The sequence below is a fragment of the Mustela nivalis genome (genome assembly GCF_964662115.1).
Source record: "Mustela nivalis genome assembly, chromosome: 2".
NCBI lineage: Eukaryota > Metazoa > Chordata > Mammalia > Carnivora > Mustelidae > Mustela > Mustela nivalis.
This window is the reverse complement of record NC_139021.1, coordinates 94086398-94158486: the sequence shown is the minus strand read 5'-3', so window position 1 is coordinate 94158486 and position 72089 is coordinate 94086398. Positions and strand designations below refer to the sequence as shown.

The 72089-nt window shown below is 40.4% G+C and overlaps 1 long non-coding RNA gene and 1 pseudogene across 4 annotated transcripts; one reads left to right on the top strand and one right to left on the bottom strand.

Moving 5' to 3' along the window:
- The first annotated feature begins 34248 nt into the window (after positions 1-34248).
- LOC309857729 lies at positions 34249-60637 on the top strand. 3 transcript variants are annotated; one of them, XR_014307874.1, is made up of 5 exons: positions 34249-34472; positions 35431-35476; positions 49729-49873; positions 50012-50232; positions 60502-60637. It is a non-coding gene; the product is annotated as an uncharacterized lncRNA (long non-coding RNA). The 3 variants fall into 3 exon arrangements; XR_014307875.1 differs by lacking the exon at positions 34249-34472 and having other exon boundaries at positions 35348-35476; positions 50038-50232; XR_014307876.1 differs by lacking the exon at positions 34249-34472 and having other exon boundaries at positions 35348-35476.
- Positions 41149-41686, bottom strand: LOC309858723 (PRELI domain containing protein 3B pseudogene; annotated as a pseudogene). Its single transcript has 2 exons — positions 41462-41686; positions 41149-41388 (listed from the first exon to the last, which is right to left on the bottom strand). The product of its transcript is annotated as a PRELI domain containing protein 3B pseudogene (transcript).
- Positions 60638-72089: the final 11452 nt, after the last annotated feature.

Genomic DNA, 72089 nt, shown 5'->3' with positions numbered 1-72089 from the left:
ACTGCATAGAGAGTGCATGGTTTTCTATAAACAGAAAACATGTGTTCCATATTCCTCATAATTTAACTGAGAGGACGAATTTACAAAGTGATGATCTGCTTTTGTGCTGCAATTTAACTCTTGGAAAGACCACTGCACTTCAAGTGCATTCGGTTTTGATGGCATAGGTTAAAAATTGCAGCTAATGAAGAAGCATTGATAACATGGACCTTTGGGTCAGTAGACCCATCAAACAGGTCTTGCATTTACTCGAGATTCTCTAGGTCTCCCCAGACTGCTTTTCCCTTGGCCACAAGCTTCTCTGTCTTCTGGACATGCTTTTGATTCTGCATGCTTTGCCATGAGCACAAATATAAGTACAGGCCAATTTTTGTCCCTATTCTACAGAAATTTGTAGGATAGATAAAATGTGCACCAAAATAATTATAATAGTAGGAGGGATTTCCTATGAGCCACAAGAGTGCTATTACTCTAATGGCAAACAGCAGCCCCCTCAAAGATATTCACACTCTGATCCTCAGAACCCTGAGCGTCTGTTACCACACGTGGCAATGGGATTGCAGCTTCAATTAAGAATTTTTAGAGGAGCGGATTATACTGGATTGTTTGGGTGGGTTCAATGTAATCACAAGGGCCATTACAAGTGAAAAGGAGAGGAATAGTCAGGCATCAGAGTCAGAGAGATACTATGCTGTGTCTTTGGATGTGGAAGAAGGGGCCACAAGACAAGAAATTCCAATACATCTATGAATTGTAAATGTCAAATAAACAGATTTTCCTCTGGAGCATCCAGAAGGAAAATGGCCCTGCTAACACCTTAACTGTAGTCTAGGAAGAACTGTGTGGACCACTGACTAAAGAGAATGAATCTCTGTGAATTGTTTGAATCCATTGCCTGTGATAACTTGTTACAACAGCAGATAGGAAACACACAAGTGAAGGAAGTGCAAAGAAGGGATCACATTTTTAGCCGGAGCAATAGAGGAGATTTTACTGAAGGAAGAAACATTTGTTGACCTTGGGTGGGACTGTGACCTTCAAGTGAGGTAGTGCCATGAACCAACGGGCAGAGCAGTGGCTGTGAGGCATGTGTTGAGGTTCTTGTGAAAGGTAGTATTGGCCAACCTGGGGACATGGGAAGAGGAGCTTGGTGACAGGACTTGTCAGGGATGGCAGGACCTGGAATTGGGAAGCTGGGCTCGAGGTGGAGTTACCCTGGAAGAGTCCAAGCTCAAGATGACCTAGTGTATTTGGGAAACACATCTGCAATCGTGTCTAGTGGGAGAGGGGAGGGGGAAGAGCATTTAAGAGGAGGAAGAGATGTGGCCATGGGCACTGAAAGGTGGGGTGGATGAAAAACTGGAGGCCTGATAATGTGTAATTGTTCATTTACTCATTACAGAGAAATCTTCTCCAATGAAGACATACAAATGGCTATCAGACACATGATAAAATGTTCATCATCACTAGCCATCAGGGAGATTCAAAATAAAACTACATTGAGAAATCTGTCCCAAGTGTTTTCTGATAGTGTCTCTCTGACTGTCATACCTAGCCATCCCTCCTCCCCTTTTCACTTATGATAACCCTTGTCTAGATTCAGATCTGGGCACCTATCAGAAGCTGACACATTACAGCATGGGGAGAGGGAGACATATCAGCTAAATATTCCCACACATCCAGGTAAAGTCACCATAATAAGAAATGTCAGAAAGCGGGGGGGGGGGGGGGGAATGTCCTCGTGCTGCACTTTACAACGGTGACAAGGTGAGTTCACTCTACCTGAGATCTTAAATCATTGGCGAGTGATTAAAAAAATAAAAAACCAACAAACCAGAGATCAAGGCCCAAATGATGCCATCTTGAGAATTTGGATTTGTCCTTATTAAAATGTCTTTTGGGAGCTTTCAAATGCTCCCATCCCCTCTTTCCAGGTACCAGGAGCCATATTGCAGAGCTGTGGCTGTCTGCCTGGTAACCCACTCTGAGATCTGGGGTGAAGCTGAGGGTCTTCCTGCCTCAGGGCCCAGATGGGGAGCATGAAGCCCTGCTTTCTTCATTTGAACCTTCCTTAATGAAGCTTCTAGGGAATGCTCCTTCCAGAAAGGCTCAGAAACAACTAAAAGTAGACCACATGGGCCCCGGTCCTGCCCATCCTACCTTAAAGAGCGTACCTTGAGTCCCCTCTTCCCAGGTGGAAAGGTAACTGCAATTGACTAATCGCCCTCAGGTAAAGAAAAATGCATAAATGTCAAGGAGACAGTAAGAAGCATATCTTGTAAGAATGTTTCCATGATTTTCAGGAATTTATTCTTCAAGTCATTGTCCATTATGCTCTCATTTTCTACTGTTGCATTCTATACAGATACTTCCCTTCAAATTTAAGACAAAGAAAGCCCTTATCTCAGTTAATGTATTTTTTTTTGTGGTTTTTCATTTCTAAGATAATTATTTCTAACTTTTTTCTATGTATACTTTACATTGTTAAGGAGGATGAAGGTTGCAGGATTTTATGATAAAGTGTAGCACTTTTTCTGCCTTGTATGAGAAGACCCAAATCTCCACTGTGCTCATGTCCTGTTGTGCCCACCCACATGGGTTGTCAGAGGGACGACTGTCTTCTGGAGAGAATCGGTTTGGAAAAACAGTTCTTTTGGAGATGACTTCCACAGCTGAAAACAAGTAGGGAAATCTACTTTTCAGTATGAAAGAAGAGTTCAGAATGGAGACAAGTGCCTCAACTCCAGGGAACAGGGTATTTCGAGGGAAACCCCTCAGAAAATGGTAAATCTTATAGAGGAGTTTCAGTTAGTGTAAATGGATGAGACTTCTGGGATTACGGGATTTGCCAGAGCTCGCAAACTTAAAAGTACTGAGTCGTCACACAGAACGAGGAATGATGCCATTTGTCAGCAGAGACACATAAGGAACGGCAGCAAAAATGCTTCCGAAAAGCCCCCCCCATTTGAGAGAAGACAAAGTTGTGCCTGGAAATCAAGCCTTTTGGGATGAGGTTGGTGATGCTTGGGCACACTGGCTCTCACAGACACAAAGCCCTGTCATGGGTTTGGGGGCTTTCAGAGAAGCCCAGGCACCCATCAGCTGTGTGGTTCATCTATTCTTGGGGCTTCAGGTACCTGGTCTATAAAATTAGGTTGTCACGTACAGACAAAAGGTTGATAACCAGCATCTACAAAGAACTCCTCAAACTCAACACACACAAAACAAATAATCATATCAAAGAATGGGCAGAAGACATGAACAGACACTTCTCCAATGAAGACATACAAATGACTATCAGACACATGAAAAAATGTTCATCATCACTAGCCATCAGGGAGATTCAAATTAAAACCACATTAAGATATCACCTTATACCAGTTAGAATGGCCAAAATTAGCAAGACAAAAAAACAATACGTGTTGGAGGGGATGTGGAGAAAGGGGAGCCCTCTTCCACTGTTGGTGGGAATGCAAGTTGGTGCAGCCTCTTTGGAGAACAGTGTGGAGATAACTCGAGAAATTAAAAATAGAACTTCCCTATGACCCTGCAATTGCACAAGTGGGTATTTACCCCAAAGATACAGATGTCGGGAAAAGAAGGGCCATCTGTACCCCAATGTTTATAGCAGCAATGGCCACGGTCGCCAAACTGTGGAAAGAACCAAGATGCCCTTCAACGGACGAATGGATAAGGAAGATGTGGTCCATATACACTATGGAGTATTATGCCTCCATCAGAAAAGATGAATACCCAACTTTTGTAGCAACATGGACGGGACTGAAAGAGATTATGCTGAGTGAAATAAGTCAAGCAGAGAGAGTCAATTTTCATATGGTTTCACTTATTTGTGGAGCATAACAAATAGCATGGAGGACATGGGGAGTTAAAGAAGAGAAGGGAGTTGGTGTAAATTGGAAGGGGAGGTGAACCATGAGAGTCTATGGACTCTGAAAAACAATCTGAGGGGTTTTAAGCAGCGGGGGGGGGGAGGTTGGGGGAACCAGGTGGTGGGTATTAGAGAGGGCACGGATTGCATGGAGCACTGGGTGTGGTGCAAAAATAATGAATATTGTTATGCTGAAAATAAATAAAAAATAAATTAAAAAAATAAAAGTTTAAAAATTAGGTTGTCACATGACCTTTAGCTAACGTTGCCTCCAGCCATGCTCCTTCTCTCCTCCTGCATCCCCATCTACCTTCTCCTGCATTAGAGGAGTCTGTACCCAGTGTCCTCCCCAGTAGCTGCCCTGACCTGCAGAGAGGGACTCATGGGAGCATGGGTGCATTAAAGAGTTAAACCCCACTCTTTGTGAGCCCCGGCTCTCTCTGTTCTGGACCAGTGTCTCTGAGCAACGTTTGTTTCTTTCCCACAAGACACACAGGTTTCCTCCCTCCCCTTGAGCACCCCAATTGCCTCCTCTACTCCTGAGGACATGAGTTTCAGACTTCACTCTCTCCTGTTTCTTTTCCCCTGGAGTGACACGTGGCCATCAATGTCCTAGAAATACAGAGTTGGTACGATGTCAGACTGCTGCTGGCATCTCAGGCACTCAGCAGTGCTAAGTGGGAAGATGTGTTGCTGAGCCTATACATACTTTCTCCCACCACAGCCCTTTCTTCATGGACCCTTTGAACAATGGCTGTGGTGGCTAGGGTCCACAGAACAAGTCATCCTATGTACTCACTGATTAAACGGCTCCTGTGCTGAGCATTCTCATGGACATAAATGTCTCCCCAATTTTTAGCCATCCAGAGAATTCCATCCATAGACCTTTCCCCAGTTTCCCTTGCCACCAATTTTCCAAATGTGCTCAAGTCCTTGACCATGCAGCCAAAGTGTGGACAGCAGCCCAAGAACTGGTATAGAATTCCCTGTCTTGCTGTTTTCCATTTCAGGAAAGGGAATTCCTAGGCATGCTGCTTGATGTTCTGTGCCCTGGGAGTATTTTCCTTCGTGGACGTCTTGGACAAGGGCACAGGGAGGCGACCTTCCACTTCCAGGTGGTGCCTGAGTACAAACCAGGAGCATCTCTGAACCAGGTCCAATTTTTCTCTTCTTCTGTCACCTGACCACAGGTAACTCTCCATGAGGAGGCTATAGGCACATAATGGGAAGGAAGGCAGCGGGTCAAGAGTGGGGAACCATGCACCCTTGGACAGCTTATTTGTGTAAATTACATGCCCAGGACTGCCTGGGCCCAGCCATGTTTATAGCAGTCCTGCTGCATGATGGAACGCTGCTTGAAATGTTTTACTTTGTGGCATGGTGGGTCAGATGACACCCACTGATGGCTGAGTGTCACCGTGTGTCATGCTCAGGTCACCTGTTAAGTCAGTAGCCCAAGATTAAGTAACTCTCCTAAGGCCCTCTAATGGGCCTTCAGCTGTTTCTCAAAAGGAACAATTATCCAAAGAGGATGGTGGGGCTTGGTCCCCAAACTTTAAGGTCCTGCACGCAGGTCACCTATGAGAATTGGCCAAAATTCCAAATAGCTATCCTATCTGCACTCGGACCGAGTGGCCGAGCAGCTTGCAGAGCAGTCTAGACCTGATGCAGAGCCTTCTGTCATTCTGGGTTTTCACTCAAAATCAGCAGTTTTTTGGGTCACTCAATAAATGAATTGGAGTCCCACATCTAAATGAAGACTGTTTTGCCTCCAAAAGTCAAAGGAGGTCATGGGCATCATATCTCATTCATGGCTGCTGGAGAGGTCAGATACAATAAGTGAAAAATTAGAAGGGACATCTCATCATGCTCCACAGGATGGGACCCTAGAAATTTCACCGAGGTCAAGGCCTCTGAAATTGTCTAATGTACTTCCCATCCTCTGTTGTACTAACATCTTCCCAATAACTCTACAGTGGTTGCAGCTTCTTGTTCACAAGGTCCAGTCATCAATGTCATGGGCTCATGTGAGCATGGTCTCTTGTGTGGAAGGGAAAGGCAGTCAAGATCACTGTGAATTAAACCATGGCACAGGGCTGGAGAATTGATACACCTCTGTAGGACAAGACAAGGTATTGTTGGCCTGGCCAGCTGAAAGGAAACTGCTTCTGGTGGTTTTTACAAACAGGTTGGAGGAGAGAGCATTTTTTAGGGTGATAGCTGTAGACTCGATTGTGGGGGACATGTTAATTTGTTCAAGCAATGAGGCTACATCTGGTGCAGGAGGGCAGAGTCACCATCTGGGTAAAGTTATGAGAAGCCATAGTCATTATTCAGGATCCATCTGTTTTCTGCACAGACTTAATATGCAAGCCAGATGGAGAGGGGTTGGCCGTCACCACCCTGCACCCCTCAAGTCCTTGGTGGTGGTGTTCATGTCTGCAGTCCCTCTAGAAATGTGCCCTAACTTACAGTTTTCCACTAGAGACAGTTCTAGTGGCTTCCACTTGGCTTTCTCACCATAATAGCACTTATTAATAGGCCATGAAATCAACACAGGGCTGTTGCTGGCTGCTGGGAAGGTCTTCCCAACTATGTAGTCCAGACCTGCGAAATAACTACAGGACAAACTTAGGGATCCACTGGGTCAAATATGAGATCAGCCTTCGACTGTCTGATTTCCATATGCTCTTACTCTTATAGGACAACTGGGATGTTTCACGTCTCCTGAAGTTCTTGTCAATTCAGAGCCTGTGTTCATAGTCTCTGAAAAGTCTGATTATTTTCTTTTTTGTAATGCACAGTAACCCTGCAGAGGGCCGGAGGTTCCTTTGGGGAAGTCTGGGTGAAGCATTAATAGTAAAAATTTTTGGCATTGTAGCAGAGTCACCCCTCTTGGCTTTCCATCCACTCAAGGTGTCTTAGGTTTGCGAACTGGCTCAAGACTGAGGAGCCATCGTTCTCTGTTTCCAGGACTCAAGTTAAGGTCTGTTCACTCGACTAACATTGCTCACATAGGTCGAGTATTGGACATCCCATTTCTTTCCTTTCTAGAATGCAGGGATCAAGTGCCAATTACTCTGTTGGCTCTGCTCTCCACGATGGCCTCAGGTCCACACAGCTTTGGCTGTGGGGTGCTACCCCTGGCTCATGCCACCCCCGATCCAACCAATTCTACTGCATGCCAGTTTCCTTGTTATAGCCACAGTTCCTTCTGGAGAGTCCGGCTCATGGCAAAGAACAATCACAGAACCCCTCAAGGATGCAGCCTCCACTCACTAGTGATTTCTCACAGTCCTGGTGTAAGGTCTGGGGTCTGGTCCTTCCCAGGGTGGGTCAGAATGTCTTTGTGACAACTACACTCTACTTCCCAGCCTGCTGCAACAGATGAAGTCTTTCTGTCCGCTGAAATCCCTATGCCAGAATTCCAGTCCCTGGTGTTATGGTCTTGGTAGGAGGTCCTTGGTGAGATGATTAAATCAGGAGGGGGCAACCATCATGGATGGGATTAAGGCTCTTTGTAAAAACACTCCAGAAACCTTGGGAGAAAACTGGCAGTCTGCAACCTGGGCCTCGCCAGAAGTTGACCACGCTGACATCCTGACCTCAGACCTCCAGACCCAGTGACTGTGAGAAATAAATAAGCCCGCTGTGATTACGACCCCCAACCATGCTGCTTTGTCCACCAGCCCAAACTGCCTACCAGACCCCCTGAGCTTTGAATCCCCACCTTTGTAGGACACCAAGGCTGGCCTGGTGCTTTAGCTTTACTGAGCAAAAGCCACCTTTTGGGTTATGTTTCCGCCAACCAACCGTTTGGACAAACCGACCCAAAGCCACCACATTAGATGCAGACTCTCTGCTTAGTGGGTCCATCTTGGCAAATGTGTCTTGATCTGCCTTTCTGTTCCTTCTATCCTCCAGCCCCAAGGCATTTGGGATTGCTTCCTTCAGGCTCAAACTTTTGGAGGAAAGTTGGCTTTCTGTCATGTTACTTTTTAATGGGACTTAACATAGGAGGTGATTGTGATCTGTGGATTCAGCTGGGTTCAGAGGAGTCTGGTTGTTTGCTAGTGAGATCAGTACTCAGTGAGATTAGTACATCGCTAATTAGCATATGCCAAATGCCTTGAGTAGGTTGGGTTACGTTCAAATACAGCTTCGAGTTTGGACGAAATGTTAATACTAATTGCCCTTTAACTCAAATATTGGTGTCAGGCTTTAAATTCCCCTATAAATTCCCCAAAATACCAATTCTCCTAAATTGGTAACCAGAAATGGATGCTGGTTTCACTTTAAACCCCAAAAACCATCTGCTCCACCCCTCTGGCTTTGCTTAAGCCCTAGGAGCGGAACACCTCTCCCAGAAGTGGCCTCTGTTCGGGAGCATGGATTACATGGCAGCCCTGCAAGGAACCGTCAGACACATCTCAATCCCATCCCGTTTGAAACACAGCCAGGATCTCACTCGTGGCATTCCTGTCTGATTGCGAAGCCAGCCGGAAGCCCAGAAGAATCCCTGACAACTTTGTTTCCTGATATCCAGTCATTCTGGTCTCATCCTAAGGGTGGTTCAAATCCAGCCATAAAAGTCTTTCTCCCTGGATGTCGGCCAGATCCAAATTGCCCATTCTCTGTGAATCCTGCAGGAGACCCCTCCCTGACCCACCTACACCCACATTAGACTGATGCTATCGATTCTCCACATGGAGCATGAATAGTCTTTTCAAAATGTTCATCAAAGTTATCTATTCTTGTCATTTTTAAAAGGTTTTATTTATTTATTTGTGTGTGTGTGAGAGAGCATGAAAGTGGGGGAGGTCAGAAGGAGAAGCAGACTCCCCACCAAGCAGGGAGCCCAACTTATGGCTGGATTCTGGGACTCCAGGATCATGACCTGAGCAGAAGGCAGATACTTAACTAATGAGCCACCCCATTAATACATTTTAATGGCTTTCCATTAAACTGTTCCTGGGCTAAGGAAAAGGACCCTTAAGGAAGCCTTAGTAAGTCTTGAGGGTAAGATACCGAACTTCACTTCTGGCAACTTTCCCTAACATGTACAAGTGTGTGCACATCTCTCTCTACACACACACACCCCACAAACACAAAACTAGAATACATTTGATAAATGATGTATAATGCATATAATTATCTACCTCATGTAAACTTATATACACTCACATGGGTAATATATAATTACATAAATATACGATATTATAATTTTATGATTATATGTATAATATATGTTTAATGCAGAAATATATATAATATATCATGCATAATAACCACATATACCTATACTACAAAAATTAAACATTGTTAATTATTAATGTAGTAATTCATGTCTAAGGCATTATTAAAATCCATTATTTGCTTCCTGGCCAAACTACGGATTATAAAGACTTGAGATATGCTCTGCTTCTTCTGCTCCAAACGATTGGTCTGAGAGGTGTGCTTCCCTCAGTTTTTGGGACTGAGACTTATTATTTAGTAAACTGGGATTTATGGCAAGGCTGTGTCCCTTCAGAGAGAAGTCATCTGCTCTCCTCTGTGGTAACCGTGAAGATCACACTTTCATTGAAGTAGAGTTCAGATAACATGTAATTCATTATTTTAAAGTCTACAACTTACTGGGATTTAGTTTAGTCACAATCTTGTGCAACAGTTACCTTTGTGTGGAGCCAAAAAATTTTGCTGCCCCCAAAGGAGATCCCAAACCCTTAGGCAGTTACTCCCTTTTCCCTCACCCCCATCTCCCCCTGGCAAGCATGGACCTGCTTCCTGTCTCTGTGGATTCACCAGCTTTAACTATTTCTTATAAATAGAAACACATAATATGTGACCCTTCACATCTGCCTTCTTGTGGTGATCACAACATGTTTGAGAGCCATCCACACTGGAGCACTTATTTTACTGTTTTTTTTTTTTTTTTTTTTTTTTTTTTTTTTTTTTTTAATGGCCAAATAGTAGTCTGTTGTGTGGATAGACCACATTTTTTGTTTATTCATGTCCTGAACATAGTAACTGTGGGAGCTCTAATTTTTACCTCATTCCGCTTATGCACCAGTCTCTCCTGGGCCATAGGACATGTCCAAATTATCGCTTCCTAATTAAAAAAAAATTCCATTAGTTGGATGGAGTAAGTTAGTCACCTTTCTCTGCACAGAGGCCCGCAAACACCATCCTCACAGTGCTCCCCACCCTTATCCTGTTTCTGTTCCCTTCTGCACAACACACTCCTCTTAGTATGTTTGTGTGTGTCCCTAAAGATGCTGCAGCTGTGTACAACATGGGGGCTCTGAGCATGTGCTTTTCCTTTTGCAGTTCTGCTCCAAAAATCTTATTCTCTGCTTTCTCCCTTCTCAGTGCACTCTGGGTCTACTTATGTTGTTGTTGGTCCTTCTTCCCACTTGGGCCTTTTCCCCTGCCACAGGTTCTGTAGCAAGCACTGAGTGCTTCTGTCTCATCAGTTCACCAACAACAACAAAAAAAAAGGAGGTTCTTTCTAATTCCCTGCCACGACACACCGAGCCTGTTTCTGTGTCTCCCTATGGACGAATTTAAGCATATCTCTAGATAGAGGCCCAGGAATGAGATAACTGGTCACAGGACACACACTTTTTGTCACTGAATGCTCCCTGGACTCCTTTCCAGAATTTTCTGTGATTTGCACTCCCACAGAATGGCTCAAAAGGCTGTTTCCTCCCACCTAGGCTGACATATGTTATTATAACCCCCTTATTAGTCACTTCATTGTATGTGAAGTGTATCTCATTATTTCAATATACATTTCCTGGCTTACTCGTGGATAGAACATCTTTTCACCAAATAGATTTTTAGTGTTATTCTCTGGAAATTGCCCATCATTTGTGGATTTTGTGTCTTTTGTGGATTTTTTAAGATTGGGACCCCTTAGCTTTGTTGTTGCTCTCATCCTCGTAGCTCATTTGTAATAATTTTTGGATATAGGATGCCTGGGGGGGCTCAGTCAATGGAGCTCCTGCCTTCGGCTCAGGTCACAATTCCAGAGTCCTGGGATCAAGCCCCGCATTGGGGTTCCCTGATCAGTGAGAAGCCTGCTTCTCCCACTTCTTCTGACCCTCCCCCTGCTTGTGCTCAAGCTCTCTCTTTCTCTCTGTCAGATAAATAAAATCTTAAAAAAAAAAGAATTTTGGGATATGGTAGACTTTGATTTATTGTATTTTAGATATGTCTCAAAAATAAAGTCTGTTTTATGTATGTAGTACCTTGCGTGAAGTCTCTCTTAACACTCTGTGGGTGTTTATTGTTGATTAGAAGTGCTTAATTGTCTTGAATGTTTTTATTGTGTTTCTGATGCTTTTCCTACCACTTGGTTAGTTTTACATTCTCTTCTTTCTTCTTTTGATCTTTAATCTATTTGGAGTCCAACTCTCTATCCAACAGCTGAATTAATAAATAAACAATGGAAGGAGAAAATCACCCTTACAGAAAAATTCCAATTAATGAATGTAGACCAAATGAGGGGAATAGAAAATCACCATTAGCACATCACAGCGATATTGCTGCTGGCAATATCCATGAACAAATGCCAAATATTTGATTAATTACTATGTTGGTTTTAACATATGTCCACAAATTATTTGATATTCCTCTTTCCAGGAGGTGAAGCTTGATTTCCTTTCTGCTGAGTGTGGGCTACAATTAATGACTCATTTCTAATAAATAGTGAACAGAAAGGGAAAAATATTAACTCTAGTGGAGAAACAGGTGGGCGCCAAATTGTTGAAGGTTCATGTGACCAGAAATAAGTCATGTGACCGAGCTAATGGAAGGACTCAGGCTTATCACCCCTGTGGCATCCTTCTAAAAATCTGTGCCTCCCAGATCTTCCCAGAAACCCCATCTGATTATGGGAGGACCCTGGACACAGCCAAACCCCAGGACCCTTTATGAAAAACTTGACCTGGACTCTTCAAAACATCGGGACCAGCAAGGACAGATTGAGCTGCTGTCTCTTCGGAGAAGACCTGAGACTACATACCGTGCAAAATCGTAGGACACAAGGGGAAAAATCAGTTAAATTCCAGTCAAGTCTTCAGCTTGGATGATAATAATATGTCAATATTAATTTCTTAGAATTGGTAAATGTACAATGATTATATTAGGTAACATTGTGGGGAAACTGGGTGAAGGCTCTATGGGAACTCTGTGCTCTTTGCAACTTTTCTGCCAAACTAAATAAAAAATAAAATTCATTTCACAATAAAAATTTAAAAAAAAAACCCCACAAACACTTTACAGATAACATGATAAACTAGAGGAAATAATTTTTCATAGTAATGTGGTGTGGAATGTATATTTATGACTGACAAATTTGACTACATAATAATCTTTCAATAAAAATAGCAGAGCAAATAAGTGAAACCATATGATAATTGACTCTCTCTGCTTGACTTATTTCACTCAGCATAATAATCTCTTCCAGTCCCGTCCATGCTGCTACAAAAGTTGGGTATTTGTCCTTTCTTTTTTTTTTTTTTTTTTTTGATAAACATATATTTTTATCCCCAGGGGTACAGGTCTGTGAATCACCAGGTTTACACACTTCACAGCACTCACCAAAGCACATACCCTCCCCAATGTCCATAATCCCACCCCCTTCTCCCAAACCCCCTCCCTCCAGCAACCCTCAGTTTGTTTTGTGAGATTAAGAGTCACTTATGGTTTGTCTCCCTCCCAATCCCATCTTGTTTCATTTATTCTTCTCCTACCCACTTAAGCCTCCATGTTGCATCACCACTTCCTCATATCAGGGAGATCATATGATAGTTGTCTTTCTCTGCTTGACTTATTTCGCTAAGCATGATACGCTCTAGTTCCATCCATGTTGTCGCAACTCCTGGGTATTTACCCCAAAGATACAGATGTAGTGAAAAGAAGGGCCATCTGTACTGCAATGCTTATAGCAGCAATGGCCACAGTCGCCAAACTGTGGAAAGAACCAAGATGCCCTTCCACAGACGAATGGATAAGGAAGATGTGGTCCATAGACACTATGGAGTATTATGCCTCCATCAGAAAGGACGAATACCCAACTTTTGTAGCAACATGGATGGGACTGGAAGAGATTATGCTGAGTGAAATAAGTCAAGCAGAGAGAGTCAATTATCATATGGTTTCACTTATTTGTGGAGCATAACAAATAGCATGGAGGACATGGGGAGTTAGAGAGGAGAAGGGAGTTGGGGTAAATTGGGAGGGGAGGTGAATCATGAGAGACTATGGACTCTGAAAAACAATCTGAGGGGTTTGAAGTGGCCGGGGGCGCGTGGGAGGTCGGGGTACCAGATGGTGGGTATTATAGAGGGCACGGATTGCATGGAGCGCTGTGTGTGGTGAAAAAATAATGAATACTGTTATGCTGAAAATAAATAAATTAATTTAAAAAAAAAAAAAAAAAAATAGCAGAGCAAAAAAAAATACTCTAATTAAAACTAACAGTTAAAGAACAAAGTGGGGGTACTACAAGACCACACGTAGAAAGGGATCTTGGATGCAGAATACACTGGGCACGAGGCAAACCCACAGGTAAAGAGGTACTTCCAGTGACCTTGAATCAATTTTACTTCAAAGCCACTGTAAGTGTATCTCTGCTTTACACTGTTCCTGGGTGCTGTGCCGGGTATCCCTGAGCGCTGCACAGGGTGAAGATCTCCGATGTATGAGGACGTTCTTTGGGTGACATCCAGTCACAACACCTGTGTACTATTTCCTTACTAATCCATTCCTTAAAAATCCAAGTGAAATACATCTCTTCGGTGCTCAGGCAGCCTCTGCCCACAGTCTTCAATTCAAAGCCTCATGTGGTAACTTATTCACTTATGTCCTTGTTGTGAATCTCTTCAGTCCATCCAAAGCATTGCTCAACAAGTAAACATACAACATTTTGCCCTACAACATGGCTTGATCAACTTACTGCCCTTGTCCAAGCGTTGGAACACTTTCTGCTGTGGACAAGGCCACTTCAATGCTGGCCTCCAGGGTCCAGCCTGGTTTGCAAGGTCACCTAAGGGACCCACAGTAGGGAGGAAAGGGGCCCACTTATCTCAGACTTGTATGCAATTGTTAAATACTCTCACTCTCTGCTTTTTAATTCCTAAACAAAGGTTTGAAAGGATTTTCTAAAGAAACCACGTCCAAAGGAATTTAAGACTCCCCTGGCTGAGTCTACTCATTACTCCCATTAAAACTGGTCTGGTAAGTAGGACTTCAGGCAGTTACAAGTGTGGGTGCCTGAGGGCAAGTGAGGACCCCAGCAGAAGCCCTTGAGCTGCAGCATGAACTTGAGCTTGAGAAACAGACAAGCACAGGAGGGCATCCTAGGAACCTGGTGTCAGCAGATGCATAAAGTCAGAACAGCTAGCAAAGACCTGGAACATGAAAGTACTTTTACATGATGCCCAATATCATAGACATTCCCAATGCACTGGGAGTGTTAGACAAGGAGAGTCACCAAAATAGGGGCAGAGCAAAAAGTGCAGTGAAATGCAGGGAATCATGTGACCCCCTTTAAGTAGGGAGCAACACAACTGCTTATGCATATCATTGGCCACAACTGTGACCATGCACAGAACCAGAACGGGGTATCCCTCCTCCTTCCTCCATCCCCTCTTGCCTCAGTCAGTGATTTTCAGGTTGACTCCCACAGACACTGGGGGTCCCTGTGGTTTTCCTTGGGGGTGGGATGGAATGGAGGTGATAGATGAAGGCTTGAGCAGAACCCCGACATTTCACGAGTGATTCCGTCAGAGAAATGCCTTGTTCATCTCTTGCTGTCCTGAGCTTTGGGAAGGGTTGCTTCCCAAAACCAGAGACGGAATCTCCTGCCCAGGCTGGCCCCATTTCTGTTCTCTCATTACACAGACATGTGCTGATCCCAAGGGTGAAAACTACATATCTTGCTGTAGAGAAACTTTCCCGATTCTTCTCTGGAAGAGACTTCACTTAGGGACGAGCCAAAGTGCAAACCTGGAAGCAGGGGGTAAATGGAAGGATTCTAAGGGTTCTTTCCCAAATTTATGAGTGGGCAGCTTAGTGCTGGCTTCATGCTGAGGTTCTTTCCTTCCTGCACAAGTGGAATTTGTGGAGGGATTGAATTCTCCAGAATGGAGGGTAAGGACCTCATTCTCCCAAGGAGCTTGAGCGATTATGTTATTCATTTAGGACAGAGCTAATGTCCTTGGCTAAAGCTGGTGGTTTAAGACACCTCCTGGCTGATTCCCCCATTAACAGGTATCTGTGAAGAGTGAGCTTTTGTTAACAGCACCCGTTATGGTATGCACTCCATGGGTTTTAACCAACGTGCACAGTCACATACCCACCAGCAAAGCCATTTCCTTTGTTGCAAAACATCCATCGTGCTTTGCTTCTGTCATGGAACCCTCCAGGCACCGGCAAGCCCTGACAGTAATGGATCTGTGCTCCATCCCTTCTGCTTCCCCTTTCCAGGATGTTGCAGATGGACTCAGAGACTGGAGATCATTTCAGGCCGGGCTTCTTCACAGTGAAATGCATTGCTGAGTCATCCACATTTTTGCCTGGGTCAGGTGTTCCTTCTGTTAATGAGTCATGTTCCATTGTATGGATGCAGCACAGTTTGTGAACTCACTCCCCTGCTGAAGGACTTCTGGACAGCGTTCACTGTTTCAGGATTAGGACAGAAGCTGTATTTACAACCCTGGACATTGGTGACCTTTATTAACTTACAAAATGAAGCCAGTAAAGGAGTTTATGTATCTCCATGCACCCCACTTTTCCAACTGGCCTTCCTGGTCACCAGTGGTCTTTGATGGAAGGAAGATATAGGGAAATGTGATTTGACCCTACTTGCTTTCTGACCCCTGAGGGAAAGACCAAATAGTCCTGGAAAGCCTGAGGGAAAGAGAGAAAGGGGGAGAGAGAGAGAGAGTAAGAGAGAGAGAGGGGCGAGGTGGCAAAACCATTCCCTGCTCAATGCAGTGGGAGCTATAGCAAAATGTGAAGGTTGAATTCTCTTTCATGAAGGGAAGAAAAGTGCTCAGAGCGTAGAGACACAGAAAATTCAGACCTTGAAGTCATCTAATCAGTTGGACTCTGCTGTGCTTCTCCCTTCTGGAATACCTGCCATCAAAGAAAAAAAAAAAACTTCCTAGATGCAGGGTAATGAGATATGCAATGTTGAAGAAGTGATATAGGTAAAAAAGAAATAATGTAAGACAACAGAGGATGATTGCATATAGGACCTTGAATGGGAAAATGATCCAATCTCTCAACTCATTTATTCTGATGTAATTTAATGAAGGCATGAAAAGTCTTTGGAAAGTTCTAGTGAGCTGAGATACTGCAAATTAAATATAAAGTGGAAATGCTAGCACATTTCTCCACAGGAGACTGGATGTTTGATTTTGAAAATTAAAAAAGACTACTTCCTGCCTAAACTAGACACTCGGTCTTGTTCCACCTCCTGGGTGTGGCATCCACTCCCTGGAATGTGACGCAAATGACATCTCTTCTTCCTCCAGCGCTCCTGGCTGAGGCTGCTGGCCAAGCCTCCTGGTTCCCTGGGTTTAATCCCCAGGCCTCTTTTGCCCTCTCTCCTCTGGTGGTCCTGCCTTTTGTTTCTTACCCACATCCCACGGCACCTCGGTCCTTACCACACTGTACCGTGAGATGTGTGAGCCATGGTTCTGCTATGTCTCCTTTCAATCTGAAAGCCTCCCCTGGCTCCCTGTTACCTAGATGATGAAGCCAAACGTCTCTTGGCCCTTGGCCATACAGACACACAGCGAAAGGCTCACTGAAATTGTTCTGTAATACCGGATTGCTTCTTGATAATCTCATGCAAGAGCACGTTCTGTGTTACAGGCTCAGCTTCCTTGTCCAGGCCTGTCCGCCTGGTGGCTGGATCTCCTCTCCTTGCCTGTCCTTATTCTCCACGAGGACCCCTTAGAACTCTCAGCATGTATGCCTCATTGCTGCCTGGACGGGAGGGCTTGTAAGACCTGGAGGAGCACAAGATGATCAACATAGTCTGAAATAAAGCATGGACTGTGTGGTGTTCAGAGACCAGGTGTCCCAGCAGATGGCGAGCCATTGTCCTCCCTTCCCCATCCCAATCAGATGACCGGGCCACTGCGGACAGGCTGCCAGGTTACAATGCTCCATCTGGAATGCTACCACCCCAGGCAATCCCTTCCTAGCTGTCAGAGCATCTCCCCCAAGCTGTTTTCACTAACAACGCCTTGGACACCAAAGGTCATGGGCGTTTTGTACACCAGGAACCCAGGCTCTGACACCAGCTAGGTGTGGAACAATTCAGACCCATTCTGATGTGAACTAACCCTGAGCTGGGGCAGACCTCCCAGTCCCACCAGACTATCCCCCACTTCAGAAACCAGTCACAAGTCCTGGGCCACTCGCACTTCTGGTGGACCAGCTTTAGCCTAAACATTCTAGGACCTGCTTTTCAGATTTGAGTATTTGCTAGAATGGCTCACAGAACTCAGGAAAGGGCTCTGCTCACTACTGTCAGTTTATTGTAAAGGCTCCAACTCGAGAATAGCCAGGTGGATGAGAGGCACAGGGCGAGCCATGTGGAGAGGGACAGGGCATTGCCACACTCTCTTGGGGGACACCAACCTCCATCATCTCCATGCCTGCACCAACCCAGAAGGTCTTTTTGGAATTTTCAGGGAGGTTTCATTACATAGGCACAGTTGATTAATTTGCTGGTCATGGGTGATTGACTCAACCTCTAGCCTCTCTCCCCTCCCAGGAAGTCAGGAAGGGGGGCAGAAAATCCCAGCCCTTTAGCGACATGGGTGGTCTCCAGGCTGTCATCCTCCATCCTGGGGCCACCAGCCATGTCACCGGAAAGCAGAAGCTACTCTCATTTTCTGACGATTCCAAGGGTTTTCTGAGCCCTGTGCTAAAACACAGGGACAAAGGCCTAATACATGTTCCACATGTTCTCATGGTTTCTTGGCTCAAACCATCCCATGGTGCCCCCTCTACTCAGAGTAAAGGCAAAAGTTGCCCAGTGGCCTGCAAGGTGCAGCATGACCTAGCTCCGCTCAGATCTCATCTCCCACCGTCTTCCCCAGTCTCACTCTTTATCCACTGCCAGTTGCTGCTGATCACACATAGCTGACATTCCCTGCCTTTGGGCCTTTGCACCTGCTCTCCCTTTGCCAGAAGTAGGCTTCCCAGTTGTGTGAGCAGCTGCCTCCCTCACCACCCAGGACCTCAGCTCGAGCATCCCCGTGTCGAGAAGGCTTCCTTGAAAGGAGACAGCAGCCTTCTCCTGGGCACTCTCTTCCCTCTCCTCTATGTTTCTCCCTGCTGCTCACCATTTATGACACTCTGAGTCCCCTTGCTATCCATTGCCTGTCTCGCCTCTGCTCCCAGCATTGAGAGCCCAGAGAAGCCCCCTCTGCTTGTCTCTGGGTCTCCCATGCTCTTGCATGTAGTGGTTCTTTCCACTTCTGTTGGCCGGAGAGTTTTACCCCCCAACCACCACCGTTTGCTGGGTGGGTGTCTGTGAGCATCTGTGCTGCAAAGAAGGCAGGAGGGAAGGAGCGAGGCTGCCTGGGCTCAGCCCACCATGACCAAGTGAAAGCCGGCTGATACCCAGTGATGTGGGGTGGGCCCAGGTCTTCTGGTTCCCAGTCCCATTCAGTGGACTCCACCGTGGTCAAGGTACCAGCACCGGCCACGCTCAGGACTGAAACTTGGACCCCATCCTCAGACTCCAGATTCAACCTGGTAGGTTTTCCCGAGTCAGTATTCATGTCCTGAACTGAGTACGTCTTACTTGTCAGTGGGGACAGACACGTCAGCCACCCCTCACAGGGGCCAGGCCTGCAGACGGTTCTGGCCCAAAAACAGTGGATGGAAAGGGTGCTGGTGTCACACGAGAGCACAAAGGGTAAGGGAGCTAGTCCGTGGGGACACAGCCCATCTTTTGTGCGAGTGCTGCGATGTAGACTCAACTCGGTTCCCTCATGCCCTGTGGCTGGCTCCCTGGTTCCAGCCAGGACCGTTCCTCGGTGAGCAGGTGGCCTTGCAGCTGCTGCCGGTTCAAGTGATGAGCATGAAATATGTCCTGTACCCCTATGCTCAAGGTTTTACGATCTTTCTTGCAGTAAATACAAAGACTCCTAATTTTTTTTAGACCTCAAAACATAAGAAATAATAATAGGCCTATTCCAGTAGACAGCAAGATCTTGGTATTATTGATCCCAGTTTCTGTTATTTATGATGCTTGCTGTTAAGTTGACCGGTGGTTTACCAAGTGATGTCTATGATACATTAAGCACATGAACTATTTTAGGCCACACCATTCTTGCTCTCACACTAATAGAGAGGTCAGAGAGGTGAGCATCTCATATTTTGCTGTTAACAACCTGCTATCACCCCCTCAAATAATATGATTTTTAGTTGTCCAGCACTTTATAAAGAGAATGTCTGTCATCTTTCAAATTCATCTACAAGTGTCTACTAACCACTTTCTCCACCAGATAGTGTACTGAACAGCCCCTGGTCAGTGGTCCTTGGAGTGCTTACTCTAAGAGAGATCAATATTGACATATCTGTAGACAAATCAATCAATAAATGAATTCAAAAGGGGACAGGTTCACCCAAAATTGACTTCTCAGTTATGCACCACGTATTGTTTTCTTTTTACTTCAGTGTGTTTGTGTGTGCGTGTGTGTGTGGGGGGGCGGGGGCATGGAACCATCCCCCTTACAACAAAGGCATGCACTGCAGACTTTAGATCTGTTCTTCATTTAATCCACCCGTATGATTCTAACTCATTAATTAAATATTAAACTTTCTAAGCTGTTATATGCCATGCACTGAATATGCATTCCCTGTAAATTTAGAATAAAAATGTAACAAGCCAGATAAATTAAGGAGTCATCACTCACATAAAATCAATTATTTCTTTTGCTACAAAAGAAAGCAATCCTGCTTTGGTGCCTGGGAGGCTCAGTGGGTTAAGTGTCCGACTCTGGTTTCAGTTCAGGTCGTTGTTTCAGGGTGGTGAGATCAAGCCCCGAGTTGGGCTCTGTGCTCAGTGTGGTATCTGCTTGAGATTCTGCCTCTTCCTCTCCCTCTGTCCCTCCCCTACTTGCTTTCTCTCACTTTATCTCAAATAAATAAATAAGGTTTAAAAAAAAAGCAATTCTGCTTTCTTTACACCTCATCAGAAGATACTAATAACTGAATAACTTGTAACCAGGAACATCTCAGACCAAAAAGCTAAGAGGAAGCCAATGCAGGCAGACTGGTGAAATGATGCCCCCATGCTTGGGACAGAGGTTCCATCATTTGAGAAAAAATATCAGAGGTCAAGAAAGTGAAACAAAATAGAAAGGCACATGGGCATTTAAAATAAAAAAAAAAAAAGGAGGACTTAGGATTAGTTTTTGATTTTTAAGAATTGGTTGCTACCAACTGTGGAGAAATGTGGATCCCTTACTTATCTACTTATTTTAATAAGAGCACAGGCTCAGGGTTTCATCCCAAAAGCAAAGCCTCAGAGAGTGGTCCAGAGGGAACCTTTTGCCCCACCCAATCCCTGTAGGCATGGAACCATCCCCCTTACAACAAAAGCATGCACTGCAGAGATTGTATTGGGAATGGCACTGGGGGGGTCATGGGAACCACAAGGTATGGCTGAAATGCCATTCCTAACAGGGGATGGCCATTCCAGGCACCCCAAGAGCTGGCTGTCCCCCCCTCCCCCAAATTCATGTCTGCCAGCTCCAGGCACTGGCTGAAGTACAGGGGTTGGCCAAGGCCAACAACTACCTACCTCTGGAGACAAAAGAAACCAGCAGAGCTCTGGCACTCATCCAGAGTCAGACCACAGGAGGCTTCCTGAACATGAGACACAGAGTGGTTTTCTTCAGAAGACATCTGTTGAATTTTGTGTAGAAGGAGCCTGTGATGCCAAAGCTTCTGAAAAGCAGAGTAAGATCTCCTATAGGCTCAGGGTCTTCAGGAAAGAAAGACCTGTGGCAGTAGGTGCCTGAGATAAGACCTCTACGGGGAGGAGAAAGTAGACCCTGATGGTCTACACTTGACCTTAGCCTGAGGGTTTCTGCTGCATTTGGTGGGAGACCTCTGCTATGGACATTTACATGAGATTAGAGTGACAAATTTGGAGACATTGAGTGGGGGGAGTGTTGAAGCGATTTCTTCACTGAAGACTTTTGAGATATTTTGAAGCTGTTGTCTTTTTGGCTCAAAGGAAGGTGGAAAAAGGAAGTGGATCTTCTCAACCCAACCAGATCCACCATGGGTTCTCAACTGAAAGGACTAGAGGGGAACTGAAGGTACACTGAATCTCACTGATGTTTACCCAAACTGCCACCCAGTTCTGATCGAGTGTAACTCTGACTGGTGTAAGGCTAAATACCCATCTGAGAAAAAAAAAAAAAAAGGAAATGTAAGATGTTCCCTGGTGCATAAAGGAAGGAGAACTCTGTCCTCCTAATGTCTCTGTATCATTTTCTTTAGGAAATTTGAAGTTGTAAGTGCTCTGTCCACCTCTACAAGGTGTGCAAAAGCTAAATTGGGACTCTTGGCATCCCAAGAATGTCCTTCTTGAAGATCTTGGAGGTATCTCTTCAAAATACAAACACCAAGAAGTATGACACCCCATCTTTCTGTTTCAGGGGGGTTCAAGTTTCAACCCTTAGCTCCAAGTGGTAACTTCCTCTTTGTGTAAAAGACACCGCAAGTTCTAATTTTCTTTTTGAGAGTTAGGACAATGTACAAGGATGAGTATCCCTGGCTGTGGGAAAGGGTGGGATTCTATTCTGCCTTTGCAATATCTTTAGTGGATTGTCTAATGGTTATACAATATCAGTTTAATGCTTACTCAATAACAAAACTATTCTCTTGCTTTTTATAAAAATAAATTGGGGAAATATTTTCTGGGTTGGCAGCAGGCTTTATTTTGGTGTTTTCCCAAAACTCGATGTGGGGAACCAGCCCCCACACATCCTCTGACATAGAAGAACCCCTCCAATAGTGGGGAACATCCCTAGGTCCTCTAAGGATGTAACTGGAACACTCTCAGCATAGAGCCATGCAAAGAGGCAAGATGATGGAGCTGCTAAACAAGAGAGACAAGGGATGATAGAAACAGAATCACAGATGACCTAGCTGTTAGCAGTGGCAGACAAGGGCTTTTAAATAACTGACTGATGTATTCAAGAGACAGATGGAGAAGATGGAAAATGGAGGGTTTTATCAGAGAATTGGAATGTATGAAAGTCAAATAAGCATTCTAGAACTGAAACCATACAGTATCTTAAATTATGATATCAGTGGATGAAAATAAGAGTAGATTGGACAGGATTGTTGCACCTGAAGACAAATCAATAGAAAATATCCAAAGTAAGTAGGCAAGAAAATAAGCATGAGGCAAAATAAAATTATAAGAGACATGTAGAACATGTTCAAACTTTCTACGGGATGTGTAATTGGAGTCTCAACGGAGAGAAGAAACAGAATAAAGCAGAAGCAAAACTCACAACGTTTAAAGAAATACTGGCCAAGGACTTTCCAGAACTAATGAAAAAATATTAACCCAGAGGTATTTGGTGAGTCAAAAAGAAAACATCAAAAAAAGACAAAACACCAGACCTTGGTCTTTTTAAGCAAAACCATTTAAAATCAATGACAAAGTGAGGCACCTGCCTGGCTCAGTTGGAAGACTGTGCAACTCTTGATTTCAGGGTTGTGAGTTCAAGCCCTGTGCTGGCTATAAAGTTTCCTCAACAAATAAACTTAAAAAAAAAAAAACCCTGTGGAAAAAAAAGAAATCTTTAAGACAGCTAAAAAAGAGCCAGAACACTGAAATATTCCTTTCCTTCCTAACTACTTCATCAAACCATTTAAAATATAAATACAAATGGAACCACCACACTGAAGAACTCTTACTACTGTAGCAGAGGTTATATATACATGCTTGTAAAAGACTGTTCCTGTGGAGTGAGGTTTGTTATTCAATTTGTGAGTATATTTTACTCTTATGAATATGGTTCTGAAAGCAGGAACTTTGGATGAGAAGGCAAAATCTTAAAGCAAAGAGGCTCTCAGCTGGAAAGTCATAGACATCAACCTCCAAGGGGAAAAGTTCAGAAGAGAAATAAGTCTGGTGCAGAGGAGACACGCAAGAAGAAGCTGGGAGTCCAGATGCCTGAGAGCACTGGAACTAAGAACCGTTACATTTGTAAACACACTGACAAGGAAACGTGTATGGTAAGAAGGGTGTGGTGTTTTGGTTTTTTCCAAATGAATAGCCAATTGATCTTTCACCTTTTGATTCATTCACCCCTATTTCACCAATTTGAAAGCACATTTTTATTGTATACAGATGTATCCTTTGGTGTGGCTGTTACATTTTTAGGCCCTGTATTCCTGTCCCCACTATTCTACCGGTGGTACACAATGTGGATGGACCTACCATAGGACACCACCGTACTACCCCACACTGATGATTTGACTGTTCTTCACTTTCTGCTTTTTGCTGCTGTGTATAAACTCCTTGTGAATTGCAGTGGTTCTAGTATCATTTTTTCATTTCACGCTTTGTGCCTTATCCTGAGCACTATTCCTTTATTAAAACCAGCAAAATGGGGGCACCTGGGTGGCTCAGTGGGTTAAAACCTCTGCCTTTGGCTCAGGTCATGATCCCAGGGTCCTGGGATAAAGCCCCGCATCAGGCTCTCTGCTCCGCAGGAAGCCTGCTTTCTCCCCTGTCTCGGCCTGCCTCTCTGCCTACTTGTGATCCATCTGTCAAATAAATAAATCAAATCTTAAAAAAAAAAAAAAACCCGGCAAAATGGTTTTGGGTTACATCCATGTTTATATATGTAGCTCTGACTACCTTTTAGTATCTTATATTCCGTTCTATTAAAATAACTTAATTCTGTTGAAAGGCCTCTTATTTCTAATTTTTCACAATTATGAACAATACTATTTTGGACATTGAGTATTTCATACAGAGTAGAGCTGAATCCTCAACCCACAGTGAGAAATAAGGTTTTAGTGACTGTAAATACAAACGTTTGTTGATTCGATCAGTATTTATTAGTCACTTACTAAGTAGAGGGCATTGTACAGCAGTAAATAAAACAAAAGTTCTCTTCCTGAGATTCAGTTCCAGTGAGACATATCAGGGTTGTCAGAAGACAGAAAACATAGCAGTGATTTGAACAAAAACAATATGATAGAGAGCATTGTTAACTTGATGTATAGTTGTTAACTAGGGATCTGAAAGGGTAAAAAAAACCATTGTGTATTATGAAGATGGCAGGAATCTGAAAGGGGAGAATAAAAGTCAAGTGTACCACTAAAGTAGCAACTGCCAGCAGAAGCTACCAGCTCTAGACTGGTCAAATGGAGGGAATGGGAGGATCCCTCAGAGCTGAAGTGCAGGCCTCCGAAAGGAAAATGTTCCACTGATGTGGGTGTCCGAGCCCAGAGTAGGCACCTTATGGTATTAGGGCCCATACTGGCTGAGGAGAGAGTGCTGGCTTGCTGGCACTGGTTTCTCTGATGGGGCATGATGACAGCAGTATCCACATGTTACCAAAACCACAAATTGAATTTAGCTGCTGCTCTCAGAAGACCCTGTGCATGACTGGCATGATACAGTATTGCTAAGGTGCTGACAGCTCAGGATGCTGATAGGTAGCCCACAGGAGACAAAAGGGAAGAAGCATGTCTCTTTGCCCCCCTCCATCCTTGCAGCCCTCAAGGGAATGCTGTTGGCCAGCATGACAGCCAGTAAAACCTAAGTGTGGTTACAGTAGAAAAAGGCGGCAGGCCCAACCTAGTCATGTGATTGAAATTAACATGAATAATATTGATGTTTGGTGTCACTCAGTAGTATTGAATTTGTGTGCCATCTAATAGGAGACAATGAGAATACAGCCAAAAGTGTCTAACCTGAGTCTAAGCAGGAGGGACCATCAAACAAACTCACAGTGAGGTGCACTCTTTAAAATAGTGGCTCATAATCTCCAAACATGTCAAGTTCATGCAAGTCAAGAAAACTGAGAAAGTGTTCCAGGTTGAAGACTGAAGAGAGATGAAATCACAGAGTGTGATCCTGGATTAATCATTTGGCTGTAAAGGAAATGATTCAAAGAATGGGTGAAAAGTGAATGGTGTACAAGGATTAGGTGGTAGGTGTTAGTGTTAGTTTCCTGATTTTGATGTTTGAAATGTGTATATATTCTTGTTACTAAAGTATCTGGAGCATGTCGACAATGTGCTCTCAGTAATTTGGAGAATAAAAGGTTATTTGCACTACTGTTGCAAACTTTTCCTAAGTTTAAGATTATTTTCTAAGAATAATATAATTTGTGCTTGATAGATAATTCACCTAATCTTTGTTTCTTTAACTTCATTAATAATGTTATGCTATAAGTTAAAATTGGTTAATTTTAGGCTTGGTTAAAAATTAAACTGGTTCTAAGAGGCTTCTCTAGAGGAAGCTCACGTATCCTGAGCAGAAGAGCCTGGACTCTGAGCTGTTTACTGTGTACTTAGAACTCATATCTCTTCCATGTGTTATTCCTCACACATGGGTCTTTGGGTCACTTTTTTTAAAAAGTAAGGGGAGGGGCACATGGGTGGTTCAGTGGGTTAAAGTTTCTGCATTCAGCTCAGGTCATGATCCCAGGGTCCTGGGATTGAGCCCCACATCAGGCTCTCTGCTCAGTGGGGAGCCTGCTTCCTCCTCTCTCTCTCTCTCTCTCTGCCTGCCTGCCTCTCTGCCTACTTGTGATCTCTGTCAAATAAATAAACAAAATCTTAAAAAAAAAAAGTAAAGGAAATTGGAGGGCATTGGCAGCTGTGACTGGTACCCATGTTTACTCCTGTATTGGGGGTCTCTAGGCTCAAGCATTTTGTTCCTGGGCTGGCACCAGCCATTGTATTGGGAGGAAGAAGCGTTGTGAATGTCCTGTGTGGATGAAGGGAGTGGATGGGTTATCTATGGTAACTGTCCCTCTCTGGGCCCTCTGTATAGTGACTAAACATATGTTACTGAACACTTACTTCGTGTCAGGTTTTGAGCTAGAAATAGTCAAATTTAACTCATAGTGATCCAGTGAATGAATGACTGTAGTAATGACAATGAGAATGTGAATCAGGGAGGAGAAACCACTGTCAGAAGCCTGTGGAATGTAGGAGCTAAGGGTGGGAACCTCCTAGAATCCTTAAGGTGACCAAAAACTCTAGACCCATGTTGTATAATTGTACATCTTAGTTTATTCAGGCTGCTATGACAAAGCCCATAGACTAGGTAGTTTATAAGCAACAGATATTTATTTCTCCCACTTCTGGATTCTGGGAAGTCTAAGATCATGGCACTGGCAGAATTTGGGTCTGCTGAGGGCCTACTTCCTGGTTCATAGAAGCCCCTTTTGTCCCTGTGTTCTCACAAGGCAGACCTGGTAAGGGATCTCTCAGGTTTTTTCTTTTTTAAAGATTTTATTTATTTATTGAACAGTGATCACAAGTAGGCAGAGAGGCAGGAAGAGAGAGGAGGAAGCAGGCTCCCCACTGAGAAAAGATCCCAATGTGGGGCTCAATCCCAGGATCCTGGGATTATGACCTGAGCCAAAGGCAGAGGTTATAACCCACTGAGATACCCAGGCACCCCTGGGGTTTCTTATATAGGGGCACTAATCCCATTCGTTGAGGGTTCTACTCTCATGAGTAGAAAGTAAATATCTGATTCCAGGCCTGGAATTGGAAAAGCCGATGAGCCTACTCCAAAGGCCCCACCTCTAAATATTAATACATTGGAATTAGTTTTGCCACATGAATTGTTTTAGAGGGAACAGCTGATATGGGACATAAACAATCAATAGTGTCATTTCTTCATTTTTATTATTTATACTTTACAGATAATACTGGAGTGGGTTCTTTTTTAAAATTACATCTATTCATTTCTTTTCCCTTCCCTTCCCTTCCCAGCACAGGGACAGCAGTCCCATTGGAGGTTAGTGAGGTCAAGACCTCTCTTGAGGTCTATGAAGAGAGAATGTCCACACAGAGGAGCCGAGTAATACAACTGTTCCTATCACAGATACATGGGACACTGGGAGTTGGAGGCTAAGGAGATTGTAGAGGAAATATTTGGCATTGTTGGAGATGGATCACATTGAGGGGAAGATGAATGTATTGAAAAGAGGAGCCAAGTTTCTTCCTGTTGAAAGTATTTATAAATATAGAAAGGCAGAAGACTGAACAGAACCCCTAGTTGTTGAATCAGAATTGGAGGTATTGGTAGGAACTGATCATTTTGTAAATATACATGCACTGTTAGATCCATTTATGGGTGTATGTGTACATATGTGTGTAGACACATGCACATGTACATGCAGGTATACGTGTGTGTGTGTATGTGTGTGTGTGTGAATGTCCTCCTTACAGAGGTTTCCTAGCTCTTTTTGCGGAGATTTCTTAGGAGCAACTCCATCCCAGTAGCAATGAGGCCTGGCTTTTAGAGTTTGGTTTCTAGATACTATTTTCCACTTGAAGGAAGCAGAACCCCTTGGTAAATATCTGATTCCAGGCCTGGAATTAAAAAAGCCGATGAGCCTAAAACATATTCCTGTGAGAGAAGGCAAGGAATGGCTCAAGGAATAAGGGGGGGCATAGCAAAAGTACATAAAATCCATCTTGAAGATGCTTCTATTGGCCAAATATGGAACAACTTGATCATAAAAATGAATAGTAACTTTGGAATATAACCTGCATTATAAAATGGAAATCTATGAATCCATATTGATACAGAAAAAAGTGGGGAGAAGGGAAATTTCTTCCTTACTAGTAAATGTATGAGGAATAATGGAAATGGAAAACCAGTATTTGGTAATCATTATAGTGATTGACTCAGGTGAGATTATTAATAGATACTTAGATTGGTGAGTGGATGGGGAACAGGTTATTGGCATAATCTCAGAATATAGGGGCACCTGGGTGGCTCAGTGGATTAAGCCACTGCCTTCGGCTCAGGTCATGATCTCAGGGTCCTGGGATCAAGCCCCGCATCGGGCTCTCTGGTCAGCAGGGAGCCTGCTTCCCCCTCTTTCTCTGCCTGCCTCTCTGCCTACTTGTGATCTCTCTCTCTGTCAAAACAAAATAAATAAAATCTTTAAAAAAAAAAAAGAAAGAAAACTCTGTTTAAAAAAAAATCTCAGAATATATATCTCCACAATTAGCAATTTCAAAGGACTTAATGGTGCTATAATGGCAGGGAATCCTGGCAGATACCAAAATGACAAGATGATCCAGGCTAATGACACCATGGTCATCAGCACTGTGTGGCCCCTGACATGGTACTGACTGGTCCATCTTTTCTGCGGTGACTACCGAAAAAGCATGACCTAAGTCTGATAATGAAGAAACAACAGGACAGATACAGACTGCTGAGATCCAGGACTAGAAAGGAAACACTTTGTTGAGACAATTGTTGAGATTGGAATGGGGTTTGTGGATTTGACAATGGTGTTCTGTCAAGGTTGATTTTCTGACTTGCTTATTTGGTTGGTGGTTCTGTAAGAAAGTGTCTTTGCTTTAGGAGCATGCCTAGTGGAGCCCTTCGGAAATGTGGTGTATGACGTTTGCAGCTCTAACTAATATACTCAAGAAGAGAATAATGCTGATAGAATAGTTGATCAGACAGATATGAAACAAATGCAGGGAAATGTTAACACTTGGAGAAGGTAGGAATGGGGGATATGGGAATTTTTTGCACTGTTCTTGAAACTTTCCTAAAGTTTGAGATTATTTCAAAATAAACCATTAAATAATTAGTTTCTCTGGACTCCCCTTATACATCAGTTGTCTTCTTTGCTGTAACCATTGCTTTTAGTACAGTGTGTAACCTTTTACATATTCCTTTCCTGTATATTTAAAAGCCACATATATGTACATAGAAAGAATATATAATAAGAATACCATGTCTAAGATTATTTTTGTTATGCCAATTTTAAATAATATAGCAACATTCATGAAGTCTGGTATTTATTATTAGAAATGTTAAAATAATACAATTGCTGAATTATCAATTATTATTAATTAATTATTAATAATTATTATAAAATGTTAAACTAACTTCCCAAATGAAACTGTGCCTCTGGTTGCCATGTGGTAATGATATTTTAACTAGTAAGCCTAAATTTTATAATTGTTGGTATCTCGTGAATGAGCCCCACTCTTACATAAGTGCATAGGAGGTTTTATGGGTGATTTAATGATTTGGGATTCTTTTTCAGTACAAATTAAAATTGAAAATATTTCTTAAAAATCTTTAAAAGTCATCTAAATGAAGGAAATAAGAAAGCCATCATAAGGCAAACCACACATCAATGATTACTGCAGACAGATGCTCATATTGAGATATTAGTTAGGTTTACAATGGGAAACATAGTAACTTTACAGCAGAGGACCCTGGCAGACATAACTTTAACAGAGTGATCAACATATCTTGTTATATGACATGGCAACATGATGAAATCCCTGATAGGATTCTCTGACAAGCACACATCTCTCAAGTGGTATATTGTCCCACACATACATCATCCCAAACACGAAAAAACATCAGGCAAACATAATGGGGGACATTCTACAAAGTAATCAGGAACTATTAATCAAAGTGTCAAGGTTGTGAAAGACCAGGAAGATTGAGGAGCTGTCCCTTCAGTCAAGTGACATATCTCACACAGACTGCTGGTGTCACGTCCTGCAGCTCCAGCGGGTCCTCCCTTCTGAACGTGGGATCATAGTTTTTGATGGCTTCTGAGAATGGTGACATCCTGCAGGTTTTGGCCACTTCTTGGGAGATAAATAACAAATTCTGATCACAGAAATGCAAGGTAATCTCTTTTGGGGGGTTCTGTCTGTGTGATTTAACTCGAGAGAGAGAGAGAGAAAGAGAGAGAAAACTCAGGTAAGAGAGTTTTATCTTCCAGGTTGGATTATTGTTTATTGTGCTGGGACCTGAGTCTGTAGGAAAAATTCATTTGGCACAGAACCTTTATCCAGGTTCAAGATCCACTCAAGATCTACTCTCTTCACACCTTTCAAAAGACAATGCAGTATTGTTAACTATGATTACCATGCCAGACATTATGTCCCACAGCCTTATTTATCTTGTAACTGGCAGTTTATACCCTTTCAGCCCCTGTGCCCATTATACCCACTCCCCACACCCTGCCTCCGGCAACCCCTCATCTGTACTATGATTTTGGTTGTTTTTGTTTCTGTTTAAAGATTCCACATATAAGTGAGATCATACAACATTTTTCTGTTACTGTCTGACTTATCTCATTTGGCATAATGCCCTCAATGTGTAGCCAATATTGCAAATTAAAGATTTCCCTTTTCCTGGCTGAATAATATTGGTGTGTTTGTTTGTTTATGAATGTATTTATATATTTTCTTTGCCACCCATCTGTCCTAAGTGAGCACTCTTCAAGTTTTTTTTCCCAAGGCAAAAGGGACTGAGGCAAGTTTGCTGGCTCTGCTGGTTCTGCAGTTCTTAACAAGGTCTGCCTGCCTATTAATAATTGTACACAGGTAGAGGAGACTCATTCTGGGTCTCTTAGCGTATAGTGTTGGGTTCTACAACTACCACCAAGGCATTTTTGTTCAGGGATGGATGTCAAATTAGTTTTTAAAAAGAGAGAGAAAAAGGAGGAACCAACGTCTTATACTACAGCATCATGTTGATGTCACTCTCTAGAACATTTTTGTTTTCCACTTTTGTTTTACATAATCTTTATGCCCAGTGTGGGGCTCAAACTGGATGATTCTGGTATCAAGAGTTGCCTGACAAGCAGCCAAAACAAGCCAAGCACACCTCTGTATGTTTTATTTTTAATGTGATCTTGTCTTAAATATTCTTATATAAACCAAATTCTTAATTTCAAGGTATTTTGTAATCAGCCCCCCTGTGTAAGTTAGTATACCTCTGCATTACACAGTTTCTTTTTGTTGAACATCATAGCATCTTAGCATTCCACTATATGGTCTTAATTTTATTTTACTTACACAAACTAAAGGACATTTTGTTTCTAGTATTTGTTTTTATAAATTAAGTTTTACAGAATCCTCTTAGTTATAGCTATGTTGTTATAGCATAGTTGCACTAAATGTAGAATTCTCTACTGTGCATTAGGATATTGGTGCTTGGACTGTGTAAACCACATTTTATACTTACCCTGATTCCTGTTAGGCTTTTCCCTAGGAGATCCTACAGGAAGTTTGGAGGACAGGGTTACTGGAGGACCAACTTCCTTCTTCCTGTTTGCAGAATAGTTCCTTAACAGCACCCCAGCAGTGGCTCTTCACCTTGGTCACTAGTGGTACACTACAGCTTCTTTTATTGAATTATTTAAAAATTGAGATATAATTCACAAGTCTTTAAATTCACTCCCTTAAGAGCAGAAAATTCAGTGGTTTCAAATATATTCACAAAGTTGTGCCACCAACACTAGTATCTAATCCCAGCAGGTTCTCTCACTCTCCAGCTTCTTTTAGCTCTCTCACACATGTAGCCATATTGGTCCCTCTCTGACAGGCAGCACCAGCTGAGCAGGCCCCCCCTCAGAGGCATTATCCTCCCCCACCATACATTTCTGACAGGCCTGCAGGAACTGGATGGCCCCACTCTGAAGGTCTGCATTCCAGTTCTGCTGGGTTCTTCTCTCCCTATGTACGATAACATGCCCCAGGCACCTCCCCTGCTTCAGGTGTGGAATCCTCTCTTGAGGGCTAAGTTTGGATTCTTCGACTTCTTCCATCATGTTACCCTGGGGCGGTAGCTGCCATCTGCCATTATCCCTGTTACCCCGGTGTTCACTTTTGCCTTTAAAATACCTGCTTTATGGGCGCCTGCGTGGCTCAGTGGGTTAAAGCCTCTGCCTTCGGCTCAGGTCATGATCCCAGGGTGCTGGGATCGGGCGCTCTGCTTGGGCGGGGAGCCTGCTTCCCCCCCTCTCTCTGCCTGCTTGTAATCTATGCCTGTCAAATAAATAAATAAATAAATAAATCTTTGAAATTCCTTCAGAATTTGATAAAAATGAACCTCCAGTGAGTTTACCCTCCAGTGAATTAAACCCTGAGTAAAAGTGAGTAGGAATATGTATTTTCTCAAGCACACACCCTAACTCTTTATTACTCTTTTTAAAAAAAAATGAGTCTTATACTTCAAAATGGAATTTTACTTTTTCATAATTTCCCCAGATTGGAAGTTCAGGTCGCTTGGCTGGGGAAGAAATAAGTGAAGTGTGGTGAATTCATACCATGGAGTAGGACCTGGGAAATAAAAGCCAAAAGTGTATTGGTACACAAAACAACATTGATGAATCTTAAATGTATTGTACTAAGTGAAAGATAAGATTCATAAGATTACACATGGTAAGATTCTATATATGTGACTTTCCAGAAAAGGCAAATTGTAGGCATGAAGAAGAGATAGTAGCTGACAAAGGAGAAGAGTGGTGAGGAAGTTTGATTTCAAAAGGGTAGCATGAAGGATTTTGGGGGGCTGTGATGAAACAGTTCTGTATTTTGACTGTGGTGGTGGTTGCACAGACTTATGCCTTTGTCAAAATTCATAAAACTACAGAATGAATTTTTGTGTACAAAAATTTTAAAAAATTAAATCTCAATGATATCTTACATGTTTTTATTTAAGCATTTGCATTGTTTCAATTCTGATAATGGACTTTTATATCCATTTGTCATTCATTTTCACTTTATATATTGTCATTCATTATATTAGTGCTTAGTTCTGTACCCTATTATAAAATTTTCGTTCTGTTGATTTAAAGATCTCTCTTTAAATTAATACATCTTTTCTCTCAAATAGTAAAAATGGACTTTCCTGGTTTATTTGTTTTTAGCTTTTAAGAAAAATAGAACTGAGTTGTTATTTTTCTAATGTATCAGATACTTAATTTATGGTTTCTAATTTTGGTGACACAATGTGTCACCTCTATTTTTATTAACTTAGTGTTTTATTTTAAATCTTGAATCCATGTGAACTGTACCATGTATGATCTATGTACATAACTTTACACCAAATTGTTAGGAAGGGATTGCTGTTTGGAATATTCCATTGTTTCCTCAGTACTTTGAAGTGCTACATTTATTATACTGCATTCAAAACATATGCCTAATCATGGCTTTGTTTCCATGAAGTAGATGGCAAACTATCTTTAGTCGAGTAAAATTATGCGCATTGATACTTATTAGGAATTCTTTTTGAAATGTTTTCTGTTCCTTTGGATTTTTGCTTATTCCAGATGAAGTTGAGAGTGCTTTTGTGAAGTACACTTAAGGTATACAAAAATCAAAGAGAAAAAGATGTATATAAAAGTTGATGAGATTCATAGTGGAATGTTTTCAAAGAATATTGATTCTCTGAAAGGGATCTTTCATTTATTCAATAACCTTAATGTCGCAGAGGAAAGAATATGTTTATGTAAATGAATATATATATATATTTTTGGACTGTTTTATGATTTATCTACAATTTTCGTTTCTTGCTTTCATGACTTTTGATGAACTAGTTTTCTTGACCTCACCCTTGTCCCCTGGCTTTTCATTTTCTGAGAGAATCGCTGATGGTGTCAGATACAATTTTTTAAGCATTCTTTTATGGGTTTTTTAAAAAATATTTTATTTATTTATTTGACAGACAGACATCACAAGTAGTCAGAGAGGCAGACAGAGAGGGTGGGGGAAGCAGGCTCCCTGCCAAGCAGAGAGCCAGATGTGGGGCTGGATCTCAGGACCCTGAGACCATGACCTGAGCGGAAGGTAGAGAGGCTTTAACCCACTGAGCCACCCAGGCGCCCATAAGCATTCTTTTACTGTATTGGTGGAATCTACTTCCTAGCATTTGAAAAAGTGAAGGTTACATGCAGGTTCCCGTTCCCTGACAGCTCTAAATTGCACACTTGCAGAGAACTCAGCTGTAATCTGTAAGCTGTGGGGAGTCCCTGACGGGCTCTGACTGCTTGGAGAGCTATCTCAATAGCCCCAAACTTTCTCGGGCTGGATAGAAGATTGCACTCTCAGCCAATCTCGCACCAGGGGTAGCGGGGAAAGGTAGTTCAATTGGTAGCAGTGATTGCCCGGACTACCAGGATCTGAGCATGCCTGTTTCTGCACATGCCTAGTTCCGCCCTCTGCGACAGGTGAGCCCGGAACAGCTGGACAAAGGCTGAGGTTTGGCGCCACGCTGCCCGGGGTCGCGGCTCTGGCGTAGGGGGTCTGTGCCCCGTAGTGTGGAGGAAACCTGCGGCCCGCCCACGGCAGGATGGGGACCTCCGCATCAAGACTAGGGGTCGGAGACCCCACGTGATCGGCCCCTGCGCGGAGCGTGCGGGGCTGTTCGTGGAGCCCCTTTTTGGAGGCCAGAGGAAGAGGGCGTGTACACGTGCACGGTGGGTGTGCGGAACCCTTGGGTGGGGGACGGCGCTGCGGGGAGGACGTCTACGCGTGCGCGGTGGGTGCTTACGTGCGGTGGTCGGGGAAGCGGGGCGCGCCCACCCGGGCTGTGCGGTTACCGCCATGGCTGTGCGGTTACCGCCCGGCCTAGGGGAGACCCTTCCTTCGCTCTCCCTTTATTCTTCCTGGAGGCTGAGCTGCCCACTAGCCGTGCCCATCACTGCATCCCGATGTGCGCTGTTAATCAGTCCTGACTTGCCCTGGCGTTCACGAAGTGTCTTCAAGAATTCTCTGCTTTTGTCTTATTTAACTGCCAAATAATAATAATAATAATAATAATAATAATAATAATAATTTTTTAAATAAAAAAAAAATAATTCCCCTCTTGAAAGTTAGCGACTTGTTCAGAATCACCCTGTTAGTGGCGAAGACTGAAAGTCGTGTCTCCTGACTCGTGAGAGAGAACTGTCTGCTTTTACAGGCAAGGAAAAGCAAATTACATTTAAAAGGTCCTTTTGAAAAATGGCAACAAACATACAGAAATTGAAACCTAGACGTTTCCTTAAAGCACTGCTTTTTATAGCTTTCTGCGGAATCACTAACCAAGGGTTTAGTAACAGTAGGGAAATTGATAAACGGGTTAGTTGGAGTATTTTTTGAATAGTTTTGGTGAAGAGTTCATGTTATTTCACTGGGTGTATTGTTTGGTCTGAACTGGTTTTTTAAAAATTTTTGTGTGTGTGAGCATCAGGGGAGGTTTAAACTGTTAAATCCTCAGGGAGCAAATATTTACATTTACCCAGTGAAAAACGTTATGTCCGGGAGCTGCTACATGATAATATCAGAGTCATGTTATATAAGGGGTGTTTCAGCATCCGAAGGTCGGAGGTACCGACGTTCTTCCTGTCTGTTGGGTGTGTGTAGTGTTTAGGGCAGGAGGATTCTGGAGCTGCTAGGCACGCCAGATCTTCCATGGCCCCTTCCCTCTTGTAACCCAGAGTTGTCTGCATTTTCAGAGTTGTCTGCGTTTATCCAAGACAGCGGAAAATGAACAAGTCCCAGGTAAGTTATTTGTTCATTCCCCACTTTTTTTTTTTTTTTTTTACAGTGGACTTTGTGAGATTTGTAGGAGTCCATATGTTAAGATAGGGAAAATTAGTAATTGATAAAAATCTAACTTTACAGAAAAATATAAAGTAACATCAGGAGCAAGGCCAGGTTGGCTTATAGATACATACTGATCATTATATATCTTAGAGTTTCTAAGGTAATCCACAAATACGTCTCTGCTGTTTCTGATAACCACGGAAAAAGGAAGACACTGTATTTGGATACAGACAGACCCTTTCTTTTTTTTTTTAAACACAAAAAGTTCTTGAAAGGTATAATTTTTGGTCTTAACATGGGGACACATAGTGGGTAACCTTCCAGTGACCGCCCTGAAAGGAGTGCCTAAAGCCATTCCTCACTGAGAGTAATAGGGTCCAAGAGATAGTTAAAGTAGTGCATTTATAATGGTCTTATTTGGTCCTGCTATAAAAGCTGGTATGTTCAGAGGAATGAATGGCCTGCATGCCTGTTAGAAAAACTCTCCGTGAGGACTTTAGCCAGCTTATGTATTTAAGTTGCACAGCCAATGGTTCAGAGGTAAATTCTCTGGTAAGTATGTCTGAGCTTCCCAGTCAAATTCTTCCCATAGAATTCTGTCCTGGTCTTTCCCCTCTGCTATTGGGATCTACCCAGGTAAAGGTGGCCAAAGATTTAATTGTAATTGCTTTCCTCGAAGAACTGCTGCATTACTCTACTGCAGCTCCTGGATCAAGTCTTCTAGTATCAGTCTTCTGATGGCTCTTTCGTGGAGTCTTCCTCATTGAGCCGTGTGGTTCAGTTCCAATTTTTTATCCTTTTTCTACTAGCTTTATCATCATATCAATACGCAAACATTGAAAAGATAGGTAGAGAGTTGAATAGTACTGTTCATTGTTTTGAATACTTCTAGAAATGTATAAATTATCTTCATGTATATGCAATGGACATTTTCCCCCTCAATTGACCAGTAATTTGGGATCTATTCACATGTAGTTTAGCCCTTTTAATGCTCTATTTTTCACACTGTATGGTACACTATATTCTAAATACTATATTTTATTGATAGGCATTTAGGTAATTTCCACTTTTCATTAATATAAATGCTGCTGTGAATATACTTGTTCTCTCTGCATAGATGCAAGTGTGTCTCCAGACTCTGGAGCAGTGCTTCTCAAAGTTAGATTCTTTGACCAGAAATGGCAGTATCACCTTGAAACTTGTCAGAAATGCAGATTTTTATGTATGTTCCCAGACCTTCTGGAAGAAAAATTGGGGGGCGAGAATTATTTTTTTAAAGATTTTATTTATTTATTTGACAGACAGAGATCACAAATAGGCAGAGATGCAGGCAGAAAGAGAAGGAAGCAGGCTCCCTGCTGAGCAGAGAGCCTGATGGCGGGGCTCCATCCCAGGACCCTGGGATTATGACCTGAGCTGAAGGCAGAGGCTTTAACCCACAGAGCCACCCAGGCACCCCAGCAGTCCATATTTTTAACAAGGTGTGCATATGATGCTCATACACATCAAGTTTAAGAATTACTGCTTTTGAGTTACAGGATATGAGCATTTATAATTTTTCTAGGTAAACTTATTCATTAGAAGACTACTTTCCCACCCCTTATGGACATTGGGGAGGGTATGTGCTTTGGTGAGTGCTGTGAAGTGTGCAAACCTGGTGATTCACAGATTTGTACCCCTGGGGATAAAAATATATGTTTATAAAATATTAAAAAATTAATAAAATAAATATATACAAATGGAAAAAAATAAAAGAAGACTACTTTCCCTCTCTTCTCTCCAGATATAAAAAGTATTTGTACACGAAGGGGTGAAAACTTTAATTTCCATTTTTTTGGTTGTTGAATTTTTTTGACTTTCATAAATCTGGCTTTTTAAGTTCTTTCAGGCTATGGAGTTTTGTAATAATTCTTATGTATTTTAGGTGGTAATCTTTTTTTTTAAGATTTTTTTAAATTTATTTGACAGAGATCACAAATGGGCAGAGAGGCAGCCAGGCAATGAGAGAGGGGAAAGCAGGCTCCCTGCTGAGCAGAGAGCCCCATGGTGAGGCTCATTCCCAGGACCCTGGGATCATGACCTGAGCCGAAGGCAGAGACTTTAACCCACTGAGCCACCCAGGTGCCCCTAGGTGGTAATCTTTCATGATAATTTTTATCAATTTTCTTCTCTCCATATGCTTTGTCTTTTAATATAGTAGTATTATTTCTGGAAATTTTACATTGTGATACAACCCTTTTGCCTCTTCTATTTTTTATTATTGTTTTCCTGACCCTGCGAGCCTGATGACATTTTTCTGTTTTGTCTTTTTTCTAATAAGACTTTTTAAAAATATTTAGTAACTTAATCTAGAATTTTTTTTAGTATAATGTGATAAGGGATCTGATTTTATATTTGAGCATCTCTAAAAAATAAGCAGAACAATAAAAGGACTAACACGATACACGTGAGTGGGAATGCCTGCCGTGTTTCTTCTCCATTATGCATGTTGCTGACTTTGGACTGGGTTTTTTTTTGTCATGTTCACAAAGTATCCTTGGAGTCTTATTTTATTGAAAATTAGAATAATTTTTCCAAATGCTTTCTTAACATTTAATGGGAATGATGATATAATTTTTCTTTTTAGATCTATTATATTTCCATATTTCTTAAAAACTAATCTTTATTTTTTTAAAAGAAGCCCTACTTGGTCAGAGTGTTACTCTTTTGATGATAACTGTAATTCTGTTTGTCAGTATTTTTTTCCATAACCTTGTCACTTAAAAAACATTTAATTTGATTTCACTCATATGTATAATTTAAGAAACAAAAGGGATGAATATATGGGAGGGGGGAAAGGAGAGGGAAACAAGCCATAAGAGACTCTTAAGGACAGGACAAACAGGGCTGGTGGAGGGAGGTGGTGGGGATAGACTATATGGGTGATGGTATTAAAGAAGGCACTTGTGATGAGCACTGGGTTTTGTATGCAAGTGATGAATCACTTAATTCTGCTCCTGAAACCAGTATTGCACCGTATGTTAGCTGACTAGAATTTAAATAAAAATTTGGAAAAAATATTTAATTTGTTCCTTATTATTCCTAGTGGCTTTTCTAATTTGTTTGGACTAATATTTATCACAGATAGTATTTTATTCTTCATGGAGCCAGCTTTTGGTTTTATTGATTTTCACTCTGTTTTTTTCCCTTTAAAAAAAAAAGATTTGGGGTTCCTGGGTGGCTCAGTGGGTTAGGCCTCTGCCTCCTGCTCAGGTCATGATCTCGGGGTCCTGGGATCGAGTCCCGCATTGGGCTCTCTGCTCAGCAGGGAGCCTGCTTCGTCCTCTTTCTCTCTCTACCTGCCTCTCTGCCTACTTGTGATCTCTCTTTGTCAAATAAATAAATAAAATATTTTTAAAAATAAAATAAGTAAGTAAATCTTAAAACACAAAAAACTCTTTGGATTTAACTTCATTTTACCAATATCCTAAGAAGTCTTAAGCTAAACAATATTTTAAGTAGGAAAACACGCACTTTTAAATAGTTTGGTATACTGTTTCTGTAGTTATAAACATATATCAACTGGTTTCTTTTATAGGAAATCTGATGAGTTTATCACATCAAGCATTACATAATCCAAGACAAGAGCTAATTACCTTCTAACTATAGTACTCTCTATAACAATTGCAAATATCAAAGGTATTAGTGGTTAATAATTGCTACAAAATTTAAAACAAAATTTGTTTACTAGATTGTTTTTCAGATTGCAGCTGCTCCTTAGGGAATTCCTGTAAATAAAAGCTCCAAAGCAATTCATGTAGGGCTTAGTTTAGATCAGTACTTTTTTTCTCATTATCACTCCCCCTCCCACGACCCACCCCCCTGCAGTTGCACCATATTATTAAAAACACTAAGTGCCTGGGATATATGCTTCAGAAGACAGTGAATGAGTAATTTCAATAACGTGGAGTTCTTCATGTAAAAAAGATGTTTTTTTTTTTATTTTTAATTTTTTATTATCATAGAATGTATTATTAGTCCCAGGGGTACAGGTCTGTGAATCGCCAGGTTTACACACTACAGCACTCATCATAGCACATACCTTCCCCAGTGTCTGTAACCCAAATACCCTTTCCCTAACCGCCCCCCCCCAGCAACCCTCAGTTTGTTTTATAAGATTAAGAGTCTCTTATGGTTTGTTTCCCTCCCGATCACATAAAAAAGATGTTTTGTAGTCACAGTTACTTCAAAAAGTAATTATATCAAAATAACCTGGCATGTTATGCTTTAGCAATTAGAGAACCATGGCTTTGACACCTGACAGTTTATAAGTTATTGAAATGTGAAATGCTAGACGATGTGAACAGCTCTTCTCTCTTTGGAGTGTTGCAAAGTTCCAGGTTGACTTTATTTTTCAGATAACATCTTAAGCCCACTTTATAGCATACTAAGTCATAAAGGACAAATCCTTTCCTAAGTTACAAAACTGTAGCAAATTAGTACAGTACTCTTTAATACAATAAAATTATTTGTTGTTGTTGTTGTTGGAGTTATGTATTACTTTAATAATAATTTTCACTCCAAAAATGTCATTTAAGTACCAAAAAAACACTGTGGTTTTTAATGGTGCTTTATAACAGAGCAAGTTATTTTATACAAATCAATATCTTTTAAAACTGTAAAATTTTTCCTTTTTTAAAGATTTTACTTAGAGAGTGCAAATGAGTGTTCACACAAGCAGGGGGAAGAGGCAAAGGCAGAGGGAGAAGCAGACTTCCTGCTCAGTGGGGAACCTGATGTGGGGCTTGAACCAAGGACCCTGAAATCATGTTCTGAGCCAAAGACTGATGCCTAACCAACTGAGCCACCTAGTTGCCCTATAATTACTCTCTCTCTCTCTCTCTCTTTTTTTTAAGGATTTCCTAATGCCCATTTCTTGATTGGATTATTTGTTCTTTGGGTGTTGAGTTTGCTAAGTTCTTTATAGATTCTGGACACTAGTCCTTTATCTGATATGTCGTTTGCAAATATCTTCTCCCATTCTGTCAGTTGTCTTTTGATTTTGTTAACTGTTTCCTTTGCTGTGCAAAAGCTTTTGATCTTGATGAAATCCCAATAGTTCATTTTTTCCCTTGCTTCCCTTGCCTTTTGCGTTGTTCCTAGGAAGATGTTGCTGCGGCAGAGGTCGAAGAGGTTGCTGCCTGTGTTCTCCTCAAGGATAAGGATTTCCTAATGCAAGCTCTTTAGGTTTACTGTAGCAAGATAATTATATGTATTTAGGTGGCTCAGCTTTGTTCTGGGGTTAGTCCAAAGCCGGGAAGAGTACTAATGCATGAAAAGCTTTACAGTTCTACATTAAAAGAGATGTTATATGCCAATATGATTTTCTAGGTCCTTTTCAGAAATTGCTAAATTTTCACATAACTGCTAGAATCCTCAGGAATTAGATGGACATTTCATACAATACTACTTTCGGATGATCCCTTTTATTTAGAAATCTGCCACCTCTTTGTTTTGATAAAAAATCATACAGCTTTTCTTCAGCTTATTAAAAAATATCCTACCTAAAATATATTTCTGATTTTTAAATAACAAGTATATTGCCAGCTTGCAGAGATGTGGGGAGTGGGTGTTTCGTGTAACAGCTTTCATCCTGCATTTGGTGTCTTCATGCTCCCTCTTGCCGAAGCTGCCAAGTCTTCAGTCTCAGCATTTAATTGATATATTACCCATTCCATTGTTTCCTGGCCTTTATTGGCATTTGAAGATACCATGCTTGCTGTCATTCCTTCAAGGTAACTGCTAAGACTGACTCCTTCCATAGTGATCACAGCTTCTTGAGTCAAAATATTTTTTTCTGGGTCTTGAAGGTGTGCTTTGCTTATAAACTGCAGAAACTGTATTTGTAAGTGAAATATTATTAGATTTAAGTTCCATCGTTTTCTCTGCAGGATCGAGTACAGAGTGTTCTTGCACAAATGTGTTAGTTTTTGCTGCAATATGAGATTTCACAATGGAAGGTAGCCCCCACTCTGTGCTGAGAAGTCTTTGGCTGTACAGCTTTCCAGAGTGATCTGTATGTCTGTCCAGTACATCACCTCCAACCACATTTGGGTCTTCCTGCATTGCAGCTGTAATAGTTTCCAATGGGTGGTCAAAGACGTGGTCTGAAGTCCAGATCTTCATGGTGCCAGCCACTTGCACAATGTCCCTGGTGTTCACTTTTATTCTTTCTTTTAAAGATTTATTTTATTTATCTGAGAGACAGAAAGAACACGAGTGAGAGGATGGAAGGAGGGAAAGAATCTCAAGCAGAACCACTGAACACAGACCCCAGCGTGGACCTGATCCCACAACCCCGAGATCATGACCTTAGCCGAAACCAGGAGTCAGACGCCTAACCAGCTCCGCCACACAGGCGCCCCTTATTTCTCATTTCTTACCACACCAAGGATGTCCCCTTCTATCCCTTCTTATCTAAAGTTTTTCTTGTTTTTGTGAGTGTCTATTAAATTTTATTCAGTGGTTTTGAACATCTATTGAAATCATGTGATTTATCTCCTCTATTTTCTTAGTTGGTAAATTACATTAATTTTTAAATGTAAAACAAACTAGATATTCTTGAAACTGAGCTGGACCATGGTATTCTTTCTATATATTCCTGGCTTTAGTTTGATAATACTTTGTTTTGGATTTTTATATTTGTGTCCTTCATGAGAAAGACAGACCAGTAAGTGTTTTGGGGTAGAGAGGGGGCAGAATATGTTCTTGTTACGATTTAGTATTTAATATCAGGAATATGTTGAATATATAACATGAATTTGGAGTATTTCCTCTTGCTTTCTCTACAGGATCTTTTAGTTTGTTGCTGCTTCTTAGGTTTTTCATTCATATGTGAGGACATCTGTGATTGGAGTTGCCTTCATGGGAAGATTTCTTTCTTCCTGTCTCTCTTTTGTTAAGGAAGCTCTTTCCCAACTTGGGCTTGAACTCACAGCCTTGAGATTGAGAGTCAAGTGTTCCATCAATTGAGCCAGCCAGGCACCCACATAGGAAGAGTTTAAATTATAGATGCAATTTCCTTAACAGACATGTGGCATTAGATTTGATTTCCTTTCCTTTCCTTTCCTTTTCTTTCTTTGTTTCTTTCTTTCTGCCTGTTTTTTATAGACTACATGTCCACAGTGGAGCCCAGCGCAGGGCTCAAACTCATGACCCTTCGACTGAGACTTGAGCCAGGATCAAGATTCAAACACTCGGGGCACCTGAGTGGCTCAGTGGGTTAAGCCTCTTCCTTCAGCTCAGGTCATGATCCCAGGGTCCTGGGATCAAGCCCCACGTCTGGCTCTCTGCTCAGCAGGGAGTCTGCTCCCTACCCACTCCCACAACCTCTGCCTGCCTCTCTGCCTACTTGAGATCTGTGTCTGTCAAATAAGTAAATAAATAAAATATTTAAAAAAAATTCAGACACTCAACCAACTGAGCTACCCAGGTGACCCTAGATTTTCTTTTTTAAAAAGTAAGTTTTGAAAGTAGTTTCTTTCTTGAAAGTAAACTTTCCCCCAACATTTTCAAAATTATTGTCCCTTAATTTCTTCACTATATTTTCATAGACCACAGAAACTGTATAGAGATTTTGTTTTCATGCCAGATATTGGAGAGTGAACCTTTCTTCTTTATAACTTGATCAGCTTTGGCAAAGAATTGTCAAGGTACAAACTTGGTTTTGTCCTCTCTCTTTATACTATATGCCAATTTTTTAAATTTGTTAATGTCTGATCTGTAACATGTCTTTGTGCATATATTAGCTGTAACTTCCTCTTTTGCTTTAAAAAAAGGTAGATACTGATTCTTTTAACTTTTCTAATATATACTATTAAGGATTTTTTTTAAAGCATAACTTCTTAGATGTGTCTTACAGGTTTTGGTATGTTGTATTTTTAAAATTCACTTAAAAATATTGTCTAATCTAGGGGTACAAGAATGTTTCAGTCGGTTAAGTGTCCAACTCTTGGTCTTGGCTCAGGTCATGGTCTTGGGGTTGTAGGATTGCGCTGTATGGAGGGCTGCATGCTCAGTGGGGAGTCTGCTTGATATTCTCCCTCTGTCCCTCCCCACCCACTTGCAGGCACATGCGTGTGTTCTCTCTCTCAAATAATAAATAAATAAATAACCTCTAATCTCTATTTAGAAATATAGTTCTTAAATAAATATAGCAACACATGTATCTTAATCTGTAAACGTTGTGATGTTTTCTGGTTAATCTTTTTCTTACTGATATATTAGACACTGTAAAAAGAATGTTCTCTGTATGATATCAAATCTTTGAAGTTGTGGAAATCTGCTTTGTGTCCCACACTGGTCAATTTAAGTACAGAGTATGTGTGGATCTGAAAAGTGTGTGTGTGTATGTATGTAAATATATTTTGCAGTTTGGGACTACATTTTCCCTGAAGGTAATTACTGTTTCATTTCTCTCTGACTGCTTTTAAGGTTTGCCATTTATATTCAGTCTTTCTCATAGTTTTTATATCTCTTCTGAAAACTCTCAATCTGTCCATCTTTTTCACTTTATCATTTTTTAAAAAGATTTTATTTATTTATTTGATAGAGATCACAAGTAGGCAGAGAGGCAGGTAGAGAGAGGGAGAAGCAGACTCCCTGCTGAGCAGAGAGCCTGATGTGGGGCTCGATCCCAGGACCCTGGCATCATGACCTGAATCTAAGGCAGAGGCTTTAACCCACTGAGCCACCCAGGCTCCCCTTCCCTTTATCATTTTTTTTAAAAATTATAGTTGACACACAATGTTATGTTAGTTTCAGGCATACAATATGGTGATTTAACAAGTCTTTTTCTTTGTCATTTTAACAATAGTCATTAAATATGTCAGATAATTCCAATATCTGGAGCTCCCTGTGTCCTAAGCTTAAATTTTTAGAAGAAATATACTAGACCATTCATTCGGCAAATATTTTTGGAACACCTTTCATGGACTGTTTTAAGTGTTTGGAATATATGCTATAAACAAAATAACCTGCTTTTCTGAACCTGTTTGGAACCTGGAGAGTTCTGCATGGACATTCTGAATTACTTTTTGCTTTTTTTCTTTTCCTGAATTACTCTTAATAGACTGTTATGAATTGAGTTTGCAAGTGTTTTATTTAGAATATATGTATCAAAATTAAATAGGAATTGTTTTTTTTTAAAGATTTTATTTATTTATTTGACAGAGAGAGATCACAAGTAGGCAGAGAGTCAGGCAGAGGGAGAGAGGACGAAGCAGGCTCCCTGCTGAGCAGAGATCCCGATGCGGGACTCGATCCCAGGACCCTGAGATCATGACCTGAGCCAAAGGCAGCGGCTTAACCCACTGAGCCACCCAGGCGCCCCTAAATAGGAATTGGTTTTGAACAATATTTTGTTACTAAATTTATAATGTTCCACAGATATTTTTTATGGTATAGAATGTTTAAATTATATGGGTTGTTGAGGGTTGCCTAGTGGCTCCATCAGTTAAGCATTTACTTTTGGCTCAGTTCCTGATCTCAGGGTCCTAGGATCGAGCCCTTCATTGGGCTCCCTGCTCAACAGGAAGTCTGCTTCTCCCTCTGCCCCTTCACCTGCCCGTGTGTGCTCTCTCTCTCGGATAAATAAATCTTTTAATATAAATAAATAAATAAGCATGGGTTGTCACTTAGTGTTGGCTAGATTTTAATCCTGAAAAATATCTGAGATTGTTTTTTTTTTTTTTTCCCATGGTAGATTTTCAAGATCTTCAATTGATTTTTAAATATTTTTAAGTCCTATTTTTGGTTATTGGACTATACACTGATTTTCTACCTTTCTCTAAATCTATTTTGGTAGTTCCTTAATGTTTCAGCCCAAAGCATTGGTTTCTTTTGGGATATCATATACAATATTTTTTTCAGGAAAACAAAATATATTTCATGGAGATCTGAGTGTATCTCCTATATTTTCATAGATATATGACTGTGTCTTAAAAGTGTCCTCGTGGGGTGCCTGGGTGACTTAGAGGGTTAAGCCTCTGCCTTCAGCTCAGGTCATGATTCCACGGTCTTGGGATCAAGACCCACATCAGGCTCTCTGCTCAGCAGGGAGCCTGCTTCCCCTTTCTCTGCCTGCCTTTCTGCCTACTTGTGATCTCCTCTCTGCCTACTTGTGATCTCTCTCTCTCTCTTGCTCTGTTAAATAAATATTTTTAAAAAGTGTCCTCGTATTTATAGTTGTATTTTCTTTTTTTTTTAAATTTATTGATTTCACAGAGAGAGTGCAAGCAGGGGGAGCAGCAGAGGGAGAGGGAGAAGCAGGTTCCCCCTGAGCAGGGATCCCAATGTGAGGCTCGATCCTAGGACCCTAGAATCATGACCTGAGCCGACGCTTAACCAACTGAGCCACCCAGGCACCCCTATAGTTGTATTTTCTTTAAGTGATTGTCTTTTCAGATATTTGGTGCCAAAAAAAATAAATGATTTCTTTCTCTTCTTGAAGAATCATCATTGCTCATTTCATTCTTTTAGCCCTCAGTGTTACCTTATCTGCTGTGAATTACGTTAAACCACTTTAATTTTGCTTATCTATTTTTTAAAGTATTTTTATTCATTTGAGAGTGAAAGAGGAATGGGGGAAGGGCAAAGGGAGAGGAAGAAGCAGACTCTACTGAGCAGGGAACCCAACATGGGGCTTGATCCCAGGACCCTGAGATCATGACCTGATCCCAAGGCAGATGCTTAAGTGATTGAGTCACCCAGGTGCCCCTATTTTGCATATATATTTTTTGCAGTATATTTGATATTTGCCCTTTATTTTGTTTTCAAATTTTTTTGATATTGCAAATAATTGGTTTTGTTTTCAAATCAGTTATGTCACCCATTGGTAAGAAATTTAGCACATTCATATACCATTTTATAGTTTAGGTTTTTTGTTTTACAGTCTTGTTTACTGTATATCCTAGTATAACATCATTAATGTTTTGTGTGTTCTATGTCGTTTTAATTTTTGTCATACACTCAGTTTCTCGTTGCACTGCTGGTCAAATTTACTTTCCTTTTTTATTTTCCTAATTTGATAAATTGTTGGTTTCTAGTTTTGATTATGAAGACATTACTGTTATAATAGTCTATATTTCTCTGTTAACACATCTTCGTTGAGTAATGTTTTATTATCAGGTTCTTTTGATTGTCCATTTCTTCCCTTTCATCCAAACTAGAAAGGAATGTCAGAATGATATTGCATTTCCACATCACTTCTAAATAAGTGCCTTGGTTTTGCTATTGTATTTCAGAATCTTTTGTTTTAGTCTATTGGTTTTATGATATCATCAGTTTTATGCCAGGAACTTACTGTGTATTATAAGTTCCAAAAAGTATTTTTTGTCAGTTAATTCAGGTAAGCTGTATATACTTAAGTGTCAAGCTTGATGAATTTTTATATGTGTGTGTATGTGTGCACACGCATGCACACACACCCTTGTGTAATTGCCACCCAGTACCCAAGAAGTTTCTCTGGTACTTGAGGTTCATTTTACCTTGACATCTCTTATCATTGATTAGTGTTGCTTGTATATCTGGATTCCACTCAGTATCGTATATGTGAGATTCATCCATTTTTCAAAGTGTATCAGTTTTTCTTTTATCTTCGTTATGTATTCCACTAATAGCCATACTGCAGTTTTATTTCTCCATTCTGTTGATGGGCTTTTGGACTGTTTCCAGGTTTTGGCTAATAAATCAAACTGCTCTGATTATTTCCTATAGACCCTTTGGTTGACAAAGGGTATATAACTAGGAGAGGAATTAATACAATAGCTTTAAATAGAAATTCCTTAATATTTACCCAAGGTATATGTACTTGCTTATCCTCCCACTGGCAAGGTATGAATGTTCCAGTGTTTTCACATTTTTGCCAGTATCTCTATTTGGTATTTTCTTGAGTTTTTCATTTCAGACATCCCGGTGTGTATGTCATTGTGGTTATCATGTGAGAGTTAGGTTCGGGGTAGGTGGTAGGTACTAGATGGGATATGAAGGAGCTTCTCAGTTTCACTAATGTTTTATTTCTTGATCTAAATGCTAGTTTTATACATGTGTTCACTGTGTGAAACTACATGGAGCCTTTGTACTCCAAGGTTCACTTTTGTGTTATTTTTAAGTATATTCATACTTCAACAAATTTACAAAAATCACAGAGTTGACAATGACAAATTGTTAATCTAAAGAAGTCTCAAGGATATCATTAAGCTAAAACCAAGAGTCAGAATAACGTTAATTTTTTCATATACGGAGGTCAGAATTCTTCAGCATGTTGCCTTCCTTTTTTTTTTTTTTCTTAAGAGAGAAAGAGACTACACACATAAGCACATGCATGATTAGGGGATGGGCAGAGGAAAAGGGAGAAAGAGAATCTCCAGTGGACTCCCCATTCAGCATGGAGCCTGATGCGGGGCTTGATCTCACGACCTGAGATCATGACATGAGCCAAAATCAAGAGTCAAATGCTTAACAGACCCATCCACCCAGGCTCCCCTAAATTGAACACTTGTGTATTTCACCATTAAGTGTAATATTTGCTGTAGGTATATATGAAAGTCCATTATCACACTAGGGAAATTTCTAGTTTGTCACTAGTTGTTTTTTGTTTTGTTTTGTTTTTTAATTATGGTTTTGGGTATATACTCAGATGATCATATTGTCATCTCTTAGTTTTTAAAACCATTCTTATTTTTATTTCCACCTTCAGAAAATTCCTTCATGGCCTGTTCTTCTGTTTTCCATTTACAAAGTGATTTTTTCACACCTTGCATTCTTGATTATTGTCAGTCTCTTACTTCTCTGAGAGCTTTCTGATTCATTGTTGGTGATATCAAATGCTACCAAATTATTATGTTTGTCAAATCTTTATTTTCATTCTAGACCTACAGTATTATGTTTCACATTTAAGATGTATCTTGTTAAAATACAGTGTCCAGTTTATTTTTTCCCTTGCTTATTTTGTGATACTTGTGTTTATGCAGCTGTTTGGGCATATGCTCTGAGGAAATTTCTTTCTGCCCATAATTGGTGGCCATGTTCTCTCACTCTCTGTCCACTTATCAATTCCCTATTTGTTTCACAGCTTTTACGGTAGTAGTTTATCTAAGCGGTGTTCTTTGTCCTTTAGCTTTCCCTTTACTTTTTTGGGAAAATTGGTCTATAAATAAAAACCTAGTCACATAATTTTTATGTACTCTCAGATCTCTTCTCTGGCTCCCCTTTCTTTGAAACAGTGAGTCATAAAGTAGAGGCATGCACTCTAGATGACATCCCAAACAATCCAGTTGGTATCTTCTCTGTGTTCTACAGGTATTTCAAGTGTAACAGTTCCAAAATCTTCCCTTCTTGTTTTCTACACATCCTAATTATGGGCTCAAAATTGAAGACTTAGAAACTGGAATGTGTACTGCAGTGAATAAAATATTAATAAATATTAATAAATTAATACAATATTAAGCTGTCTCTTTACTTTTTAAAGTTGAAGAAGAATAAAGCTTGTCACAAAATATATTGATAATTTATTTTCATAATTCATAAATACAAATTTGTGTAGTACTCAGAAATACTCTCTAAGGTTGGTGGTGGTCACATATGTTGGAGACTTGGTGTGAAACTACTCTGTAATCCATTCCATGGCTTGATTTCTTCATGGCCCTTTCTGTCCTCACAGCTCCAGCTGCTTCTCAACATTTCCTGTGCTGTTTGCCCTCTGCTCATTTCCCAAATGTGCTAGAGGAGCAGAGGAGCCCTGCTTTCGCATGTACCATGGAGTTGCATGAACAACACAGCATGACTGTTTGTCCCGTAGCTGTTCTTCAGTGAAGCTCAAAATAGAACTAATTTTCTTCCTCATTTATTTTAGTCTGTCTGCTGTGTACTCTCACCTTAGCAATTGTAACATACTACTGTGTGTATTCTTACCATATTATTGCTACTTGAATCCAAGAACAATTTTAATAATTTAGCATTTCTAAGAACTAGAATGGTTCCAGATACAGTGTGCAATTTGATCATTTTTTGCATGAATAATACCTTAAGCAATGGCATAGTATTTCCATTATGGTTTCTCATCTTCCCACAAAGTATAAAGTCAAATGTTTTGCAAACTATTTGGTAATCCTGGTGAGGATTGGTTCCCATACAGCTTTTACCATGTTACCCAATTCTGAACATTTCAGATTGAACAGAAATTCCAGGGGTCAGTGTCATTTAAGGATGTGACTGTGGGCTTCACCCAGGAAGAGTGGTAGCACCTGGATTCAGCTCAGAGGTCCCTGTCTAGAGACATGATGCTGGAGAACTACAGTAACCTTGTCTCAGTGGGTAAGGTCTGGTTTTTTGTAATTCTAAGTAGCATGTTCTCATTCTTTTAACTGTGAAGCATATAGACACTGTAGAGTTGGATGATTTTTAATATTGGAACTGAGTAATCAGTGTTGATTGATCTCTTTTGGGTACCAGGAAGATATTTGTGTTTACCTCTTCAGTGAAATGTTCAATAGCATCTTCATCGAGCAGCTCCAGAAGCTTGCTGCTCTTTCAGAGACCCTGCAAGCCAGGCCTTCTGGTCTGAATCCTGAACACAAAGTATTGTGTTACCAAACCAGAAGTGATCTTCAGGCTAGAGCGAGGAGAGGAGCCATGGATACTGGAGGAAGAATTCCCAAGCCAGAGTTTCCCAGGTGAGTTAATGGACTCTGCACAGATGAACATCAGGGCATTTAGTATTTTCCCATGATTAACCCAGAGGTTGACAATTTCAAGAATATCTCTTTAGATGTCTTAATCCTGGGAACTGACTGGGAATACTGTTTTTTTTAACAAATCTCCTGAAACCACTCTTAAAATAACATTTTTTTGGATTCACTTTTTTAGTATTTACCATTCTTACATCTGTCAAAAAACCAGTCCTTGCCTACTTTATTTTTACTGTTGTTTTTTTTCATTCCTTTGTTTCCCAAAGCAGTTTCAGTTGCCTGCCTTACTGTCATCAGGCATTCTTTCATATGCTCATTTTTTGACTCCAAATAATTTTTGAGTAATTGCTATTATCTATGTGTCAATGAGCTTATACAAATAGCAGTACAGCCAACAAATACATGAAAAGATGGTCAGCATTACTAAACATCAGGGAAATGCAAATTGGAACCATACATCACATCATTTAGAATGGCTAGTACCAAGAAGAGAAGGGATAACTAGTTCTGGGAAGGATGCGGAGAAAAAGGAACGCTTGTGCACTGCTGACTGTGTTGTAAATGGATCAGCTACAATAGAAAATGGTATAGAGATTGCTCAGAAAGCAAAATATAGAACTATCTTGTATTATCCAGTAGTACCACTTGGGAAGACACCCAGAAGAAATTAAAACAGGCTGTGAAAGAGAGAATATGCATGCTGGTGTTTATCACAGTATGATTCACAATAGTCAGATACGGAAATGACCTTAGGTTCCTGTCAGTGGATGAATAGCTAAATAAGATAGGTATGTGTGAGTAATAGAATACTATTCAGCCATGAGAAAGGACATTCTGCCACTTGCAAAATGGGTGAACCTTTATATCAAGTGAGATAAGTCTGACAGAGAAAGGCAAGTACTGCATGTTGTCACTTGTGTCTGGAATCTAGAAAAGCTGAATTTGTTATGAACATGAGTAATGTGGTGGTTACCCAGAGGAGAGGGAGAGATAGAAGAGATGTTGTTTAAGTGTATAAAAAGTATAACGAGTAGTAAATAAGCCCTAGAGGGGTGCCTGGGTGGCTCAGTCATTAAGCATCTGCCTTTGGCTGGGATTGAGCCCCGCATTGGGCTCTCTGCTGTGGGAAGCCTGCTTCTCCCACTTCTACTTTCCCTGCTTGTGTTCCCTCTACTGCTGTGTCTCTGTCAAGTGAATGAATACCATTAAAAAAAAAGATAAATAAATAAGCCCTAGAGATGTCATATATCATATAATGAAAACAGTATTTTGTTATAGTAATCAAACTGAGACATTAGAACTTAATTTTTCTAATTACTAATAAGAAATTGTAATGATGTAACATAACAGGGTTGCTAATTATTGGTACAGTGGCAATTACACAGCATAAAAATGTATCAAATTAACAGATTGTACACTGAAAATTTATGCGGTTTTTTGTCAAATGTAAATTTAAAAGGTGACACTAAAATCATATAATTATGTGTATTAAAGCCCTGTAGTGGTAAAAATTATCCTAGAATTAGAGCAAAGTTAAGTTGACTGTGCTACTCTTAAGAATCTTAGGGAAAACCTTAAGGAGATCTCCATCAAAGCAGCATTTGATTTTTCCCCTCCATAATCCCAAAGGAAAATAAACATCTCGGGGCACCTGGGAGGCTCAGTGGGTTAAGCCTCTGCCTTCGGCTCGGGTCTACTTTGGCTCTCTGCTCAGCGAGGAGCCTGCTTCCTCCTCTCTGCCTGCCTCTCTGCCTACTTTCGATCTCTCTCTCTGTCAAATAAATAAATAAAAGCTTTTTTTTTTTTTTTAAGCAGAATTTGAATGAGATGATTGTGTGAACTGTGAGGATCCTGCTTCTTCACAGAAGGGATAATAGCAGCTCCTAAGCCAATGAGGAGGAATGTGTTTGGTGTTTCTTGGGAAACAGGAAAAATAGTCACAATGGCCAAGGGGAATGTTTGATGGGAAGTGGCACAGGAAATGGTGTCAGGCAGCTGTGGTCCAAAAGAAGAATATCATAAGTCTTACTGAAGTTTTTAATTTTATTCTTACTAGTGTATTTTGGGAAACAAACAATGTCTGATTTACAAGATCTCTCTCACCTCTGTAGAGAAAATGTTGGAAAGAACGTAAGCACTTAAGAGAGTTCACTAGTGGAACCTTTTAAGTTTTCCTGAAGGGTGATTATGGTCATTTAGTCAAAATTGGAGAGGAATGGAGGTAATGAGAAGAGGCTGGATTTTCTCTGCATTGGGAATAACTGAAGAATTAACATTTGTATTGGGGCACCTGGGTGGCTCAGTTGGTTAAGTGTTTGCCTTTGGCTCAAGTCATGATCCCAGGGTCCTGGGATCAAGCCCTGCTTTGGGCTCCCTGTTAAGTGGGGAGTCTGCTTCTTACCCTTCTTCTCCCTCTGCCCCTCTCCCCCTGCTTATGTTCTCTCTGTCTCTGTCTCAAATAAATTAAAAAAAAAAACTTTAAAAAGAAAAAAAAAGAACAAAAAAGGGAAGAGATGATGGCACTTGAAGTATTTAAAGGAATAATGATGAAAACTTCCCAAATTTGGCAAAAAAGATATTCATACCAATGGCATGTCATGATTAAATTTCTGAAACCAAAAGAGAAAAAAATTATGAGAGTAATTTTTGGAAATGATAGTGAATTCATCATCTGAAACCATGGAGGCTAGAAGGCAATAATCAATTTTTTTTCCAAGTACTGAAAGAAAAGAACTTTCAAACAAAACAGAACTGTGGCTTGTGAAAATACATTCATGAAAGGATAACTGAAGGTATCCTACAATGGAAAAAAAAATAGAAAATGTTGTTAGCAAACTTATCTTTTAAAAATGGCTAGAGGAAGTTCTTTAAATAGAAAGGAAATAACACAAGAAACCGTGGAGCTTCAAAAAAGAAAGAACATTGGAAGTGGCAAAAAATAAGGGTAAATATAATAGAGTTCCCATCTAAGAGTTTATGAAATCATATTTGATTGTTGATAGAAAATTTAGAATATCATGATTTGATGCTCTGCATGTGGAGGATATGATGTATTTACAAGATAGAATACAGGAATTTAATTGGAATTAAAGTGTTATATTTCCTTGAAGTGGTAAAATGTTCATCAAGGAAGACTGTAATAAATTATATATGTACATTTTACCTAGAAATGGACTTGGAATACTTAGAACAACCACTAAAAAAACTATACAAGGTGGTAAACTTAGAAATACTGTAAGTAAATGAAGACGGAATCTTTTAAGAAGATGTTCAAGTAACCAGGAAGAAAATAAATTAGGAACAGATGAATGAGAAACTGATAAAACAATAGAAAAATAAAACAACAGACTTAAACATTGACATAGCAGTGTCTACTGTAAATGTAAATGATCTAAACACACCAATTCAGGGCACCTGAGCAGCTCAATTGGTTAAGCGACTGCTTTTGGCTCAGGTCGTGATCCCAGAGTACCGGGATGGAGTCCCACATTGGGTTCCAGGCTCCATGGGGAGTCTACCTTTCCCACTGAACTTCTCCTCTCTCATGCTCTCTCTCAAATAAGTAAATAAAATCTTAAAAAAATTAAAAAAAAAAAACAAACCAATTCAGGTATAGACTGGCAGACTGGATAAAATAAAAAACAAAAGGAAGAAATATGTTATCTACAAAGAAATTCATTTCAAATACAACATAGTGAGTTTGATGGGAAATAGAAAAAGATACACTGGGGTACCTGGGTAGCTCAGTCATTAAGCGTCTGCCTTCAGTTCAGGTCATAATCCCAGGATCCTGGGATCCAACCCTGCATCAGGCTCCCTGCTTGTTGGGAAGTCTGCTTCTCCCTCTTTCACTCCTCCTGCTTAGGTTCCCTCTCTTTGTGTCTCTCCCTGTTAAATTAATAAATAAAATCTCTTAAAAAATGAGAAAGAGGAAAATACACTATGCAAACATTAATGAAAAAAAAAAAAACAAAACCGACTCCATTAATATTAGATAAATTAGTCTTGAGAGCAAAGGAAATTATTGGAGAAAAAGCAGTATTCCAATGAAAAAGACTGTGATCCAAAATGTGACCCCACCAAACAACAGAAAGAACCTCATAGTACACACATCAAAACTGATTGAGCTGAAAGGAGAAATAAACAAATTTTCAATTATATTTGGGGAATTCAGCACCTTACTCTCAGCAATTGGTAGAACTTTCAGACAGCAGATATAAATTGATGGCAGATGTAGAAGAACTGAATGGTACCATTACCCAGAGGGATTGAATGAACATTTGTAGATAGTACCTAGAAGCAGCAGGATATGCATTCTTCTCAAGTGCCTGAGGAGCACTCAGTAAGATACAACATATCCTATGCCATAAACAAACCTTAGTAAATTTAGCAGAACCAAAATTGTGCTATGTTCTCGTAGCATAAGGAAATCAAACTGCAAATCAGTAATAGAAAGGCAGTAGAGGGCACCCGGGTGGCTCAGTGGGTAAAAGCCTCTGCCTTCGGCTCAGGGCATGATCTCAGGGTCCTAGGATTGAGCCCGGAGTCAGGCTCTCTCTACAGCGGGGAGTCTGACTCCCTTCCTCTCTCTCTCTCTGCCTACTTGTGATCTGTATCTGTGAAATAAATAAATAAAATCTTAAAAAAAGGCAATAGACTCTCTCTTTGCTGGGAAAATTGGACAGCCACATGCAGAAAAATGAAATTGGACCATTTCCTTACACCACACACAAAAATAGACTCAAAATGGATCAAGGACCTCAATGTGCGATAGGAATCCATCAAAATCCTTGAGGAGAACACAGGCAGCAACCTCTTCGACTTCTGCCACAGCAACATCTTCCTAGGGACAACGCAAAAGGCAAGGGAAGCAAGGGCAAAAATGAACTATTGGGATTTCATCAAGATCAAAAGCTTTGCACAGCAAAGGAAACAGTTAACAAAATCAAAAGACAACTGACAGAATGGGAGAAGATATTTGCAAACGACATATCAGATAAAGGACTAGTATCCAGAATCTATAAAGAAATTAGCAAACTCAACACCCAAAGAACAAATAATCCAATCAAGAAATGGGCAGAGGACATGAACAGACATTTCTGCAAAGAAGACATCCAGATGGTCAACAGACATATGAAAAAGTGCTCCATATCACTCGGCATCAGGGAAATACAAATCAAAACCACAATGAGATATCACCTCACACCAGTCAGAATGGCTAAAATCAACAAGTCAGGAAATGACAGATGCTGGCGAGGATGCGGAGAAAGGGGAACCCTCCTACACTGTTGGTGGGAATGCAAGCTGGTGCAGCCACTCTTGAAAACAGCATGGAGGTTCCTCAAAATGTTGAAAATAGAACTGCCCTATGACCCAGCAATTGCACTATTGGGTATTTACCCTAAAGATACAAACGTAGTGATCCAAAGGGGCACATGCACCCGAATGTTTATAGCAGCAATGTCCACAATAGCCAAACTATGGAAAGAACCTAGATGTCCATCAACAGATGAATGGATCAAGAAGATGTGGTATATATACACAATGGAATACTATGCAGCCATCAAAAGAAATGAAAACTTGCCATTTGCAACAACATGGATGGAACTAGAGCGTATCATGCTTAGCGAAATAAGTCAAGCAGAGAAAGACAACTATCATATGATCTCCCTGATATGAGGAAGTGGTGATGCAACATGGGGGCTTAAGTGGGTAGGAGAAGAATCAATGAAACAAGATGGGATGGGAGGGAGACAAACCATAAGTGACTCTTAATCTCACAAAACAAACTGAGGGTTGCTGGGGGGAGGGGATTTGGGAGAAGGGGGCGGGATTATGGACACTGGGGAGGGTATGTGCTTTGGTGAGTGCTGTGAAGTGTGTAAACCTGGTGATTCACAGACCTGTACCCCTGGGGATAAAAATATATGTTTATATAAAGAAAAAAAAAAGAAGGGAATCTTTCTGCCCTTCAACAGATGAATGGATAAGGAAGATGTGGTGCATATACACTATGGAGTATTATGCCTCCATCAGAAAGGATGAATATCCAACTTTTGTAGCAACATGGATGTTACTGGAAAAGATTATGCTGAGTGAAATAAGTCAAGCAGAGAGAGTCAATTATCATATGGTTTCACTTACTTGTGGAGCATAACAAATATCATAGATGACATGGGGAGTTGGAGAGGAGAAGGGAGTTGGGGGAAATTGGAAGGGGAGGTGAACCATGAGAGACTATGGACTCTGAAAGACAATCTGAGGGGAATGAATTGGTGGGGGGGTGGGAGGTTGGGGTACCAGGTGGTGGGTATTATAGAGGGCACAGATTGCATGGAGCACTGGGTGTGGTGCAAAAATAATGAATAGTGTTATGCTGAAAATAAATAAATGTAATTAAAAAAAAAACATATATTTTTATCCCCAGGGGACGGTCTTTTATTTAGAACTGACCAGGGAGCTTGTGGCCTTAACATTCTTGTGATGTCTTGATTTGAGTAAGGACTGGTGATAACATCTTTAATGGCTACTTCTTTTTAGGGTCTGTTTATTCTTTGTTGGTCACAGGTGACTGTCATTAAAAAAAAAAAAAAAAAGACACCCTCCCAGCCCCACTCCCAACTTCAGACAGGTTTCGCCCTCAGCTAGGGCCAAGGGGTCTGGTGTGTTCCCTTATCTCTGGTTTCCTTACACCTCCACAGTTTTGGGATTTCTGTAAGCCCAATCCCATAGACCCCTACCTATCTCTCCCTACTTGGCCCTGCCTGTCCTTTACTCAACAGGTCAGTTCGTTTTTGTAACCTAGGTCTCCTAAGAAGTTTGCTTCTAGATAATAACATTACATATATGTGTATGTATATAGAATGTATGTATATATATAAAATGATAATTTGTGAGTTTTATGTACTATAATTATATGTATACATATATAACAGTGATATAATTTCTAAGTAAAGATGTAAAAAATAGAAACATATATTAGATATTATAAAAATTTTATTGCAGGGAGGCAAATTATATATAATTGATTGAATATATCTATTTTATGTTTGAACTAATTTGTTTATAAGTGTTCATATCTCAGTGGGCATAGAAGTTAACATTTTTCTTTTAATGTTCATAATTAAGCACAACATCAAATAAAATTATTTGTCAGGTTAAAAAAAAAGGCAATAGAAAAATACCTAAACATTTCAGAATTAAACAAGACACATGTAAGTAAAGCATGAATGAAAGACATCCCAAAGGAAGATTTAAAAAATAACACACAGAAATGTCAGGTATCAGTCTCACTGGAGTTCCTTATATGTGATGAGTTGTATTTCTCTTGATACTTAAGTTTTCTTTTTTGTGATTCTTTTTTAGTATTTTTACTATGATGCATCTTGGCATGGATCTCTGTTTATCTCACGTGGAGTTTATCTTCTTGAATTTGCATATTATTTTTCTCTTAAGTTTCCAGGGTTTTGCCATCATTCTGTTGAATGATTTTTCTCTTCTCACTCTTCCTTCTGTTCTTTTGATATTCCCATTATGAATATGTTGGTGCAGGTAGCACTGTCTTTCATTTGTTTGAGGCTTTCTTTGGTTTTATTCATTATTATTTCTTTTGTGTAAATGATATCTATTGTGTATCTTCAAGTTTACTAATTCATCTTTATAAGCTTGAATCAACGAATTTATAATTCCTGTCTAACAAATTTACAATGCAGATATTATAATTTTCAAATTGAGAATTTTTGTTTCATTCTTTTCAGTTTTTTGATGTTCTCTATGTGATGAGGGTGCCACCATACCGTCCTTTACTTCCTTGAACATGGTTGCCTTTTGGGTGTGTTTGTAAAAGCTGCTTTGAGAAGTGCTAAGTCTGATATCTGGACTCTTTCATGGGCAGTTAGTTGCCTGCTCCTCCCCCCATATATGTGAAATTTTCCTCTTTGTCTTATGAATCACAAGACAAAGCTTTATTTCTTTCTTTCTTTCTTTCTTTCCTTCTTCTTTTTCTTTTTCTTTCCTTTTTTTTTTTTTTTTTTTTTTTGTTTGGACAAAAGGGATATTTTAGATATTTTGTACCTAGCCTTATACTGATTCCTTCTTTCTCTGAAAGGTTCTGTTTTTATTTTTCCTTGCTTATTTATTTGTTTAATGACTTGGTTGGATTATGTAAAGTCTTTCCCATCCACAGTGTACATCTCTAATGACTCTTGTCAGAGGCCTCTGCCTTGGGGGCGCCTAGTGTTACTAGGATGACAGATAAGCTTTTCAAAGTGTTAGAAAGGAAAACCTGATGGAACTTGAGTGAGAAAAAGATGCACAGTTACAGTCTGTTTCAATATCTCTCTCCTGATAAATAGAAGAACACTGAGTAACCAAATTGACTTAATTGACATTTATAAAATATCCCCCACCCCTACACAGAAATAAACCAGTGGAATACACATTCTTTTCAGGAACACATGGACGTAAACCAAGGTAGATCGCATTCTAAGATATAAAACAAATATCAATTAATTTAAAAGGAGTCAAGTCATATAAAATACTTTTTCTTACCAGAGTAGAGTTAGATCTAGCCGAATCAAAAATCAATAACAGAAATTCCTAAATAGTTAGAAACTTAATGGCACACTTTTACATAACTTGATGGTTCAGAGAAGAATTTGAAGGGTAAGTTAGAAACTATTTTAAGCTGAATGTTAATGAATACAGAATTTGTAGGAAATCAACATATAGGAAATTTTTATATTGGAAATGAAGTATGTGTATAGTATTTCATTGTTTTCATTATTTTCCATATGATCTTTATTCCTTACTTCTCTTACTGTGTTTGGGTTTATTCCTTACTTCTCTTACTTCTTTTGGGTTTAATTTTCTCTTTTCTAGGATTTTTCCTCTATAGAAACTATAATCCTACATATATGCATATAATTTTATTTTAAAATTTTTACTTATTTTGCAGACTACCTTCTTTAGCCGGGGTCTTCCTTGTGATCCATTTCTTCTTTCTTTAGTTTTATTGTAATATTTTTCTGCTCTGTCATCACTGAGCCTTTTTCAATGCTATTTATTAAAATTCCAGTGAAGTCTCTTTTCTCTCTGGGCTCTCTGTCAGTCTGCCTGGACTACTACAACAAAACACCACAGACTGGGTGACTTAAATAACAGAAATTTGTTTTCTCACACTTCTGGAGTTTGTAAAGCCAAGGTGAAGGTGCCAGCAGGGTTGGTTTCTGGTGAGCCCTATCTCTTCAGCTTGCAGACAGCACCTTCTTGCTGTAGCCTCATATCGCTTTTTTGTGTGTGCACATGGTGGGAGCAAGGAAGTTGGTGTCTCTTCAACTTCAAATAAGGGTGCTGCTCCTATCAGATTAGCCCAACATGCTGATGACCTAATTCAACCTTAATTGCCTCCTTAAAGGCACTGTCTCCAGATACAGTCACCTTGGGAATTAGGGCTGCAGCATATGAATTTGGGAGAGGGACAATTCAGTTCATATCTGGCTCCTTGTAATTTAAGTCTGTTCCAAGGTCACATTGTCCTTTTTACAATATTATTCCTCACCTAGATCACTAAGCGTTGTGTCCTTAGTTCTCATATACTCTTGGAGTTTCCAGTGGTCTGAATTGTCATGTATCAGAACTGAGATGTCATCTCAGTATTGCCCCACTCATAGTGAGACTTCCCATTTCTGGTAATGATTCTGTTTACATTTAATCATCTCTGAGTTCCCTGTCTCTTCTTTATGTGTGGTTGCTACAGTATGTAGCTGACTCTTTCAATGGATGTGGGCTCATTATCAGTTTCTTCTGTATTTAAATGTTTCTTTTTTTAGTGGTGATTTGAATTTAGTAGTACTTTGTATCTCCTAGTTATGCCAAAGTCATGGCTTGTTGGAGGTAATTTTATTTGCTCTCCTTATATTGATCCATACATTTGTTTAGAGGGGAGATGGAGACATTCAGATTTTAACAGGTGCTGTTATTTTTTAGACATCGGAATGCAGATGTTCATGTTGTAATAGGCAGTTTCTGCTTCCTTTTTGTACTGTGCCAGGCTTTTGTTTCTTGTTTTCATTTCTGTGTTTTCATATCAAACTCAAGAATAGAAAAAAAAATATGTGCTTAAAATTATTTTCTTCTCTGGAGACTAAAAAAGAAATCCAAGTCAGCTATAATATAGGGCATTTGTATATATATTGCATTCCATTAAAAAATGTGTTAATATTTCTATGTAAGGTTAATTTTTCTTATTTTTAGAAATCTGGAAAACTGATCACAAGAAAGAAAGAAGCCACAAAAACTAAACATGTGTGGGAAGTTGCATTCATCAATAATAAAACACTAACTAAAGAACAAGCTAATGTAGTAGAAAAACCACTTAACTTGGACACAAAGTCTTTTTTCCTTCCAAAAGAACCCTCTGTCAGTGGGACTCATGTGGAATGAATTTCAACTGTATTTCAGAATTGTTTATTGATAAGAAAAACTATTTAGGAAAAAAAAGACTGGTGAATTTAATGCCTGTGGAAAATTGCTACTCAGTATTAAACATGAGAAAACTCATACTAGAGAGAAAAGTGAATTTTTTAAAAATGGGAAAACGTTGAGTCATGATGAGGACCCTATTCATCCTGAGAAGATTCAAATGTTAGAGCAAAATTTTGATTATAATATTTATCAAGAAACCTTCCTTGAAAAGGCAATATATAGTACATACAAGAGAGAGATTGCAGAAGGTAATGATTGTGAGTGTAATGAATATGGGAGAACCTTCTTTGATAGCTCATTCTTAGTCCATTGGATAAATTCCTCAGAGGAAAATCACTGTGGATTTAGTGGTTGTGGAAAATCCTTATGTATAAAGTCTACCCTTTTTTTTTTCCAGAAAAGGACATTTATTTTTAATTTGAAAGTTTTTTTCCCCCAACAAAATAACCTCTTAGTTTACTAAATGCGTTTTTTTAAATTTTTTTTTAAATTTTTTAATTTTTTAATTTTTTTATTTTTTATAAACATATATTTTTATCCCCAGGGGTACAGGTCTGTGAAACACCAGGTTTACACACTTCACAGCACTCACCAAATCACATACCCTCCCCAATGTCCATAATCCCACCCCCTTCTCCCAAACCCCCTCCCCCCAGAAACCCTCAGTTTGTTTTGTGAGATTAAGAGTCACTTATGGTTTGTCTCCCTCCCAATCCCATATTGTTTCATTGATTCTTCTCCTACCCACTTAAGCCCCCATGTTGCATCACCACTTCCTCATATCAAGGAGATCATATGATAGTTGTCTTTCTCTGCTTGACTTATTTCGCTAAGCATGATATGCTCTAGTTCCATCCATGTTGTTGCAAATGGCAAGATTTCATTTCTTTTGATGGATGCATAGTATTCCATTCTGTATATATACCACATCTTCTTGATCCATTCATCTGTTGATGGACATCTAGGTTCTTTCCATAGTTTGGCTATTGTGGACATTGCTGCTATAAACATTCGGGTGCATGTGCCCCTTTGGATCACTACATTTGTATCTTTAGGGTACATACCCAATAGTGCAATTGCTGGGTCATAGGGAAGTTCTATTTTCAACATTTTGAGGAACCTCCATGCTGTTTTCCAGAGTGGCTGCACCAGCTTGCATTCCCACCAACAGTATAGAGAGCCCAGAAATAGACCCTCAACTCTATGGTCAACTAATCTTTGACAAAGCAGGAAAGAATGTCCAATGGAAAAAAGCGTCTTCAATAAATGGTGCTGGGAAAATTGGACAGCCACATGCAGAAAAATGAAATTGGACCATTTCCTTACACCACACACAAAAATAGACTCAAAATGGATCAAGGACCTCAATGTACGAAAGGAATCCATCAAAATCCTTGAGGAGTACACGGGCAGCAACCTCTTCGACCTCTGCCGCAGCAACATCTTCCTAGGAACAACGCAAAAGGCAAGGGAAGCAAGGGCAAAAATGAACTATTGGGATTTCATCAAGATCAAAAGGTTTTGCACAGCAAAGGAAACAGTTAACAAAATCAAAAGACAACTGACAGAATGGGAGAAGATATTTGCAAACGACATATCAGATAAAGGACTAGTGTCCAGAATCTATAATTTTTTATTTTTTATAAACATATATTTTTATCCCCAGGGGTACAGGTCTGTGAATCACCAGGTTTACACACTTCACAGCACTCACCAAAGCACATAACCTCCCCAATGTCCATAATCCCACCCCCTTCTCCCAAACCCCCTCCCCCCAGCAACCCTCAGTTTGTTTTGTGAGATTAAGTGTCACTTATGGTTTGTCTCCCTCCCATCCCATCTTGTTTCATTGATTCTTCTCCTACCAACTTAAGCCTCCATGTTGCATCACCACTTCCTCATATCAGGGAGATCATATGATAGTTGTCTTTCTCTGCTTGACTTATTTCGCTAAGCATGATATGCTCTAGTTCCATCCATGTTGTTGCAAATGGCAAGTTTTCATTTCTTTTAATGGCTGCATAGTATTCCATGGTGTATATATACCACATCTTCTTGATCCATTCATCTGTTGATGGACATCTAGGTTCTTTCCATAGCTTGGCTATTGTGGACATTGCTGCTATAAACATTCGGGTGCATGTGCCCCTTTGGATCACTACGTTTGTATCTTTAGGGTAAATACCCAATAGTGCAATTGCTGGGTCATAGGGCAGTTCTATTTTCAACATTTTGAGGAACCTCCATGCTGTTTTCAAGAGTGGCTGCACCAGCTTGCATTCCCACCAACAGTGTAGGAGGGTTCCCCTTTCTCCGCATCCTCGCCAGCATCTGTCATTTCCTGACTTGTTGATTTTAGCCATTCTGACTGGTGTGAGGTGATATCTCATTGTGGTTTTGATTTGTATTTCCCTGATGCCGAGTGATATGGAGCACTTTTTCATGTGTCTTTTCGCCATCTGGATGTCTTCTTTGCAGAAATGTCTGTTCATGTCCTCTGCCCATTTCTTGATTGGATTATTTGTTCTTTGGGTGTTGAGTTTGCTAAGTTCTTTATAGATTCTGGACACTAGTCCTTTATCTGATATGTCGTTTGCAAATATCTTCTCCCATTCTGTCAGTTGTCTTTTGATTTTGTTAACTGTTTCCTTTGCTGTGCAAAAGCTTTTGATCTTGATGAAATCCCAATAGTTCATTTTTGCCCTTGCTTCCCTTGCCTTTTGCGTTGTCCCTAGGAAGATGTTGCTGTGGCAGAAGTCGAAGAGGTTGCTGCCTGTGATCTCCTCAAGGATTTTGATGGATTCCTTTCACACATTGAGGTCCTTGATCCATTTTGAGTCTATTTTTGTGTGTGGTGTAAGGAAATGGTCCAATTTCATTTTTCTGCATGTGGCTGTCCAATTTTCCCAGCACCATTTACTTTTTTTTTATTATTTTTTTATTTTATTTTTTTTTAAGATTTCATTTATTTATTTGACAGAGATCACAAGTAGGCAGAGAGAGAGAGAGGAGGAGGAGGAGGAAGCAGGCTCCCTGCTGAGCGTGGAGCCTGATGTGGGACTTGATCCCAGGATCATGGGATCATGACCTGAGCCGAAGGCAGAGGCTTTAGCCCACTGAGCCACCCAGGCGCCCCCCATCACCATTTATTGAAGAGGCTGTCTTTTTTCCTTTGGACATTCTTTCCTGCTTTGTCGAAGATTAGTTGACCATAGATTTGAGGGTCTGTTTCTGGGCTCTCTATTCTGTTCCATTGATCTATGTGTCTGTTTTTGTGCCAGTACCATGCTGTCTTGGTGATGGCAGCTTTGTAATAGAGCTTGAAGTCCGGAATTGTGATGCCACCAATGTTGGCTTTCCTTTTCAATATCCCTTTGGGTATTCGAGGTCTTTTCTGGTTCCATATAAATTTTAGCATTTTTTGTTCCATTTCTTTGAAAAAGATGGATGGTACTTTGATAGGAATTCCGTTAAATGTGTAGATTGCTTTAGGTAGCATAGACATTTTCACAATATTTATTCTTCCAATCCAGGAGCATGGAACATTTTTCCATTTCTTTGTGTCTTCCTCAATTTCTTTCATGAGTACTTTATAGTTTTCTGAGGATAGATTCTGTGTCTCTTTGGTTAGGTTTATTCCTAGGTATCTTATGGTTTTGGATGCAATTGTAAATGGGATTGACTCCTTAATATCTCTTTCTTCTGTCTTGCTGTTGGTGTAGAGAAATGCAACTGATTTCTGTGCATTGATTTTATATCCTGACACTTTACTGAATTCCTGTATAAGTTCTAGCAGTTTTGGAGTGGAGTCTTTTGGGTTTTCCACATATAGTATCATATCATCTGCGAAGAGTGATAATTTGACTTCTTCTTTGCCAATTTGGATGCCTTTAATTTCCTTTTGTTGTCTGATTGCTGAGGCTAGGACCTCTAGTACTATGTTGAATAGCAGTGGTGATAATGGACATCCCTGCCGTGTTCCTGACCTTAGCGGAAAAGCTTTCAGTTTTTCTCCATTGAGAATGATATTTGCGGTGGGTTTTTCATAGATGGCTTTGATGATATTGAGGTATGTGCCCTCTATCCCTACACTTTGAAGAGTTTTGATCAGGAAGGGATGCTGTACTTTGTCAAATGCTTTTTCAGCATCTATTGAGAGTATCATATGGTTCTTGTTCTTTCTTTTATTGATGTGTTGTATCACATTGACTGATTTGCGGATGTTGAACCAACCTTGCAGCCCTGGAATAAATCCCACTTGGTCGTGGTGAATAATCTTTTTAATGTACTGTTGAATCCTATTGGCTAGTATTTTGTTGAGTATTTTCGCATCTGTGTTCATCAAGGATATCGGTCTATAGCTCTCTTTTTTGGTGGGATCCTTGTCTGGTTTTGGGATCAAGGTGATGCTGGCCTCATAAAATGAGTTTGGAAGTTTTCCTTCCATTTCTATTTTTTGGAACAGTTTCAGGAGAATAGGAATTAGTTCTTCTTTAAATGTTTGGTAGAATTCCCCCGGGAAGCCGTCTGGCCCTGGGCTTTTGTTTGTTTGGAGATTTTTAATGACTGTTTCAATCTCCTTACTGGTTATGGGTCTGTTCAGGCTTTCTATTTCTTCCTGGTTCAGTTGTGGTAGTTTATATGTTTTTAGGAATGCATCCATTTCTTCCAGATTGTCAAATTTATTGCCGTTTAGTTGCTCATAGTATGTTCTTATAATAGTTTGTATTTCTTTGGTGTTAGTTGTGATCTCTCCTCTTTCATTCATGATTTTATTTATTAGGGTTCTTTCTCTTTTCTTTTTGATAAGTCGGGCCAGATGTTTATCGATTTTATTAATTCTTTCAAAGAACCAGCTCCTAGTTTTGTTGATTTGTTCTATTGTTTTTTTAGTTTCAATTTCATTGTTTTCTGCTCTGATCTTTTTGATTTCTCTCTCCTGCTGGGCTTAGGGTTTCTTTCTTGTTCTTTCTCCAGCTCCTTTAGGTGTAGGGTTAGGTTGTGTACTTGAGACCTTTCTTGTTTCTTGAGAAAGGCTTGTACCGCTATATATTTTCCTCTCAGGACTGCCTTTGTTGTGTCCCACAGATTTTGAACCGTTGTATTTTCATTATCATTTGTTTCCATGATTTTTTTTCAATTCTTCTTTAATTTCCCTGTTGACTCATTCATTCTTTAGAAGGATACTGTTTAGTCTCCATGTATTTGGGTTCTTTCCAAACTTCCTTTTGTGGTTGAGTTCTAGCTTTAGAGCATTGTGGTTTGAAAATATGCAGGGAATGATCCCAATCTTCTGATACCGTTTGAGTCCTGATTTAGGACCAATGATGTTATCTATTCTGGAGAATGTTCCATGTGCACTAGAGAAGAATGTGTATTCTGTTGCTTTGGGATGAAATATTCTGAATATATCTGTGATGTCCATCTGGTCCAGTGTGTCGTTTAAGGCCTTTATTTCCTTGCTGATCTTTTGCTTGAATGACCTGTCCATTTCAGTGAGGGGAGTGTTAAAGTCCCCTACTATTATTGTATTATTGTTGATGTGTTTCTTTGATTTTGTTATTTTTGGTTTATATAGTTGGCTGCGCCCACGTTGGGGGCATAGATATTTAAAATGGTTAAATCTTCTTGTTGGACAGACCCTTTGAGTATGATATAGTGTCCTTCCTCATCTCTAATTATAGTCTTTGGCTTAAAATCTAGTTGATCTGATATAAGGATTGCCACCCCTGCTTTCTTCTGATGTCTATTACCATGGTAAATTCTTTTCCACCCACTCACTTTAAATCTGGAGGTGTCTTTGGGCTTAAAATGAGTTTCTTGGAGGCAACATATAGATGGGTTTTGTTTTTTTTATCCATTCTGATACCCTGTGTCTTTTGACAGGGGCATTTAGCCCATTCACATTCAGGGTAACTATTGAGAGATATGAATTTAGTGCCATTGTATTGCCTGTAAGGTGACTGTTACTGTATATGGTCTCTGTTCCTTTCTGATCTACCACTTGTAGGCTCTCTCTTTGCTTAGAGGACCCCTTTCAATATTTCTTGTAGAGCTGGTTTGGTATTTGCAAATTCTTTCAGTTGTTGTTTGTCCTGGAAGCTTTTAATCTCTCCTTCTATTTTCAATGATAGCCTAGCTGGATATAGTATTCTTGACTGCATGTTTTTCTCGTTTAGTGCTCTGAAAATATCATGCCAGCTCTTTCTGGCCTGCCAGGTCTCTGTGGATAAGTCAGCTGCCAATCTAATATTTTTACCATTGTATGTTACAGACTTCTTTTCCCAGGCTGCTTTCAGGATTTGCTCTTTGTCACTGAGACTTGTAAATTTTACTATTATGTGACGGGGTGTGGGCCTATTCTTATTGATTTTGAGGGGCGTTCTCTGAACCTCCTGAATTTTGATGCTTGTTCCCTTTGCCATATTGGGGAAATTCTCCCCAATAATTCTCTCCAGTATACCTTCTGCTCCCCTCTCTCTTTCTTCTTCTTCTGGAATCCCAATTATTCTAATGTTGTTTCATCTTATGGTGTCACTTATCTCTCGAATTCTCCCCTCGTGGTCCAGTAGCTGTTTGTCCCTCTTTTGCTCAGCTTCTTTATTCTCTGTCATTTGGTCTTCTATATCACTAATATCACTAATTCTTTCTTCTGCCTCGTTTATCCTAGCAGTTAGAGCCTCCATTTTGATTGCACCTCATTAATAGCTTTTTTTATTTCAACTTGGTTAGATTTTAGTTCTTTTATTTCTCCAGAAAGGGCTTTTATATCTCTCGAGAGGGCTTCTCTAATATATTCCATGCCTTTTTCGAGCCCGGCTAGAACCTTGAGAATTGTCATTCTGAACTCTAGATCTGACATATTACTGATGTCTCTATTGATTAGGTCCCTAGCCTTCGGTACTGCCTCTTGTTCTTTTTTTTGTGTTGAATTTTTACGTCTTGTCATTTTGGCCAGATAAGAGTAAATGAAGGGGCAAGTAAAATACTAAAAGGGTGGCAACAACCCCAGGAAAATATGCTTTAACCAAATTAGAAGAGATCCAAAATCGTGAGTGGGGAGAAAGGGGATAAAAAGAGGTTCAAAAGGAAGAAAGAAAAAAAAATGCAAAAAGAAAAGAAAAGAAAAGAAAAGAATTTTTTAAAAAAGAAAACACCTAAGAGAAATGTAAAAAAGAAAAATATATATATATTAGATAAACTTGTAAAAAATCGTTAAAAAAGAAAAAGGTAACAGTTAAAAAAAAAAATTTACCCAAAGGCGAGAGATAAAAAAAAAAAAAAAATCTGAAAAAGAAAAAATTAAATTAACTGCAAGACTAAAAAAAATCACAGGAAAAAAGCCATGAGTTCCGTGCTTGGCTTTCTCCTCCTCTGGAAATCTGCTGCTCTCCTTGGTATTGAAACCGCACTCCTTGGTAGGTGAACTTGGTCTCGGCTGGATTTCTTGTTGATCTTCTGGGGGAGGGGCCTGTTGTAGTGATTCTCAAGTGTCTTTGCCCCAGGCGGAATTACACCGCCCTTACCCGGGGCTGGGGTGAGTAATCCGCTCGGGTTTGCTTTCAGGAGCTTTTGTTCCCTGAGCGCTTTCCGTAGAGTTCCGGAGGACGGGAATACAAATGGCGGCCTCCTGGTCTCCGGCCCGGAGGAGCTGAGAGCCCAGGGCCCCACTCCTCAGTGCGCGCTCAGAGTACAGCGCCCAGTTACTCCCATCTGCCTGACCTCTGGCCGCGCTCTGAGCTCACCGAGCCTGCGACCGGTTCAAGGTAACACCGAGCTTTGAGCTTACTGTCGGCTCTGTCTCTGTAGCTGGCTTTCCCGTTCCAATACCTGCAAGCTCTGCGACACTCAGACACCCCCGATCCTTCTGTGACCCTGAGGGACCTGAGGCCACGCTGACCCCGCGTGGGCTTCGCCCTGGTTTAGCCTCTGGAGCGATGTCCCTCAGCGGAACAGACTTTTAAAAGTCCTGATTTTGTGCGTGGTTGCTCCGCTGCTTGCTGGGAGCCGGCCCCTCCCCCCGGGGTCTATCTTCCCGTCGCTTTGGATTCACTTCTCTGCCGGTCCTACCTTTCAGAAAGTGGTTGTTTTTCTGTTTCCAGAATTGCTGTTCTTCTTCTCTTCGATCTGCTGATGGATTTTCAGGTGTTTGCAATCTTTAGATAAGCTATCTAGCTGATCTCCGGCTAGCTGAAGCAGTCTCAGCTTGCTACTTCTCCGCCATCTTGACTCCTCCCTCACTAAATGCGGTTTTAAGGAAAGTACGTGTCTACATCTCCTTGAATCCCCAGTTTCCATTATCCCATCATAGTCCCGACATGGATGTGCAGTTCCAGGGCCTAGGCTTGATGTTTGTTAGCCCCGTTTGTTCTGGGCTCCATCCCTGCAGGCCAGTAGGTGTGCAGTGGCCTAAATCTGGAGGCAGCAACACAGCTAGTTCCTAAAGTCTACCCTTTTGAAACATCATGGGGCACATATGAAACACTATGAGTGTAATCAAAGTGGGAATGATTTCAGGAGGAATTTATGCCTTTCACAACTTCAGAAACCTCATAAAGCAGAAAAACACTTTGAATATAATGAATGTGGGAAAGCGTTTTGGGAGAAATCCCACCTCATTTGACATCAGAGGATACACACAGGAGAGAAACGCTTTCAGTGTAATGAATGTGGAAAAACTTTTTGGGAGAAGTCAAACCTCACTAAGCATCAGAGCTCACACACAGGAGAGAAGCCCTATGTGTGCAGTGAATGTGGGAAAACCTTCAGCCACAAGTCAGCCCTCACATTACACCAGAGAACACATACAGGTGAGAAGCCCTATCAGTGTAATGCATGTGGGAAAACTTTTTATCAGAAGTCAGGCCTCACTAAACACCAGAGAACACACACAGGACTGAAAGCCTATGAATGCTATGAATGCGGGAATTCCTTCTGTATGGATTCACACCTTACAGTACATCAGAGAACTCATACAGGTGAAAAACCCTTTGAATGTCCTGACTGTGGGTAATCTTTCTGTCAGAAGTCACACCTTAGACAACATCCAAGAACTCACATATGGGATAAACCCTATGAATGTAATGCATGTGGGAAAACATTCTACTACAAGTCAGTTCTCACCGGCATCAGATAATTCATACAGGGTTGAAACCTTATGACTGTTTTGAATGTGGGAAAACCTTCTGCTTGAAGTCTACCTCACAGTACATCAGAGAACTCACACAGGGGAGAAGCCTTTTGCATGTCCTGAATGTGGGAAATTCTTCAGCCATAACTCTACCCTCTCTCAACATTATAGGACACATACAGGGGAGAAACACTTTGAATGTCACGAATGTGGGAAAATCTTCTATAATAAATCATACCTAACTAAACATAATAGAACACACACAGGGGAGAAGCCATATGAATGTAACAAATGTGGGAAAACCTTCTGTCAGAAGTCTCAGCTCACACAGCACCAGAGAATTCAGATAGGTGAGAAACCTTATGAGTTTAATGAATGTGGAAAGGCTTTCTATCATAAGTCCAACTTAATTGTCTTCCAGAGAACTCATACAAAAGAAAAGCCCTATAAATGTAATGAATGCGGGGAATCTTTCTGTGTGAAGTCAAGACTTCTTTTACATCACAGAAAACACACAGGGGAGAAACCCTATGAATGTAATGAATGTGGGAAATCCTTCAGTCACAAATCATCCCTCACAGTACCTCACAGGGCTCACCCAGGAGAGAGATCTTGTCAGTGTAATGAATGTGGGAAAATTTTTTACCGTAAGTCAGACCTTGCTAAACATCAGAGATCACACATGGTGGAGAAGTCTTATGAATGTAACACATGTGGAAAAACCTTCTCTCAGAAGTCAAACCTCATTGTACATCAGAGAATACACATAGGAGAAAAATCTTACAATTGAAATGGATGTTAGGAGTGTCGAGCTGTACTTCAGCAGCCATTACACAAGAATTCACACTGGCAGAAGCTCTGTTGACATCCTGAATGTTCGGGAACCTTTTTCCACACAAACTGGCCTTATTTTACTCCAAAGTAGACTGCGACAAATCCAGGACAGTCTTGTTAAGTAACATTCCATTGAATGCTACCAAGCAAATACTGGTATAAAGCGTGACAGATTTTTTTATTTTGTAAAAGTATCTTTGTTTGTTTGCTTTTTTAGCAAAAATACAAACTAGCTTATGTCAGAATTTATATTAAAGAGAAACCTTTCAATTTGGGGGTATATAGCTTGAAGATTATTTTTAGAAGTAACACAACATTAGAAGTTGAGTTTGGGGTTTTGATGCCATATTTATCTTTGGGAAACATAAAAAATTGTAATTTATAGAAGTATATTGTGCCATGTAAAGCTTTAAAAACCAAAAATAAATAAATAAATAAATAAATAAAATGAAAAAATAGAATCATGAGAAGAATTCTCACATGCCCTCCAGCAAGCTTCCTCTGTGGCTGATTTCCACAACCATTGTATATTGTCAAGCAGAGGGAGTTGATGGTACCACAGTACTAAGTCACATACAGTCCTTATTCTCACTTCAGTTTTTACATGCAGATTGTGTGTACGTGTAGTTCTGTGAAATTTTATCACTTAATAGTTTGAGTAATCATCAACACGGCTTACAAAATCGAAAAGGAATCTGGAGTTTCTGTTGCATTAGAATTACAAGGGAATCATGATTTCATCACGAGAAGTTCCCTCGTGTTAATCGTACTGCAGCCCTCATTCTGGCAATCATGTGAATATGAAGCTTTTTAAAAGCAGAAATAAACTGAGTAATTAGGGCCACAGCCTTAAATCCTTATGTGAAGCATCCCTCAAGTGTGCAGGATTTGCCTATCTAGATACGGTACCTTATATAAACTATATGTGCTTCATATGCATCATGAAACTTAATTCTAGTTGTGAACACAGAACAGCCACTCCTAATTTGGCAGTTGTTACCATATCAGGCACATCGCCCATGTGTGTAAGGGCTGAGCAGTTTGTAAAAGGAGGCCCACAGAGCTCATTTGTAACACTTTAGAATGTATAACTCAAAATAGTGAAGTGGCAAATAGAATGTATTCAGTGTAGAGGGATATCTAGTTCCTAGTCTCATTTTCCCCATTCACTCATGGTTCATGCCAAACCAGGAGGTGCCTTGAGTGTACATATGTGAGTCCTCTAGTCCTCAACCCAAATTTTATACAAACCCTCTGCAAGTTGCTGCCCTCTAAGGCAGAGGCCAGTGTAGCCAGAGACAGATATGAGCCCTTGGAGATTTTTGGCTCTGTGAGAAGGTGGGTTGAGACTGGAGCGGGCGGGGCTGGAGTGGGGCATTTATTGACTGACAGG